Consider the following 71,364-nt stretch of genomic DNA (forward strand, 5'->3'; position numbering starts at 1 on the left):
CAACATCCTTGTGGAATACAATTTAGAAATTTACCACCTAGATGGGTGCACAACTAGATGACTTGATTAGTGACATGGAAGAGGCAATACTCACTATGCTTGTTGAGGACAAAAAAACTGCAGGGGGGCCCCAGCCATATGCTTGAGGGCTGCCATTCAGAGAGACCTAGACAGGCAGGAGGAATGGGCTGTCAATACATGGAGTCCAGGGCATGAGCCACCTCCTCTGCATCCAGACCTCTGCCAGAGGAGAGGGGCATCTCTCCTGCCACAGGCCCATTTCATGCTGCCTGACAAGGCGGCTGAGAGCGACTGCCCTGCAGTGCTGTTTTCTGTGAGGCAGCATGCCCAACTGGGTAAGCTGAAGGCTTTCCCAAGCCCCCTCTCTCTCTCTCTCCTTGCCTCCTTCGGCACCAGGATCATGGTGTTGCTGCTTGTTTCCCCTCCTGTCCATGCTGCTCCTCTTCTTGCTCTTGGGACAAGTTCTTCGCACTGCTGCCACTGATGGGCTGATAAGGGTGATGCTTTCTTGTATCTGAAAATTTCAAAGAAGGAGGAACTGATCAGGGATGGGATAGTAAGTGTCAGCCTTGCCTACCATGACCATGAGAAAGTGGATTCCCAGATCCTGAGGAGATTGAGGAAGGACAGTAGCAGAATACAGACCCTGGACTTGAGAAGAGCAGACTTTGACCTGTGCAGGGGTGTAGTGGGGGAAACCATGGGAGGAATCTCTCAAGGGCCCAGGAGCTCAGGAAAGCCAGCACGTCTTTAAGGACAGCACCTGCCAAGCACAAGGATGGTCCACCCCTATTCTCAGTAAAACTAGCAGATATTTCAGGGGACCAACTTGGCTAAACAGGGACCTCGCACCTTAGCTCCAGGGTAATAGGGCAGCATACAGGAGGGCAAGAAGGGAGAGGCCAAGGAGGCATTTAGAAATATTGTCCAGGGTCATAGGCTTGGTGTTAGGGAAGAAAAAGCTCCCCGAGGATTGACACTTGCAGGGGATGACAAGGGCATGAAGATGAGCTGCTACTGCTTCAAGTAAGAATCAAAGAATAAAAAAAGAAAATGTGGCCTCACTGCTGAATGGGACAGGGAATCTTGTAGCAGCAGATGCAGATAGGCTTGAGTAGCTCAACCCTTTGTCAGCTCTGTTTCCACAAGGAAGGTCTCCTGGGCTGTTGTGCCTTGAGTCAGGACTCCAGAGGAGAAAAACAGCCACCAGTGGACGAGGTTAGTGAGGGATTACTTGTGAGAATTCAAACGATACAAGTCAAAGAGGTTGGATGGGCTGCAGATGAGGACATTGGACAAGGACATTGAGAGAGCTGACTGCAGTCCCTGCAAGGCCACTCGCTATCATCTGTGAAAGGTTGTGGAGATGGGGTGAAGTCCCAATGACTGCAGAAAGGCAATTGTTACATCCATCTTCCAAAAGGCCACAAGGGCAAGCTGGGGAGTTGCAGGCAGTTCAGCCACACTTTGGTTAGCAGTGAGTCATGCAGCGAATCCTCTCAAAACACAGTTCTGGGCACATGAAGGAGAAGAAGGTGCCTGGGAACAGTTAGCATGCATTTACCAAGGCTAAATTCTGCCTCACCCACCTGATTGCCTTCTATGAATAAATAACTGTAGTTGTGGATGGAGAAGAGTAAATGTCCTTTACCTAGACTTTAGCAAGGTGTTAAGACACTGTCTCCCACAATATTCTTGCATGTATGTTAGAACGTTGGAGTCTAGAAGAGCAGACAACTGGATGGGTTGTAGATGAGGGCTGCCATTCAGAGGGACCTAGAGAGGCAGGAGGAATGGGCTGTCAGGAGCCTCGTGAAATTCAACAAGGACTGTCAAGTGAGTTAAGAGTTAACAGGACTGAAAAAGTCTGCCAACTGATATGCTCAAGGCTGCAGACTAGAAGAGCTAACGGCTAAAGAACTCTGCCGCCTGACAAGGCCAAGGAATCTGCATGGACCCGCAGGGAGGGGAGAAGCGATACGGAGGTGTTGTGGTCTTGCCTCGCTAGCAGGGTCCTTCCAAGCAAACAGTCCTGTGATTGTGAAACTCGCAGAGGTCAGCAAAAGCAGCGTTTGCCCAGAGCCCCAGCCATATAAAAAGAGACTTGGCAGCTAAGAGAGTTGGAGCAGGGACGGGAATGTGACCTGACCATCCTCTCTGGCTGGACTATATGTATCCTCCCCCTCCCCTTTTCCTGGGACGCTGGGGTAAGGTAACTCCTCGAGGTTGAGAGTCCTCTCACTAAGAGAGTGAACAAGAAAGCTTTCAAGTAGGGATAAGCAGTGCTTCCAATTACTAGCGCAGTAACTGACGGTTTCGGGTTATCCTTTCTAAAGCAGTAATTGCATTATTTCGGGCTATCCTTTCTGAATCAATAATCGATGATTTCGGGCTATCCTTTTTCAGGCTATCCTTTCTAAATTAGTAATCGCATTATTTTAATGGATGTTACTAATCTAAGAGCTTGCACGAGGAAGTAAACGTAGTTTTTTATTACTTTACTGTCTCAGTCGTTACTATCAAACCTTCGTAGCGTGACATCAGGTCACTTATCCCTCAGTGCCTGATAGGTCAGTGCTGGTCATGTGGCTGCTGTTTGTGGTTTTGAGGTCACTTGTTCCTCAGGGCCTGATAGGCCAGTGCTGGTCATGTGGGTACTTTTTTCTTTTCTTTTTTTTTTTTTTTTGTGAGGTCACTTGTGCCTTAGTGCTTGATAGGTCAGTAATGGTCCTGTGGTTGCTGTTTGTGGTTGTGAGGTCACTTGGGCCTCAGGGCCTGATAGGGGACAGGGCAGAGAAACAAGACCATCCAGGTAGGGAAACCAACCATTGTGACATCCGTGTCATTCTGCTTACGTGGAACCAACGCCTACAAGAGTTTTCCACCATGATGGGCTGGCACCTGCACCATTGGACGCCTGGTCCCTTATGCCTATCAAAACGCCTCAATGTCTCAAAAAATCTACAAATTGAAGTGAACTCTCTCTCTCAATTTGCCGTCCAAAATCGATGGGCTTTAGATTGCCTGTTGGCCACACAGGAAGGAGTGTGTGTGCTGGTAAACACCGCCTGTTGTTTTTAGGCAAACATATCAAAACAAATTGAATATGCTGTAAACGTCATTCAACAATATGTTCGTACCTTCCATCGAATACCCAAAGAGCAGGCCCTGTCTAATGCCCTAGCAGCAGACTGGTCGTGGTTGTGGTCATGGCTACCGGATCTGGGAGTGTGGACCAGATGTGTTTGAATAATTTGAATGTTAATTCTGCATTAGCAACTGTGCTTTTCTGTTGTGTCTCCTGCATGCGTCTAATATGTTCCACTTGTGTCTCGTGTGTAAGGGGACATGAGTCTAGACCAGCATAACATTGAAGGCAGGTATGCATAAAAATAAAAGGAGGGAACGTTAAGAAAATGTCCACTATACTCGAGCTTTTGCAGAGGAAGAACAGGCAAAGTCACGGCGCCCTGCAAGCAGAACATCTTATCTGACCTTGTCTTAGCCCTGGTTTTCGTTCGCAGCTGAAGAACTGCAAAGAAGCCAGTTTAACCCAGGCAGCTGGACAAAAGTTATTCAAAGGTACCACCAGAAGAGGTGCAAATCAGCTAATGAACAGTTATAAGATGGACCATAAAGGCAGGCATGGATCTACATCATACAATAACACGGCAAGGGGATTGGTAGAAATAAGAGTCAGGGATAGATGTGGTAGTTACGTAAACTGAAGTACTGAATATGTGACAACTTACTATTCCTTAAAAGGTGTAAAAAAACCTGCTTGGGGTCCCTCCTTGTGCTCCAACCAGGAGGCACCGTATTGCTACCAAGAAAATTAAAAAAAAATAGAGAGAGAGAGAATCTAACTGCTTCTGCTCATTACCAATGCCCGAGAATGAACAAAAGAGAAAAGATAGTTTAATATCAGACACTGAGTCACAAATGACCTCACAGTTGAAAAGAGCAGGCACATGACCAGCACTGGCCTATCAGGCCCTGAGCCACCACTGACCTCACAACCACAAACAGCAGCCACGCACCTAGCACTGGCCTAGCAGGCACTGAGCCACCACTGACCTCACAACCACAAACAGCAGCCACGCACCTAGCACTGGCCTAGCAGGCACTGAGCCACCACTGACCTCACTATTGTAAACAGCACCCACGCACCTAGCACTGGCCTAGCAGGCACTGAGCCACAAGTGACCTCACAACCACAAACAGCAGCCACGCACCTAGCACTGGCCTAGCAGGCACTGGGGCACAAGTGACCTCAGAATCGCAAACAGTGATATAGTGTTTCCTTGTTGGCTGTCGTTCATAGATGCAGAACTGGCCTAACACTGTGTATCAAAGGATGTTGCTTGCTGCTTGCCTATCCCATTCCGAGGAAGTAGTGACTTCACAGGCTTCAGGAAAGCCACGTGCCATCTCCTGGCCTGTTATATAGGAAGGCAAGAATGACCTCACAAGCGAAAACAGCAGCCATGTGCCCACCACTGGCCTCTCAATACTGAAACAAAAGTGACCTCACAGTCTGCATTGAAGCCACGTGCATGCTGCTGGCCTAGCATGGACTGAGGCACACCATCCCCAGCAGCACAAACAACACTCATCTCCATTCTGCTGCTCTACCAGGTGCTCCTGCACCTGTACAAAAAGAAGCAATGTGTCTGCTGGTGGCCTAGCAGATACTGAGCCCCAATGACTTCACAAACACAAACATCAGCAATATGCATCGAGCTGGTCTGTCAGGTGCTGAGGCTGAAGTGAGAGGAGAGGAGAAGCTCACCTGGGCCACTTGCATGTCCCTTGATTAAGCTGTTATCACTCCATACAGAACAGTCTTCTGCAAACACCTTTCATCTCCTGGTAAGACTCTCTCCAGGTCATGGCACAGCTCCACTCTGTCACCCTGCACACAAATCACAAAAGGGAACAATTGGTCTTGCTTTTCCTTTAGTGCCGTCAAGTCCGAGCTGGGAGCCTTTGCACTGCAGCACCTACACAATGACAGCAGGATGCCACTTCCATTTCTGGTGCATTTTTAGGGACAGAGACCAGCTGAGGGAGCAGCTGCACTGCAAAGGGTTGCTGACACTGTCACATCAACTCAGCACTGCACCAGGCATCAACCTGACGCCAGACCTCTGCTCTGCCACCTAGTCTACAAACACACTGTCTCTGCCCCACAGAGCTGCCTCTTCTGCTTGATACAACCAGGTGCCACCAAGAAGAGATGGATGCAGGACACTCGCCTCTTGCACACTCCCCAGCCACTGCTCTGCTCGATGCCTTCCCTTGGCTCCTCAACCCAGACACACAGCGAAGCTCTTGCGGTGACACCACAAGGTGGCCAAGGCACTCTGGGCTCACAAGGCCTGTGCAAATGAGCAGCACAAGATCGGGGACAGAGCTGGCTCCTTGGACAATGCTTTTGTTTTCAGAGGGAAGGATCCTGCTTTCTTTGGGCACAGTAGGCTGCTGCTTTCCACCTCCATCCCCTCAGGAACCTCCACCTAGGGATGGGGGGGATGGGGATTTTCTTTAGTAATATAAAAGATACAGATACAGTGTAGAAACAGTAGAGAGTCCAGAAGGGCTCCTGAGCCCAAAGGAACCTCAGGTCCTTTCCTTTATTTACTTGGACAAGGAGCCCCGGGGAAGGGAAACAGGGTGCAGAGGCTTTGACATGAGGCCCAAGCAATGAGACAGCCCCAGCCTGCAGGTCTCCTGAAATGCCAGCTGTCCTGGCTGTGCAGCCTCTGCAGCAGCAGTCCGGGCTCCACAGCTGCCTTCACAGAGCACGGAGGGCTGGGTGCCATGGGCAACCTGGCCCTGGGCACATCTTCACCCCTCGCAGAGCCAGGAGCCCAAGAGCTGTCACACTTCCTCAGGTCAAGCTACAGAAGCTTTGTGGCCCTCACACAAAGGCACCCAAGACATGTGGGCATTTATTATAAGGGTCTTGGACTCGTTCTACATGGCACCTCAATCATTTAGGAAAAGGAGGGGGCACTACAGCAATTGCTGAGCAGGCCGGCACTAACAGCATTTGTGGGAGGCGGAATTTGTGGGAGAGGAGAGGTACCAGGAGGTGAAGCCACACCCCAAGCCTCCCAAAAAAGCCAGGCGCATTTATGGAAGCCTTCACATCCATACGTAGCCTCTTCTCATCCACTTGCAGCTGCTTTCACAGAGGGCTCACGATGTTGGCAAAGATGTTGACAGGCACAGGGACACACCCTGGCATCCTGCCTCCACCCTCAGGGGCTCTAGCACTGCACTGGGAACCTCCAGGAGTGGAGCAACCTAGAAAGAAAGAAAGAATCGGAGTGTTACTGTCAGTTCTGCTGGCCTTACGGAGTCTCAACAGGCAGGGGCAAATGTCTCCCCTCTATGCTGAGCTGTATTGCTGAGAGCCTGATCAAAACTTCCCTGGAAAAGGACCCAAGACACCTCATCTACTGGCACCTGCCTTGAGCAGGGCGTTGGATCCCTACTTCCACATGTCTCCCCCATTGCAGCCTCAAGGAATCTGCTCTTCTGAGACTCTTTCCAAAGGCACCAGCAGCTTTGGAGATGCCACCTCCACCACTCACCAAGGACAGGTGTCTCAGAGCCACCCATTGCCCTCAGAGGCCTGACTTCTCGTGAGGTGGCATCTCCCCTGTCTGCAAGGGTCTGCGTAGGCACAAAGTGGAGAAATGTCTCTGACTGCTTTGATTCACTACCTATCTCTCTGAGGGATTGGAGTGGATTAGGGTCTGGGATGGGAAGATGCAATGAGGGTCCAGCTTCAACAGAAAGCCTTTAAGGAGGGAGAAGATGACTTTCTCCAGGGGAGTCAGTAACATCCCAAAGACTCAGGGAAGCATCAAGACCTTCCGAAACTGCAAGCCTGAACCTCAGCTGACAGAAACCACCAAACTGCGAGCAGCCCTGCCTCACACCACGATGCTCCAAGGAGGCAACATGGTCACCAACAGTCCTCACCCAGGTCTCCCAGAAGGACACCATGATGGCAGGCTGGGCTCTGGGAGCAGAGCACTGCTCTCTCCAGCCACCTCCTCCCATGCTGAGCAGCAAAACACTGGGGCCACTACATGGCTCCACCACAGGACACCTCACAGAGTGTTGGCAGCCAACATGCGCCTGTGCATCAGCAATACACAGGCCACAGCACCACACACGGCAGCACACAGGATACCCCCAAGTGCCCCACAACACACAAAGCCCAACTCTCCAGCCCTTCCATTCCCTTCTAAGCCTCCAAGGCCTTGCAACAGGCACTGCCTCTGAACAGCCACTCACAGCCTGGGGCCTGCTCACTTGCCACCTCCAGGATGCAGAGAGCAAGTGCTCTCACAGGGACTGATCAGGCCAGCTCTTGCCTCTCTCTTGCGCCTCAACTCCTCTGAACAAGAAGTCTCTTGGAAAATATGGCCCATACCTTTTTTTTTTTTTGGGAGGGGTAACATTCCTTCTGTCTCCTCCAACAGCCTTTGCACCCATTCCCCAATGACTGCATACGTGGACAGAAATCAGAGACCTCTAACATGTTACAGTTCCAAATGTGTCACAAAAGCAGGTGGACACCTCAAAGACAGAGACAGCATTCAGACCTGGCAGCAAAATCTCACAAGCTCCCTGCTGTTTTGGCAGGGTCAATTTCTAAAGCACACACACCCTGGGAATGAGAGATTTTTAACACCACTGCTCACAGCAGCACTAGGTGAATTTAGCAGCCTCAAAAGTCTAGCTGGACTCCCTAGCTGACCAGCAGGAGGCTGCCAGCTTCTACTTAGCAACAAGTGGAAAGTCCAACTCCACATCCATGTTCACCAGAGAACATCATCTACATATTAAACGTAGCAGTACTAACTCATGATGACAGAGTGGAATAAAATGTGTGCCAGATGGTGTGGAACACCTACTTCTGTTTGATTAATGAGTTGCATTTCTGTATTGCTGTGGAGCTCTGCAGGGCTCAATCCCTCCTCTGAGCACACGCAACAAACCCAGAAGTGACCTCACCACCAGCATCCAAGCCACAGGTCTTCTCCTGACCTGTCAGCTGCTCAGGTAGAAAGGACCTCACGAGCACCTTTCCAGCCACAGCTCTGCTGCTATCCAATCAGTTCATCATTCAGAAGTGAGCTCACGCTTAAGACAGCAGGGCCTCATGTCCCAGGCAGAGGGAGAAGCCTTCCCACAACTCAGAAGTTTGATTCCTTCCCCAATGCTGAACAAACACAGCAAATCCTCTATGCATCCAGGACAACCAGCATTCTCCTGTTTTATGCGCTGACAATTGGAGACATGTGGAAGGACTCAGGCCAGAGCATCTCGGCTGGTGAAACCAGAAGAGCCACAAGTCAGCAACTCTTCACCCTGACCTAGGAGCATGGAAATAACAACGGCAAGTGGGAGCACTGGCCGTTCATCCACTTTCAAGGCCCTTGGCAAGCAAAACAGCTCCCACTTACAGAGCTGCTCTGCAAACACCCTGCAGGCTGCTGCCAGGGTCACAGGTCTCGGAGCGAAGCAAGAGGCCTGGAGCAAAAACAACGGCTGAGGCATGGCGTGACATGCGGGGACAGCCTCTCTCAGAGCCACTCAGAAATGCCGTTTTCAGAACAAAAGACACCATTAGGAAGGGCCCCTCATGAGGACACCAGCAGCCTGCTCACACTCTGCCCAGCAGCTCCCAAACGCAGCTCCGAGCAGCACCTGGGGGCTGTGGTGGCAGCAGTGGCTCAGGGAAATGCTTCCAAATGGGTCTCCGACCCCCAGCAGGGGCAAAGCTTCCTGCCTCCAAACCCCAGCAGCTGCCCCGGCCCAGCTGCTCGGGGCAGGCCGCCACGTCTGGCTGCAGGGCAGCTGCCCGCTCTGTCCCTGGTCGCTCTGTGCCGTGCTCACAGCCCCACCAGCCCCTGCTGCAGCCCCTGCAGGAAAGCAGCCCCGTTGCCAGCACCGCTGCCCCCACCCCAGCGGGAGGGCACCTGCCGGCAGCTGAAGGCGCCCACAGCCCAGCCAGCCCCGCTCACACCTACTCTCCTCTGCTGCCTCCCTCTGGCTTGGCTCCTGCTCCCCATTCATGGCTGTTTTTCCACATGCCGCACTCTGATTGGCTGACATAACCGTCAGTCAAACCCTGCCCCACCCTCCTCCCCTGGCTGGCCAATAGGAGGGCAGCACTGGGGGCGACGCCATGGCAACACTGCAGCCCTGTGTCACCCCACAGGCGGCTCCTCCCCCTCCCCCGGGGTGAGGTGCCATGTTGCGGGCGGCAGCGCAGGGCAGTGTGAGGCGTTGAAGGGCCTGGGGGCAGCATGGCCCCATGTGGCTGGGCATTGCAGGGCCCCAGGACCCAGCCACTGCCCTGCTGGGGCTGGGCTCTGCCGCAGGGGCCCCGCGGGGTTCCTGGCTGCCCTGCGCCCAGGGGCTGTGCCAGGTGCGAGGGGGCATCTGCAGGGCCTGTGCTGGTGCTGGCCCTGGTGCCAGCTGGGGGCCCTGGGCATGGCTGGGGCACCGGAGCCTATGGGCAGCGTCCTGCTGCCCCCAAGGCAGGGCAAGCTGTGTGTGTGGGGGGACAGGCAGGGCAGGGCAGTGTCTTCTCACCCCTCTTGCCCCGGCCTCCTGCCTGTGGCAGCCCCGGGGCTCGGCAGCCCTCACACTGTGCCTGGCAGGGCCGGGCCACGGCCAGGCAGAGGCTGCTCTCTGTGGGGCTGTGCTGGGCCCCAGCACGTCGCTCTGGAGGGCTGAGGAGCCCCACATTGTCCCCTGAGCCAGACAGGACCCTCAGGCAGGGCTCTTATGGCAGCCCCCACCCTGTTCAGCCACCCCACAGCTCGGGATCCACAGCCATTTTTGCGATTAACAGTCGCTGTGCTCCTCAGCAAGGAGCTCCTAAAGCCCTTCCCCTTGCTGGGGAGCCATAGGAGTGTTGGGAACAGGGAACCGCGGTGCAGGCTGATGGTCTTGATCCAGCGGTTCTCCATCTTGCTTGCCCCCTTGCCCTTGGATTGCCTCTCCAGCCGGGGAGGAGGGACGGTCTTCCCGTCTCGTCACCCACATTACTCTCCAACATGTCCCTTCTCTTCTGCCTGTTGGCAAGGGGCACCAACGTGGTCCTGCTGCCTCCTGTCCCCCATCCTTGCTGTGGAGCAGCAGTGGGGAGCACGTGAGCAGTGCCCAGCAGCTCCTGGGCAACGCAGAGAAGTGAGGGCACCACCAGGGCACCGGGGAGACCTCCCTGTGATGCAGCACATCCCACTGTGACCTCAGCTCGTGTCATCTGGGGGCTCAGTAGGTCACCGCCCTGGAGATAGCACAGTCAGGGAGAGAGCTGAGAGATTTCCCCTCATGTTCTGGAAAGCAATAAGTTCCACCACTCTAGTTATTTTCCAAAACTTGCTGACATATCCTTCAGGAACATCTTCAGATGGTGCCAAAGGCTGTGAAATATCTGAAAGGGAGCCCTGGAGAGGACACGTCTATGCCCATGCACTGTCAGGTCTCTGCACTGGGCAGACCTGTGTGGGAATCTAGGCCTTTGGGGTTGGTTTGGTGTTTGGCATTTTTTAAAGACAGGATCAAAGTCATGTGGGATGAAACAGCACAAAGTGCAGACACAGGTTGAGATCCAAAACTGATTTCTCCTGTGGGTCGCTCTTTTTGTAGAAGCGGGATGTAGGACAATCTGGGACAGGACACAGCCTTCCTCCCTGAGGCACCAAAGCAGGCTCTTTGCTTTTAAAAGTCGGTCTCGGTCTGCGGTGCTTAAAATAGAGATGATAGTCCAGAAAAGAGCAAAGGTGCCCTTAAAACACATCATCCGGAGAGCTTTACCTGGGACCCTGGTCCCTGCCATGCTTCATAGCCATGGTTAGTGTAGAGCGTGAACATGGTGCTGCCAATTATTAAGAATGAAAACTTATTTGGCAATGGTAAAAAAATGTGTGAAGCTTTGGAAACGAGGATTTTTATCAATTATTGCATTGAGTTATTTTCTGAGAAGATTTCAACTTCTGAACTAGAATCCACTTTGGGGGCTTGATTGATTTGACCACATAGAGAGGCTGTTGCTGCCTGAGATGCCCTGGGGTAGCTGTGTTGCCATGTGGTGATGGAAATTTTGGAGGCGGCTCCTGCGGGACCTTAGCTTGTCATTAGGAAAGGTATCTCAAAACAACTCCGTTCAGACAACTTAGTTCCCTCCACTGACTAGAAAGGGAAGCCCAGACAACTGGGTAGGACAGAGACATCTGCACTGACGGGGTCTGGCCTGGGGTGAGATCAGCCTCCTCCCTGTTGTCCCCAGAATGAAGTTGCACTTCATTGACCGTGCAGGGAATGAAAAGGGAGTGTGGCTAGGTGTTTTAGGGAATCCTTTGAAAGGTCACGGTAAGACAGGTATGTTGAGATTTGTGCAAATTTGGGCACCCAAAAATAGATGAAGCTGGTCACCCTGTTTTCCTCACCAGTCGAGAGAGCCCGGCACTTCAGAGTGCGACGTGCTCTGTGCGAAGAGTGAGGGGTGGCACGGACAGCCATGGGCAGGGGGTGGTTTTCTGAGTACCAGGCTCTGTGTGAGACACAACAATATCCTGTTTAGTGGTGCAGGCCTGATTGTAACAGAAAAGTTTAGAAAATGACATTAAAAATGAAGCAAGAAAGAAATTCAGACAAAGATTGCAAGCAAAGAAATGCTGTGTTATATTTTCCAGCTTTTTGTTTTTTTGTGCTCTTATTGTCTTTCTTGATTTGTTGTGTTTTAATACACTGGTGTTCTGGGGAGATTCCGCATTATCTTTTTGTCTGAAAAGGAAAGTGATTTTCAGAGCTGGGGTGGGATGCAGTCACAGGTCATGGGCGGCTGGTGCCATTGCAGGTGCCCTGGTCCCCTCTGCCCAGCCTCCCTCTGCAGCTCTGGGGGGCTCCAGTGTCCCACAGGTCCCCTGCGAGAGCTGCCAGGCCCAGGCAGGTCCCTCAGAAACACTGGGACCTCTCCAAGTGCCACTGCATTTTTATGCTTAGACAGCTGAGCTCTGCCTGGAAAGGTGAAGAACTGTTTTCAACATCAGGAAAAAAAAAATATATATGAGCCCACTTGCATCAGCTGAAATGACTGAGTAATTTTAATAAAATGTCAGTGTTTTCCCATGATGACGTAATGGAAATTTTGAGGAAGGGCATGAATCTCAGGAGAAGAAATGTTGATCTGCCCCCTAACTTGCGTTACCACTGCTCTGTCTGTTATGCTGTGGATTTAACCGCTGGCATATTTTTTCTTTCCATAGTTTTTCAGTCTTCCTCCTCCCCTTGCTCTTTATAATTTAGATACTTCTCAGCTCTCTAGCTGCTGCTTTGAGCTTGAGGGAATCTGAAGCTTGCCTCGTCTTTCAGCAGTCTAATTGTCTCTTTAACCAACTCCTTCACTGTGTGTCAGTCCAACCTTTCCTATTTGTCAAGAACATTTCAAGGAAGGTTCTTCCTTGTAGACCATGGACCTCACTGGAGGCAACTTGGACTTGGCATACAGTTGAGGAGTGTATTTTATTTCTTATGACATTGGATCAAGTTTATTTTTGTTTGATCGCAGTTAATACAAACCCTTCTGTGCCTGTTTGCAGCTAGTTGTCTCTGGAAAGCAGGGGGGAATTGGTGCACATGAGCTGTAACTTTCAGCTCCAGCCTTGAGTGGAAAAAGGTTCGATTTTCACAAGAGTGATCTAAGTCCCCAGTGACTGATGAGAGAAATGGCAGGGCTGGGGAGGTGGGGGGGGGAATATTTTCCGTGGATGTCTGACCTCAAGGATGGTGCTTTTCCTACATGCCCAGACCTCATTAGGAGAAACTCTGGATCAATATCAGTTTGAGAAGGTGGATATCACTCTAGTTTGTAAGCTGAAAAATAAGGAAAACTTTGAAAGCAGAAATCCTTTTTTTTTTTTTTTTTTTTGATGCTCATTGAAATCTTTCTCTTGTAAATACACTCCTGAAACCTCTGCAATTAGCCACAGCACAAGAATTGAAGAGCTGAAGAAAATTATGGGGAGAGGCAGGGCTCCTTAGGGGTTTTTGCATTTTAATGACTGCTCAGCTGTATTTGGTGCTGAGCCCATGAACCTCCGATGCTGAGAGGAGACTGAAGAAACCTCTCAAGAAGTTTACGTCAGAAGCAAATTGCCAAATTTCTTGGAGCCTTAATGGGTCCCACTGAGGGCCATTATCAACAAAAGTTCCCTGGTGGCTGATTAGACCTGAAAGTTGGAGGCCCTGATTGCAGGTAGGCAGAGACAACGTGCAGGTGGCTGTGATGCCAAGACAACCTTGCTGTGTGTTATCAAGCAGAATGGCCAAGCCCCACAGCCAGCCCCTGGGTAGGGGGATGCTTTCCCTCACATGTCGCACAGGGCTCTTCCTGAGGGCAGTGTCAGGGTGGGGGGGTGCGCAATGCCAAGAGCAGGACAACAATACAGCACCTCCTGGGCTCCGTGGAGGCGAGGAGACAGCAAGGCCACAGTGCTGTAAGGAAACACCATCTTCCCGTAGTCCTCGGTGGCAGATATGCTAGCCATAGCAAATGGGACAAAGACCTCAGTTCTTTTGGAGGCTTTCAGCCTTGGCATTGCCATCTGTCATCTCCACCACAGACTGTCCTATGCTGTCCCAAATCTGCACCTGTTCCCCGGCAGCCTGTACACACCCAATCTGCTTCCCCTCCTTGCTCTCACTGCAGGATCTCCCCACCTTTACTGGTGTCCTGCTGTCCTTGCTGGCTGTTCCTTGAAACAAAAGGCAAGGGGCTGATCACATAGTCCCTCTGGGTGACCGGCTGCACCACAGCACTACCCTATGTGTGACATTCTTGTTACCTGAAGTGTACTCTGAACCACTCAAGATGCAGTTTGTGGATCTTTCCCCTTCTCATGTGGCTTCCTACTACCAAGAAAAGCTCCATCATCTCTGAAACCACCCTGTCACAGGTGACTACTGTATTTGCCTTAGCCTCCACTTCAGCAGGCTAAAGCAGCCCAGGTCCCTCAGCCTCTCCATAAAGGCCATGTGCTTCAGACCCCCAACGCCAGCTTGGAAGACCTCCTCTGAACCCTCTCCAGTTGCTCCTTATTCCTCCAGCACTGGGCAGCCCACACTGGGACACACTGTTCCAGACATGTGGCCACAGCAGTGCTGAGTGGAGGGGGATAAGAACTGCCCTGGCCTGGGTGCTCACGCTCTTCCTAATGCAATCCTGTATGCAGCTGGCCTCATTTGTGGTGAGCATGCACCACTGGCTCATATGGCACCCCTCGTAATGTCCAGGCCTTCTCCTCAGGGTCTCTCCTCTGCCGGTCAGGTCTCTGCCTGTCCTGATGCACATGTTGTTCTGCCCCGCTGAGGAGCCTTTCAAACAGGACAGGGTGTGGGGTATACCCCTGCATAACCCACCTTTACCTGGCTTTCCTGGTCAAGCATGACCCATTAATGAAACCCCTCTGAGCTCCATCATCCAACCAGCTTTCTGCCCATCTGGATGTCCACTGGACATCCACTACTCTCTTCTCCTCCACAAGTGCAGGCCTTTTATCACAGAAGGCAATCAGGTGGGTCAGGAATGATTTACCTAACCGTATTGTTGTGCTGCACTAGGCATTGTGCTCCACTGTAATGGTGAAAGGAGGTTCCCACTAAGAGAGCAAAGCCTGCAGTGCCCAAGGCCAGGGAGAAACAGAGCTGAGCTGTGCAGGAATGACAAGAGAGGGGTTGTCTGCCCAAGCTGACTCTGCAGCACCATTGGGCCTGCGACAGATTTCTTCAACCAATCCCCAGGAAGGACAAGGTGCCACTGAAGAAGTGCCTGGGCCTGGGCAGCCTGTGATCCAGGCACCCTGAGGTCATCATTAGCCTAGTCCCTGTTCATATCATCTGGCAGGGTGAGAAGAGGTTCAGGAGGAGAAAAGTGAGAAGGGTTTGAGAGTGCAGAGACTAGAGCGGAGCCCTTGGTGTGATGGGCCTCCCATTTATGAATCACGCTTGGATGCAGACAGGATGGACTTTCCCTAAAGGCAGTATTGGGATTCATTTGTTTGGACACATGTAGGAAAGGCAAGATGCCCTTGGACACTTGCCCAGCAATCACTGCAAAGGGGCATGGTTTTCCCATAGGTCCCATGTTGTATCTGCTACAGACATGCAGTTGTGCTGGACACCCCAGGCATCCGACATGGCCCTGCAGGCCTATTTCTATGTCATTACATCAAGTGTCTGCACTGAACTACAATAGCTGTTTGTGACATTGGGATCTTCCTATGTCTCAGCTTCATAGTGAGTGGGGCTCTACTTGTAGTAGGCATCTAATATCATTTCAGATGGTCAAGGCAATTCCCCACCTGGCCCCCACGTCATGCTTCAGAAGGATGCAGGTGTCACAGTCACTCCATCAGAGCAAGCAGACACTGGCACATGCCTGGGACCACCTCTGTCTCTTCAAGTGTCCCCAGGTATTTGTGGGTGAGCAACTGACTCTCATCCTCCATCTCAGATGATTACAATGGGAGCTTAGACAAGGAGCTCCCATGCAGACCTCTATGTTGTGCTCACTTCAGTTCCAGCAAGGGGAATCCCACCTCCGGTGTGTTTGTGGAGTTCATGGGATGGATCTGAATGCCACTGCATCCCAGGGTCTTCTAAACAGGCATGAGATGCCCAGATTGACCCATCTGAACCAACACCTGAACCATGTGTCCATGAACTCCCCTCTTGTCCCCGTCCAGGTGTCCTGCCTTGTTAGGAGATGGGAATCGGGGCTTCAAGAGTGGGACATTTCCACCTTTCATAGATAGTCATCCTCTGATGACATAAATTGCAATGCTGGAATCAGACTCTCTGCACTCTTTACAAAAAGGACAATAGCTGTTTATTTTAGTCTACTTCAGGGAACATTTCCCAGGAGGAGGGAGCACAAGGGACAGAGAAATTCATGAGCTCAGCTGGGCCTCTGCTCCTGAGTGGGGCCAGGCTCCAGGGATGGAGGGAGATTATGGCAACTGGGCAGCACTGCCCAGAGACAGCTGTGTGCAGGAGCAGCTCCTCTGCAAAGAGCAGCAGGGCTCCGGGCACTGCCTGCTGATGATGACATGAGAGGAGAGAATGTAGAGAGAAGTGGAAGGCAGTGTGGAGTGGGAGGACAGAGGAGAGCTGCTTGTGGGAGAAATCTTCACAGCCCTTGACACGGTAAGTCTCTGGCTGCAGGGCAATGCTACTGAGGTTCCTGGAGCAGTCTCCTAAACCCAACCCATCTCCCTTCCCATCCCACATCCGTTTTTTTAAGGAAGTCTCTGCTGGTTTTTCCTTTACAGAGGAGGTGGAGATGCTTCAGAACAGGGATTTGCCTTAACACTATCAAAGGGACAGGGCATCCTGCTCCTTTTTCTTGGGGACAGCTGCAGGGGTGTGAAGCCGGGGTGTGCACACAGGTCTGTGCAGGGCTGTAATTCAGAGCAGTGTCCCTGTGCCCCAGGGTGCTCTGTGCCTGGAGCAGTGACTATGACACCTATGAGGATCAGCACTCAACCTGCCTGGGGAGCTCCCCACAGTGCTTTGGGGAGAAGTGGGATGGGTGGGTCGGATGGGCCATGCCTGGCAGGACAGGTTCATTCTCCTGCTGAGAGGATGCTGCATGGGTCAGCTCCACACAACTCCAGCTCATTCCCAAGACATTTCTGGAAGGTACTTTCCAAAAGGAAGGTCAAGGCAGGGGATACATGAAAGAGAAAGAGGTGTCATGAGTCTGTGCTTTCAGTTTGATTCTCTTGGGGTGCGATGAAATGGGATTGGATCTGTCAGCTTTAGACAGAGGACTGAGGCTCCAGAACAGTGACACTGAGAGAGGAGCAGTTCTGGGAGGGACTCAGCAAATGCCTCCATGCACCCCTCAGCCTAAGGACAGAAGCAGCATCACCTTTCCAGCCTCAGCGAGGTTTGTTTCCCCTGCTCCGTAGCACCAGCAAACACGGAGGTGCCCTCGGCAGCATCCTGCCCCCGGGAGGTTTCTGCAGGGCAGAGCTGAGCTCACAGCAGGTGGGATGGGGTGTGTGAGCACTGAGAGGGGAGAGACATGGGGACGGATAAACAGTTCCCCACAGGGACAGCTCCAGGCAGCAGAGTCATGCTCCAAGTGTGAGAGGAAACTGTCAACTCCAAGGCCTCCTCTCCTCTCCCAGCCAGCACAGCCCTCTGCTCTCAAGGCTGGGGGGTGCAGGGCAGGAGTCGTTTCCTCAGCAGCCGGACATGCAGGAGAGGAGACACTTGTGAGTGCCCTTCTGTCCCTCCCTGGCCCTGCCTCCCTCTACACAAATATCATGGTATTGCTCCATGTTTCCCACCTGCCCACGCTGCCCTTGTGCTTCCCCTTGGACTCTCTGGGCAGGGGGCTTTCTGATGCAGTTCAGACACTGACCCTGAGGGTCCTGCCACGCAGACGAGTCCTTGACAGTGAGGTGCCCAAGTCCCCCTCAAGCCTGTGGGACTCTGGGCAATGCAGTGTGGGGGTCTGGGAATGAGCCAACTCTCTCGTCAGGACACCCCATCCTTAGGAGATTCTGCCATTTCCCTGGGGTGTCTGGCTGGGCTGCAAGCTGCCCTCCACAAGGACACAGCTCTCCCATTGTAGCTGCGTGTTACCTAGGTGCTCCAGGCAGAAGCCACCTAGATACTGAGGCCACGCTGGGATGTGCTGCTGGGAGGGTGGGTGTGGGCAGCTGGAAGGAGTCCGATGTGTTGCTGGCTAGAAGGGGAGGGCTGAGACTTGCCTCCCGTCCCCTCAGAAAGAGTGCTGATGGGCACTTTGCAAGTGCATTCCTCTGCTCTCTGCGCTGTCATTTCTTTTTGGGGTAACACAAGTACAACTGTCCTCCCCCTCTGAGGTGCGAGCACAGGGCATCTGGGAAGAAGGCAGCTGGACAGGCCAGCTCTGCTCCCTCTGCACTCAAGCCAGAGTGAACCCTTTTGCCTCTCGGGAATCACAGCTGCTCACTCTGAGTGCAGCAGCAATGCTCAATGCTGAGGATTTCTACCTCCAGGAATTCCTCCTCAGGTGTGACAGGGTCAGCTAAAGGAAACACAAGAAACCTTAAAACTCTTAATAACCCCACATTATTTAGAAGTGGGAGTGAAGATGCTGAAAAATCCCTTCAACAGTATGTGTGGATGAAGTCTGACTCGAACTGGGAATATAGCATTTTAGTCACCCCTCTTCCCATTTACACAGTTCTGTAGCTCAGGGCTGACTCCACTGGAGCCCACGGGCAGAGGCCCCTGCTCCTCACAGCAAACTCAGCCAGCACAATCCAGAGCTCATGCCACAGAGCTCAGTGATGGTGCTGCTGATTTGGGGAGAGGTAATGTGTGTGTTTGGGGGAGGTTATGAGAAAGTTTGCTCAGAGAAGTCTGTCCTAATTGTCAAAGTGTCTTCTTCATCACACAGTCTCCCTGTGCCCTAAAGGAGCGAAATGTCCAACAGCAGCTCCCTCAACAAATTCCTCCTCCTGGCATTTGCGGACACACGGGAGCTGCAGCTCTTGCACTTCTCGCTCTTCCTGGGCATCTACCTGGCTGCCCTCCTGGGCAACGGCCTCATCATCACAGCTGTAGCCTGCGACCACCACCTCCACACCCCCATGTACTTCTTCCTCCTCAACCTCTCCCTCGTTGACCTTGGCTCCATCTCCACCACTGTCCCCAAATCCATGGCCAATTCCCTGTGGGACACAAAAGCCATTTCCTACTCAGGATGTGCTGCCCAGATATTTTCCTTCTTTTTCTTATCTTCAACAGAGTATTCTCTCCTCACTGTCATGGCCTATGATCGCTATGTTGCCATCTGCAAGCCCCTGCACTACGGGACCCTCATGGGCACCAGAGCTTGTGTCAAAATGGCAGCAGCTGCCTGGGCCAGTGGTTTTCTCCATGCTCTCCTGCACACTGGAAACACATTTTCCATACCACTCTGCCAAGGCAACACAGTGGACCAGTTCTTCTGTGAAGTCCCCCAGCTGCTCAAGCTCTCCTGCTCAGACTCCTACCTCAGGGAAGTTGGGCTTGTTGTGGTTAGTGCTTGTTTAATATTTGGGTGTTTTGTTTTCATTGTGCTGTCGTACGTGCAGATCTTCACTGCTGTGCTGAGGATCCCCTCTGAGCAGGGCTGAAACAAAGCCTTTTCCACGTGCCTCCCTCACCTGGCCGTGGTCTCCCTGTGTGTCAGCACTGGCATGTTTGCTTACCTCAAGCCCCCCTCCATCTCCTCCCCAGCTCTGAATCTGGTGGTGACTGTTCTGTACGCAGTGGTGCCTCCAACGATGAACCCTCTCATCTACAGCATGAGGAACAAGGAGCTCCAAGATGCAGTGAGGAAACTGATTGAGCTCTTGCTATTTCAGCATCAGTAAGCTGCCCATCTCTCTTCACAAGTGATTTCCCATTTACCTCAGACAACCTTTATGCTTTGGGCATTCTCTTTGTGATAATCATGTTTGTGCAGAAGTGTTTGAATTCATCCCACTTCTCCAGAGGCATGAACCCAGTCTCTCTGATTGAGATACCTGCTGTAAAAGTGTCTATCAGTGTGACAAAGCTGGCTTCTCTCTAATAAAATCGCATTTCCTCAGCGCAGTGCTTGAAGTTTGGGCTCTTCTTCCAAAGCAGGAGCCAGGAATGCACTCAAGGACTTTCACCTTGGAGGGGACTGTTGCTTTTCTGGGGTTCTCCTTGGGCTGAAGGCAGTGAGCTCATAGGTGATGTGTTCGGGAAGGAGGGATGGATTCAGCTCTCACTTGTGGGTGCCCAGTGCTCCTGGAGGTGGTGAATGGTCAGGCAGTATCTCCCATATGACAGGGCTGGACACTGATGCCTGTCCTTCTCAAAGGGAGTATGGAGCCCCCAGGAGAGCAGCAGGCATCTCCAAGGGCACCATGTGCCTAGGGGAGAATGGAGCTTCACAAAGTGAAGTGGAGTCAGCCAAAGATAAAGGGCAAAAGCAATGAATGTCCAGCCTAGTGAGAGCTCTGCAATCCCGCAAGAGGCAGTGGGGACCTTGCAGGCAGAGGAAGGGAGCCTGGAGAGCTGTTCATGTCAGCCTCAGTGAAAACCATGGGCTGGATCTTGGGACATGCCTGAACACAGCCTGAAGGCATTTGAAATGCCCTGTGATTGCTCAGAGTATTGTCCACGGCCACAGACCCCTTGGTAGGGGTTGTCAGGTGCAATGAGGCCTGTCTGACTGGGTCTGCTTCCCACCCTGGCCACCACAGGCAGTGTGGAGTCACCCCATGGCCCCAGGGACCCACAAGCTAATTGTTCCACAGAGCAGCACCAACAGCTCGGGGTCATGCAAGGAGCACCAGAGAGGGTTCCAGGAATGGCCAACCAGGCCAACATGGACACACTGACCTGGGGAAAGGCTCTCTGGGGAGCAGGGATGTCTCTGGAGAAGAGGAAAGGAGCAGTTGTGTGCTGGCCAGGAGGAATAAATGAGAAAGAGAATTCTGTTTCTAGACAGGTCAACTAAGGGCAGGCTGCTGTGCCCCTGGGACAGCAGGAGCTGCCAGAGGAGCCCCAGAGCACGGACTCCTGTGCTGTCCTGGAGAGAGGGGCTGCCCAGAGGGGCTGCAGGCAGCCTGGGGCTAGGGAGTCTCCTGGACACCAGAACAAGGGGCACAGAGAGTGTCACTGTGCTCTGCCTCTTTGTGCCACTGGGGCCAGTACCAGCTTGGAGGCTGATGGGGCAGCTGACACACATCCCCCTGATCCCTGGAGTTGCTGTGCCCTTCAGAGGGTCTGTGGCTGTGGAGTGAGTGCCCAGAGCTCTGCAGCCCCCTGCGGCATGCACTGCTGGGGGCCACCGCCAGCCTGGGCTGCTCTGCTGGGTGGTCTGGGGAGAGGGCAGGGGAGGTGGGGAGAGCAGGGGAGGGTCTGGGCTGGGTTTGGAAAGGGCCTGGGAGAGGAAAGCGCCAATGTCAGCTCAGCTGTGTGAACGGGCAGAGTGAGGACACACACCGGGGGTTTGTGGTGCAGAGCCAGGTCTTGTGGAGGGGAAACAAGACATGCCGGGCACAGAAGAGAGGAGGTCAGTCTGTGCCCTGGGTTGCCAAAGCAGGGGGGCTGTGGGGGAACCGGTCTCCGAGGGCTGTCGTGGGGACCATGCCAGGGGGACGTTTCCCCAAACCTGAATGCACCGTGCCCTGTGCGGTGCCTGCACAGCGGGGACATGGGGCCATGTTTGGGCACTGGGATGGGTCACAGATGGGAGCCCCGACGCTCCTCACTGCTCCACTGCAAAAGAGAAACTCCCAGGAGAGCTCTCCCAGCCCGGCCCCACGAGCTCTTGTCCCTCCTCCAGCCATGCCACAACAGAGCCAAGGACCAAGGGGTCCCTCAGGCAAAGCTGGGACAGCCTCATGGAGCTGTCCCTGAGCACCAGGAGAAGCAGAGCACCCTCCTCCTATGTCCCCGTGCTTCTGGGAGGGTGGCACGGGCACCAGGGAAAAGGCCTGTTTCTGCCTGGGGTCAGTGCAGGACTTTTGCATGTGAGGTGAGCGTGCTTCTCCTGCAGAAACACTGGCCATGACCCCTCGCTGCAGCCCCCACTGCCCCCTACCCCTGCTCTGCTGACCTGCTGCCCCCCCGTGCTGCCCCGTCTCCTGGCCCCTCTCCCCTAACCGCAGGGACCAGTGGTGCAGCAGGAGCTGGCACAGCCCCACAGCCACTGCCCGGCCCCTGGCCTTCCCCACCTCCTCCCCCCAAATATGACATCCATCTTCAAGGACAGGAAAGAGGATATGGGGAATGATAGACTGGTCAGTGTCACCTCAGTCCCTGGGAAGCAAATCTTCCTGGGAGCTAGTTCCAGCCACATGAAGGGATTGAAAACAGCCAGCATAAAGTCATGCCTGACCACCCATATTGCCTTCTGTGATGAGATGGGTGACTGTGCAGATAAGGAGAGTGCAGTGCATGTTGTACACCTTGAATTTCAGAAGGCCTTTGACATGCTCTTTCATAACATCTTTGTAGCCAAAATGGGGAGATGTGGGATGGAGAAGGAAGCACTGGAGGGTGTGGAAAATTAGCTGGAAGCTGCCTGGCTTAAAGAATGGAGAACAGTGATACAAAATCCAACTAACTAATGGTTACCAGTGATGTTCTCCAGAGGTCCATACTGGAGCCAGTGCTGTTTGTCTTTACGAATAGTTTACATGATGGGATGAAGTGCACTCCCAGCCAGTTCATGGACAATACCAGATTGGGGTGAGTGGTGGACATGCTGGAGGGCAGGGCTGCTAAGCAGAGAGGCAGTGACAGGCTGTGAAATGGGCTGACAGGGACACGGGGAGTTCAACCAAGTCCTGTCCCTGGAATGCAATAACCCCATGCAGCTGGACACGCTGGGGCAGACTGGTTAGAAAGCAGCTTTGCAGGAAAGGACCTGGGGGTCCTGGTGGACATCAAGTTGACAAGGAGTCCTCAGGGTGCTCTTGTAGCAAAGACGTCTGCCTGTACCCTGAGTTGTATTAGCAAGAGTGCAGGCAGCAGGGTGAGTGCAGTGGGACACATGAAATATCCTGGCAGCCTCAACCCAAGAGAAGCAAAATAAAGAAAGGGCAGAATTGGCAGAGTACCAGCTTTGGCAAGAGTGGTATGATCAATGCTGTGCCCAGGTACTGCAAACATTTTAAAACACCCCCCCGGCCCCTCCCCCCCCCCCCCCAAAAAAAAAGGCATTTCTGCTAGTTGCCAAGTGGCTGGAGCCAGATATGCCCAGAATTGCTCACAGGAGAGAACTCCAGGGGATTTCTGATTTACTCTACCTCTGATAGCACAGCCAGGATTATGATTTTTATGTGATAGGAAATGTTTTTGCTAGTCTAACTCTTTAGTCAAAGCATTAGGAGTCATGCTCAAGCACACCTGTGAGGGGTGCATTGGCTTTTCATTGGCTTCAGTGGCTGTGGGATGAAGCCTGAGTTGGGTCTGAAAGAGAAAAGATTAGGACTGAATGTCCTGGGGGTGGCTATAAACTGATGCTTTCTCTGCTCTTCAGTGATCCTTCCTCTGGTCCCACCTCAGTCTACCCTGAACTCCATTTTTCCCCTTCCGTAATAGATCAGGACTGTGGAGAAAGAGCTGAGGCCAGGGAAATGCCATGCTGGTAATCTGGGGAGCCCACTGAAAAAGGAAATGTGTGCCTGAGACCTCACAGCAAAGACTTGGAAAAGCCAAGTCAGTGTGATCCTCCCGAGGTGCCAAGGATCCCAAGCCCTGAGCCACAGGGCTGGATACGGCCTCCTCTGCTCATGCCAGGGGCTCCTGACACACCTCGCAGAGTAAGGTAAATGTCTGTGGGAGAGGTGGAGGAAGAAAGAAGAAATGAACCAAAAGGGAGGAAATTCAGGCCAGGAGTCCCACCAGTAAACATCTCCAAATATGGGTGGATTTTCCCCCTCTCTGGCAAGGCCCTTTCTTCCATGACCAGCAGCACCTGAGGGTGTGCTCCTGATGGACTCCCATAAGCACTCAAAGTGTTCCCTGTAGCCAGGTGGATGGGCATAGGTGGGAGCTGGCCCTTCCTGTTCCTCCCAAGCATGTTGTTTGAGGAAGTGCTGGAAGAACAGGCCTGGTGGGATCCTCATGGCACTGCACTGCCTGGCGCTGTGATAACTGATCAACCCTCTTCTGCAAATGGTTCCTGGCCAGACACTTGTGGACAAGCAGGCAGCACTGCTTATGGGAGTCCATCAGGACTGTGCCCTCTGGGTGGGCAAGGAGACCTCAGGCTCTTGTCACCCTGTTGGGGAGGAGCTGGCTGCTCAGAGGACTGAGGGGAGGAAGGACCAGTCCCACAGCTTGCAAGGTGAAGGTGCTGATGCGTGCCTGGGGCCAGGGCACTGCTACCTCGTAGGCCCTCTCCCAGCTCCTGGGAAGCCACTGTAGAAGCAATCAAATCCTGGGAAAAAACCTTCCCTACATTCCTGGGAGTCAATGACAGGGTCACTTCTGTGTGAGAACATGTCAGGCTGGCAGCAGGGCCATGGCTGGGGTTTGTGCTTGAGAAGTCACTGCTGCCTGAGCACCTGATAGGCCAGCAGGAGACACATGGCTTAGATCCATATTGAGAGGTCACTTCTCTCTCTGAAGCTGATTGGCCTACAGCAGACTCTTGGTTCATGTCGCTTCTTTTCATGTCTCCTCTGTGCCTGATGCTCAGAGACCAGGAAGAGGCTTGTGGCTTTGGTGCTAGGTGTGAGATCGTTTTTGCATCAGCACCTGATATGCCAGAAGCAGGTAGAAGACTGAAGTTTGTGCTGGTGAGGTCACTTCTGCCTGAGTGCTGATAGGCCAGCAGTGGGCACATGGCTTCGATTCTCCTTGTGAGGTCACTTCTTTCTCTGGACAAGCCAACAGGAGGCTCTTGGCTCATGTAGGTTCTTGTGATGTCACCTCAGTCCCTGGTGGTGATAGGCCAGAAACAAGCACATGGCTTGGATGTTCATTGCGAGGTCACTGCTGCCTGAGTACCTGATAGGCCAAAAGTGGGGACATGGCTCTGATGCTGATTGGGAGGTCACTTCCTTCTTTATAGATTGTATGCCATCAGCAGGCCCTTGGTTGCTGTTGGTTCATGTAAGGTCACCTCTGTCTCTGCTGCTGATGGTCCAGAAGCAGATTGATGGCCTCAGTGTGGACTGTGAGGTCACTTCTGCCTGAGTCCCGGATCGGCCAGCAGCAGGAGTGGCATCAGCAAAGCAGCTGTGAGGTCATGTCAGCCTGAGCAGCTGAGCAGCAGCAACAGGGCTGTGAGATGGGTGGTGAGGCCACTTCTGTCTCTGGAGACGACAGGCCAGAAAGGCGCTGGCCTTGCCGGGCTGTTCCCTGCTGGGCTGGGGCTCTCCAGGGAGGCCTGAGCTGCCCCCAGGCTGTGCTGGGCAGGGGGCTTGTGCCAGGCTCCCACTGCCATGGATCCAGCAGGGTGCTGGAGTCCACTGAATGGACTCATCACCGAGTTCATGCCAGCAGGGATTTGGTTGGCTTCTCTGGGGCTTTTTGGACACTGAAAGGAGGAGACTGCGGCTGCATTTAGAAAGAAACAATTATCAGCTGGTAGAAATGAACTGCGTACACAGCACAGAGCTATGAAACCACAGTTCCTGCCATTGTGTGGGGAGTCTGTTGTTCTACACAAGTGCTCTGTCATGAAATATATATATATATATATATATAAAAGTGCATATTCATAAATATATATACACACACATATATGTATATACATATATACATTCTATATATCATTTAGGTGTCTAGGAACTACAGAAGACATTCTTGATCGTCATCTATTTTTTTTTCCTTGGGAGAAGAGGTGTTTTCAGCTATACTGGAGAAATACACTGAGCCACATCAGGATATTCAGGAGAGCTTTGCAGAGATTTGTGCAGCCGCCTGTGCTGTGTGGTGGGATGAAGACTTAAGAACATAGCGTGTTCCCATTAAATCGCCAAATGCAAGAGAATGCATTTCAGCTCTACTTTGGAAGCTGTACTAGTGCAAGTGAGGCATATGGACTCTTCAGGGAAGTTAACAAACATCTCTTGTCTTTCAGATGGTATAAATCATATGTTAACAGAAGATTCAGTGTGTAGGGATGAGGAATCACCTTCAGGGTTCTGAGGCTGAATTGTCACGTCAAATGCCTACTAGACAAGAGGAACCATTCCTTAACTGCCACAGGTGAATGTCTGTGTCCTTTGGCTTCAAACTGCTGGGTCCTTGTAAACAGCCCTGGCTGTTGTAAGCGTGAGGGGAGGGAGAGGAGAGAGTAAAGAAAAGTTTGTCGGGGAGGGAAGCTTATATCAATACATGGAAGAAGCAAGCATGAAGCTGAAACTCAGTACTAGAGTTCCAATAAAGTATGTTATTACTGATCAAGTTCAAGGACCGAACCTGCACCAAAAAGATCCACAGACTCATAGTCATGTTGATTTGAAACACAGCATTCCTTAAGTGACTCAAAACCAAGGCAATGTGTTGTCCATCCTTTTAGGTTAAAAAAAAAAAAAAAAAAAAGCTATGTGATGGTTGCCTCTGTGGTCATCTACCAATAATGTCTAGTCACTGCCCACATTTGCTGCCAGCACTTTCTCCCTGGGGACCAGAACTGCCTGAGTGGTGCTCATCTGATCAGATGCACAGAGAAATGCATCCTGGGAAAGGATGCTGGCTGCTTTATTCATGGGGTAGAGGCTTGTCTGCTTATGTGCTTGAGATACCATCTGCAGGCAGTGGCCTTTGATCTTCCCCAGCAAGGAACCTGGTCAGAAGGAGCCTCTGGAAATGAGACAGCAGCTGTGGACTGGGGAGCTCTTCAGACAGGCGGAAGGTTGTCACCTCTTATAAAATGAACTTTGAAATTATGACTCATATCCAGGCTGCTTTGACAGTGCCTGCCCTCAGCTTTCCTGACTGTGTGGTGCTGCTTGTGCTCCAGACTGATGTGGACACCAGCATCCAGGAAGTCCAAAGGACAGCACCAACTATCATTTATATTCCACATGTCCATGTATGGTGGGAGAACATTGGAGTCTCATTGAAATCTACATTTACCACACTATTACAGAATGGTCCAGCATGGGCACCAGTTTTGCAGCTTGCAACACCAGCTGGATGCCATGCAAACCTCCCCAAAGAGCTCTTCCTATCAGTAGTTTTCCTTTTTCAGTTTCCTGTTCAGTTATGTATCCTTGAAGCACCTCAATGCTGTGCTTTCCCAAGCAAATGGATACCGTTATCACGAGGGCACCCTACCTGAATCTTCTAGAATTTGCTGTGGCAGAAAACAACACGGAAAATGTTTGTCCAAAAGGTTTTCTGAGTCAAGAGATTCACTCAGACCCAACCATCCCCCCATTCCCACACACAGGCTTTTTAGACAGATGAATAATTTTGCCTGGCAGAATAATTCTGGCGATTTTGAGATAGTTATTTGTATCCTGAGTCAAGTGTATGCAATGTGTGCCATGTACAAGGCAATCAAGATCCACTTACCACTTGCATACCTTCTGACAGTCTGCTGTTGGAAAAGATAGGGGTTACAGTGTTCATAATAGAAATGGATTTAGCATTTCAATGCCTTAACTACAATATCATTTCTTTCTTCATAAGGGACAAACCTTAACAAATAAGGAAGCTAAATTGCATCTTGTGTTTTGGTAACTTTGGGAAGACAACTACACCGATTTCCATCAGCAGACTTCAGCAGGAGAACGTCCTCCACTTTCTAGGCTTCTGGGAGCTGGCATTTAAGGAAGGTGCTTAAAAGATGAAGCAGGTTACTCTTCTGGTGATGGTGTTTTCCTGAGTACTGGCAACGCATTCCTCCCTCCTGCTGAGATCCATCTGGAGGGCAGTCCTCAACCTTATGACTGTTCTCCTGATTAGGTGCCATCTGCAAATGTGATGAGAGTTGTGTCCTCCAGGTCACTGATGAACGTGTTAAACAGTACAAGTCCCAGTATAGAGCCCTGCATCCTCCACTTGTCACTGGCTTCCAGGTGAAGCACAACCCATTCACAAAACCCCTCTGAGCTTGATCATCCAACCAGCTTTTTACCCACCCTGTTGTCTACCCAGCCTACTCTAATGCCTTACTTGTACAGAAGGATATTTTTGGAGACAGTGTCCAACACCTTGCTAAAATCATGGTAAATGACATCCACTCCTCTCCTCTCCTCCACAAGTGTGGGCCTTTTACCATGAAGGCAATCAGGTTGCTCAGGAATGATATATGTTCAGTAGCGCCATGCTGACTGCTCCCAGGCACCACCTTCTCCTCCATGTGCTCAGGAGTGTGATGCGAGAGGATTCACTCCATGAAACACTCCTCACCAAAGTGCAGCTGAACGGCCTGCAGCTCCCCATGTTGTCCTTGTGGCCTTTTTTGAGGATGGGCACAACATATTCCTTCTTCTGGTCATTGGGACCTCCCCTGATCTCCACAACCTTTCTAAGATGATAGAGAACGGCATTGTTATAGCGCGATAGTGGCCAGCCCCCTCAGTGTCTTCTAATGCAGCCCATCCAGACCCATAGACTTGTATGGGTTGAGTCCATGCAAGTCATCCCTCACTCAGTCACCCACCTGTGGTTGTTTTTTCCCTCTGGAGGCCTGACTCCAAGCACAACAATCTGACCGACCTTATTGGTGAAGGCTGAAGCCAAGAAGGCCCTGAGCTCCTCAGACCTACCCGTACCTGCTGTTACTAGATTCCCTGCCTGATCCAGCAGTGAGCCCACATTTTCCTTTTCACCCTTTCACTGCAACTGAAGCAGCAGCAGCTCTTCTTCATGCCCTTGACGTCCCCTGCAAGTGTCTACCCTTGGGGAGCTTTGGCTTCCTGAACACCATCCCTGCTTTGTTGGACAATGTTTCTGAAGTTCTCCATTGCAGCCTCTCCCTCCTCCTGCTTCCTCCATGCTGCCTTCTTGCCCTGGAGCTCATTCCTGAGCTCCCAGTGTAGCCAAGCCGATCTCCTGAGATGTCTGCAAGTTTTACTGAGTATCGGGATGGACCATCCTTGTGCTTGGCAGGTGCTGAACTTAAAGACCTGCTGGCTTTAGGGAGCTTCTGGGCCCTTCAGAGCTGCCTCCCATGGCATCCCCCGCCACTTCCCTCACCAGGCACAAGTTTGCTGCTCTGAAGTCCAGGGTCTGTGCTCCACTACTGTCCTTCCTCACTCTGCTCAGGATCTGGGACTCCACTTTTTCATGGTCACTGTAGGAAAGTATGACAATGACTATCCCACCCCTGATCAGTTCCTCTCCTTTTGAAATTCTAGATAAAAGAAAGCATCACCATTATTGGCCCATCATGCAGCTGTGCTAAGAAGTTCTCCCTGAGGCCCTCCAGAAATGTCCCGGCCTGCTTGCATTCTGCTGTTTGCCCTTCCAGTTCATGTCAGAAAGATTAAAGTCCCCATGACAAGAACCAGGGCCTGTGATCCAGAGACTTGCTCCAGTTAGACTGCATCCACCTCCCTACCCTCTTTAGGTGGTCTGTAGCTCCCACCATGATGTCACCCCTACTGTGATGCTCACCCACAAGCACTCACCCAAACCCTTGTCTCTGCCATGGAAGCACTGTGCACATCTGAGCTGCTCCTCCACACAAAGGTCATGCCCCCTGCTCGTCTTCCCTGACAGTCTCTCCTGGAGAGCTTGTACATTACCAGCACAGCTCTCCTGTCGTGTGAGTGGTCCCAACACATCTCAGTTATTCCAACGATGTTGCAGTCCTGTGACAGCTTGTGCTCCTGCCTGTGCCCCAGGCTGCATGCATTTGCATATATTTGGGCTACAGAGCCTCAGCTGTGGCAGAGAGAACAGACTGGTCATGGTGAAACCTGTTACCAAGAGCCAAAGACACTGTGTGTACAGTGGTCCAACTTCAAGAGCAGAGCCATGCTGGCCTAGATAGCAGGTGGCAATGTAATGGTGAAAGGAGGTTCCCCCTAAGAGAGCAGAGCCTGCAGTGCCCAAGGCCAGCGAGAAACAGAGATGGGCTGTGCAGGAATGGCAAGAGAGGGGTTGGCTGCCCGAGCTGACTGTGCGGCACCATTGTGCCTGTGACAGAGTTGAAGTGATCTCCAGGCAGGACAAGGTGCCACTGAAGAAGTCCCTGGCCCTGGGCAGCCTGTGATTTGGCACCCTGTGGACATTGTTAGCCCAGTCCCTGTTCATATCACCTGGCGGCGTGAGAAGAGGTTGAGGGCGAGGAAAGCTAGAAGGTTTTAAGAGTACAGAGACTAGAGTGGAGCCCTTGGTGGGATGTGCCTCTCCCATTTATGAAGCACGCTTGGCTGTAGATCGGAAGGACTTGGCCTAAAGGCAGTGGTGGGATCCAGTTGTTTGGGCACAGGTAGGAACCCCAAGATGCCCTGGGGCACTTGCCCAGCAACCACTCCAAAGGGCCATGGTTTTCCTAGAGGTCCCATGGTGTATCTGCTAGAGACATGTGCTTGTGCTGGACACCCCCAGGCATCCGACATGGCCCTGCAGGCCTATTTCTGTGTTACTGAATCAAGTGCCTGCACTGGATGACATCACATCTTTGCGGTGTCAGGATCTGCATGTGTCTCAGCTTCCTAGTGAGTGGAGCTCTGGTAGTAGTGGGCATCTAGTATCATTGCAGGTGGCCAAGGCAGTTCCCCTCCTGACCCCATCTCATGCTCTAGAAGGATGTACATGTCACACTTGCTCCATCAGAGCAAGTAGACACTGGCACATGCCTTGAACCACCTCTGTCTCTTCCAATGTCACCAGGTGTTTGTGTGTGACCAGCTGACTGCCACCCTCCATCTCCAGTGATTAAAATGGGAGCATAGACCAAGATCTTGCATGAAAACATCCATGCTGTGCTCACTTCTGCCTGGGACAGGGGAATGCCACCTCCGCTGTGTTTTTTGTGGAGCTCATGGGAGAATCTGAATGCTATGTCAGCCCAGGGCCTTCTAAAGCAGCCTGTGAAGCCCAAACTGACTCATCTGAATCAATTCCTGAACAATGGGAAAAGGAGATCTATTCTTATGCTCATCTAGGTGTCCTAGCTAAGAGACGGGAGTAGGGGCTTCCTGAGTGGGACACTTCCACTTTTCATAGATAACCATCCTCTGATGAGACAAATTGCAATGCTGGAATCAGTCTTCCTGCAGTGCTTAGAGAGGGACCATCAGTGATTATTTTAGTTTATTTCAGGGAACATTTCCCAGGAGGAGGGAGCACAAGGGACAGAGAAATTCATGAGCTCAGCCAGGCCTCTGTACCTTAGCAAGGCCAGGCTCCGGGGATGGAGGGAGGTCATGGTAACCTGGCAGCACTGCTGAGAGACAGCTGTGTGCAGGAGCAGCTCCTCTGCAAAGAGCAGCAGGGCTCCGGGCACTGCCTGCTGCTGCTGACATGAGAGGTGACAAGGCAGAGAGAAGTGCAAGGCAGTGTGGAGTGGGAGGAGAGAGGAGAGCTGCTTGTGGGAGAAATCTTCACAGCCCTTGACACGGTAAGTCTCTGGCTGCAGGGTAATGCTACTGAGGTTCCTGGAAAGGTCTTGAAATCATTCCAGTCTCACAACTGGATTTTTAAGAATCGCTCTCCCAGCTTCTCCTTTGCAGAGGAGGGGGATATGCTTCAGAGCAGGGATTCCCTGCGACACAGTCACAGGGACAGGGCATCCTGCTACCTTCTCCCAGGGATGCTGCAGGGGTTTGAAGTCTGGGTGTACACACAGGTCTGCCCAAGGCTGTAATTCAGAGCAGTGCCCTTTGCCCCAGGGTGCTGTGTGTCCAGGGCAGTGACTCTGCTGCCTGCGAGGGTCAGCACTCAGCCTACTCGGGGATCTCCACAGAGTGTCAAAGGGAGAAACTCTGGGTGGTAGGAGAGACCCCCAGCAGGGCAGGTTGAGTGTCCTATCAAGAGGATGCTGCATGGGTCAGGGCTGCCCACTGCTCCAGCTCACTCCCAGGACATTTCTGGAGGAGACTTTCAAAAAAGGAAGGTTAAGGGAGGGGATACATGAAAGGGAAGGAGCTGTGATGAGACTGTGCTTTCAGTTATTTTCTGTTTGGGTGTGGTGAGATGGGATTGGATCTGTCAGGTTTAGAAAGGGGATGGAGGCTCCAAAACAATGACAGTGAGAGAGGAGCAGTTCTGGGAGGGACTCAGCAAATGCCTTCATCCATCCCTCCGCCTCAGGACAGAACCAGCATCACCTTTCCAGCCTCAGAAAGGTTTCTCTCACCTGCTCCGTAGCAGCTGCAAACATGCAGGTGCCCTGGGCAGTGTCCTGCCCCCGGGAGGTTTCTGCAGGGCAGAGCTGAGCTCTCAGCAGGTGGGATGGGGTGTGTGAGCACTGAGAGGGGAGAGACGTGGGGATAGAGAAACAGCTCCCCACAGGGATGGCTCCAGGCAGCAGAGTCATGTTCAGAGTGTGAGAGGAAACTCCAAGGCCTCCTCTCCTCTCCCAGCCAGCACAGCCCTCTGCTCTCAAGGCTGGGGGGTCCAGGGCAGGAGTCGTTTCCTCGTCAGCCAGACATGCAGGAGAGGAGACACTTGTGAGTGCCCTTCTGTCCCTCCCTGGCCCTGCCTCCCTCTACACAAATATCATGGTATTGCTCCATGTTTCCCACCTGCCCACGCTGCCCTTGTGCTTCCCCTTGGACTCTCTGGGCAGGGGGGTTCTGATGCAGTTCAGACACTGAGACCCTGCGGGTCCTGCCCTGCAGATGTGTCCTTGACAGTGAGGTGCCCAAGTGCCCCTCTAACCTGTGGGGCTTTGAGCAATGCAGTGTGGGGGTCTGGGAATGAGCCAACTCTCTCGCCAGGACACCCCATCCTTAGGACATTCCGCCATTTCCCTGGGGTGTCTGGCTGGGCTGCAAGCTGCCCTCCACAAGGACACAGCTCTCCCATTGCAGCTGCGTGATATCTAGGTGCCCCAGGCAGAAGCCACATACATACTGAAGCCACGCTGGGACATGCTGGTGGGAGGGTGGATGTGGACAGCTGGAAGGAGCCTGATGTGTTGCTTGCTGGCTAGAAGTGGAGGGCTGAGACCTGCCTCACGTCCCCTCAGAAAAGAGTGCTGATGGGCACTTTGCAAGTGCATTCCTCTGCTCTCCATGGTGTCGTTTCTTTTTGGCGTAACATTAGTGTAGCTGTCCTCCACCTCCGAGGTGGGAGCACAGGGCATCTGGGAACAAGGCAGATGGACAGGCCAGCTCTGCTCCCTCTGCACTCAAGCCACAGTCAATCCTTTTGCCTCTCGGGAATCACAGGTGCTCACCCTGAGTGCAGCAGCAATGCTGAGGATTTCTACTTCCAGGCATGCTCCTCAGGTGTGACAGGGTCAGCTAAAGGAAACAAAAGAAGCCTTAAAACTCTTAATGACCCCACATTATTTAGAAGTGGGAATGAAGATGCTGAAAATGCCTTCAACATTATGTGTGGATGAAATCTGACTGGACCTGGGAATATAACAGTTTAGTCACCCCAGTTCCCATGTGCGCAGTGCTATAGGGCAGGGCTGACTCCTCTGGAGCCAATGGGCACAGGTCCCTGCTCCTCACAGCAAATTCGGCCAGCACAAATCAGAGCTCAAGCCATGGAACTCAATGATGGTGCTGCTGAGATGGGGAGAGGTAATGTGTGCGTGTTTGGGAGGGTTTTATGAGGAACCTTTGCTCAAAGAAGTCTCTCCTAATTTCTCTCTATCTGTTCTTCCTTAGACAGTCCCCAAAGCCCAAAGGGAGCTAAATGTCCAACAGCAGCTCCACCAATGAGTTCCTCCTCCTGGCATTTGCAGACACACAGGAGCTGCAGCTCTTGCACTTCTCGCTCTTCCTGGGCATCTACCTGGCTGCCCTCCTGGGCAACGGCCTCATCATCACTGCTGTAGCCTGCGACCACCGCCTCCACACCCCCATGTACTTCTTCCTCTTCAACCTCTCTGTTCTGGACCTTGGCACCATCTCTGTCACTGTCCCCAAATCCATGGCCAATTCCCTGTGGGACACAAAAGCCATTTCCTACTCAGGATGTGCTGCCCAGATATTTTTCTTCTTTTTCTTAATTTCAGCAGAGTATTATCTCCTCACTGTCATGGCCTATGACCGCTACGTTGCCATCTGCAGACCCCTGCACTATGGGACCATCATGGGCAGCAGGGCTTGTGCCAAAATGGCAGCAGTTGCCTGGGGCAGTGCTTTTCTCAATGCTCTCCTGCACACTGCTAACACATTTTCCATACCACTCTGCCAAGGCAACACAGTGGAGCAGTTCTTCTGTGAAATCCCCCAGATCCTCAAGCTCTCCTGCTCAGAATCCTACCTCGGGGAGGCTGGGCTTCTTGTGGTTACTGCCTGTTTAGGCTTTGGGTGTTTCATTTTCATTGTGCTGTCCTATGTGCAGATCTTCACTGCTGTGCTGAGGATCCCCTCTGAGCAGGGACGACACAAAGCCTTTTCCATGTGCATCCCTCACCTAACCATGGTCTCCCTGTTTGTCAGCACTGTCATCTTTGCCTACCTGAAGCCCCCCTCCTTCTCCTCCCCAGCTCTCGATCTGGTGGTGGCTGTCCTGTACTCAGTGGTGCCTCCAGCAGTGAACCCGCTCATCTACAGCATGAGGAACAAGGAGCTCCAAGACGCAGTGAGGAAACTGATTCAGCTGGTACTAGTTCAGCATCAATAAGCTGCCCATCTCTCTTCACAAGTGATTTCCCATTCATCTTAGACAATTTTTATTCTTTGGGCATTCTCTCTGTGATAATGATGTTTGTTCAGAAGTGTTTGAATTCATCCCACTTCTCCAGAGGCATGAACCCAGTCTCTCTGACCCAGAGGCCTTCTGTCAATGTGTCTGTCAGATTTGGCCTCTCTTTAATTAAAGGTGATTTCCTCAGTACAGTGCTTGAAGGTTGGGCTCTCCTTCCAAACCTGGAGGCAGGAATGCACTCAAGAACTTTCACCTTGGAGGGGACTGTTGCTTTTCCAGGGCTCTCCCTGGGCTCAAGGCAATGAGCTCATAGGTGATGTGTTAGGGAAGGAGGGCTGGATTCAGCTCTCACTTGTGGGTACCCAGTGCTCCTGGAGGTGGTGAATCTCCCATATGACAGGGCTGGAGACTGATGCCTGTCCTTCTCCAAGGGAGTATGGAGCCCCCAGGAGAGCACAGGGCATCTCCAAGGGCACCATGTGCCTAGGGGGGAATGGAGATTTGGAAAATAAAGTGGAGTCAGCCAAAGGTAAAGGGCAAAAGCAATGAATGTCCAGCCTAGTGAGAGCTCTGCAACTCTGCAAAAGGCAGTGGGGACCAAGCAGGCAGAGGGAAGGGAGCCTGGAGAGTGGTTCATGTCACAGTCAATGAAAGTCATGGACTGGATCTTGGGACATGCCTGAACACAGTCTGAGCCATTTGAAATGCCCTGTGATTGCTCAGAGTATTGTCCATGGCCACAGACCCCTTGGTGGGGGCTGTCAGGTACAATGATGCCTGTCTGGCTGGGTCTGCTTCCCACCGTGACCTCCATGGCCAGTGTGGAATCACCTTGGTGCCCTGGGGCCCCACAGCCCACTCGCTCTGCAGAACAGCACCACCAGCCTGGGGCCCTGTAGGGAGCACAGGAGAGGGTCTGGGAACGGCTGACCAGGCCAACATAGACACACTGACCTGGGGAAAGGCTCTCTGGGGAGCAGGGATGTCCCTGGAGAAGAGGAAAGGAGCAGTTGTGTGCTGACCAGGAGGAATAAATGAGAAGGAGAAATCTGTTTCTAGGTAGGTCAACTAAGGGCAGGCTGCAGTGCCCCTGGGGCAGCAGGAGGTGACGGAGGAGCCCCAGGGCAGGGACTCTTGTGCTGTCCTGGAGAGAGGGGCTGGCACGGGTGCTGCAGGCAGCCTGGGGCTAGGGAGCCTCCTGAACACCAGAAGAAGGGGCACAGAGTGTCACTGTGCTCTGCCTCCTTGTGCCACTGGGGCCAGTCCCAGCTTGGAGGCTGATGGGGCAGCTGACACACATCTCCCTGATCCCCGGAGCTGCTGTGCCCTTCAGAGGGTCTGGGGCTGTGGAGTGAGTGCTCAGAGCTCTGCAGCCCCCTGTGGGGGGCACTGCAGGGGGCCACCACCAGCCTGGGCTGCTCTGCTGGGTGTGTTGGGGTGAGGACAGGGGAGGTGAGGAGAGCTGGGGAGGGTCTGGTCTGGTCTGGAAAGGGCCTGGGAGAGGAAAGCGCCAATGTCAGCTCAGCTGTGTGAAGGGGCAGGGTGAGGACACACACCAAGGGCTTGTGGTGCAGAGCCAGGTCTCATGGAGGGGAGCCAAGACATGCCGGGTGCAGAAGAGAGGAGGTCAGTCTGTGCCCTTGGTTGCCAAAGCAGGGGGGTGGTCGGGGGACGGGTCACCGAGGTCTGTCATGGGGACCATGCCAGGGGGACATTTCCCCAACCCTGAATGCACCCTGCCCTATGCGGTGCCTGTACAGGGGGGACATGGGGCCATGTGCGGGCGCTGGGACGGGGCAAAGATGGAAGCCATGATGTTCCTCACCACTCCACTGCAAAAGAGAAACTCCCAGGAGAGCTCTCCCAGCCCGGCCCCACGAGCTCTTGTCCCTGCTCCAGCCATGCCAGAGCAGAGCCAAGGACCAAGAAGTCCCTCAGGCAAAGCTGGGCCAGCCTCATGGAGCTGGCCTGAGCACCAGGAGAAGCAGAGCACCCTCCTCCTATGTCCCCGTCCTGCTGGGAGGGTGGCACCAGCACCAGAAAAATGGCCTGTTTCTGCCTGGGGTCAGTGCAGGACTTTTGCATGTGAGGTGAACGTGACAGCTGCTGTGCTGCAGAAACACCGGCCATGACTGCTTGCTGCAGCCCCCACTGCCCCCTGCCCCTGTCCTACCGACCTGATGCTACCCCTGTGCTGCCCCATGTCCCATCCCCTCTCCCCACACCGCAGGGACTGGTGGTGCAGCAGGAGCTGGCACAGTGCACAGGTTCTGCCCGGCCCTCGGCCCTCCCCACCTCCCCCCCCAAACATGACATCCATCTTCAAGAAAGGAGAAGGAAGAGGATCTGGGGAATGACCTGCAGGTCCTGGTGGACATCAAGTTGACAAGAAGTCAGCAGGGTGCTCCTACAGCAAAGACAGCCACCCTTAACCTGGCTTGTATTAGCAGGAGTGCAGGCAGCAGGGTGAGTGCAGTGGAAAACATGAAATATCCTGGCAGCCTCAACCCAAGAGAAGCAAAATAAAGGGAAGAACCAGAAGAATATCAGTCTTGGAGAGAGCGGTATGATCAATGTTGTGCCCAGGTACTGCAAACATTTCAAAACAACCCCACCCCACCCTACCCCCCCCCAAAAAAGGCATTTCTGCTAGTTGCCAAGTGGCTGGAGCCAGATATGCCCAGAATTGCTCACAGGAGAGAACTCCAGGGGACTTCTGATTTACTCTACCTCTGATAGCACAGCCAGGATTATGATTTTTATGTGATAGGACATGTTTTTGCTAGTCTAACTCTTTAGTCAAAGCATTAGGAGTCACGCTCAAGCACACCCGTGCAGGGTGCATTGGCTTTTCATTGGCTTCAGTGGCTGTGGGATGAAGCCTGAGTTGGGTCTGAAAGAGAAAAGATTAGGACTGAATGTCCTGGGGGTGGCTATAAACTGATGCTTTCTCTGCTCTTCAGTGATCCTTCCTCTGGTCCCACCTCAGTCTACCCTGAACTCTGTTTTTCTCCTTGCGTAACAGATCAGGACTGTGGAGAAAAAGTTGAATTCAGGGAAATGGCACGCTGGTAATCTGGGGAGCCCACTGAAAAAGGAAATGTGTGCCTGAGACCTCACAGCACAGGCCTGGAAAAGCCAAGTGACAGTGACCCTCCCGAGGTGCCAAGGATCCCAAGCCCTGAGCCACGGGGCTGGATACGGCCTCCTCTGCTCATGCCAGGGGCTCCTGACACACCTCACAGAGGAAGATAAATTTCTGTGGGAGAGGTGGAGGAAGAAAGAAGAAATGAATCAAAAGGGGGAATTCAGGCCAGGAATCCCACCAGGAAACACCTCCAAATACAGGTGGATTTACCCCCTCTCTGGCAAGGCCATTTCTTCCACGATCAACAGCACCTGGGAGAAGGAGGGTCTTTTCCTGACACCCCTGGTGGGAAGTGGGATGGAGGGCAGCAGGATTTGAGAGACCCCTTCCAGCCAAGGGGCAGTTGCTGGGCACTCAAACAAAGATTTCAGCCTGGGACCTTCAAGTCCTGGGTGGCCGAAGACTACAAGATGCCTCCCATGTGTGGCTCACAAGGGACCTCAGTCACATCACGGCCACCACTGAAACGCCCCCAGAAGCAGATCCCGTAACATCTGGCCTGAACGAGACCTGCAGTATTTCCCTGCCTTTCTCTGGGCACCTCCAACTTTCTTGGTAGCTCCTCAGCCCTGGGGAGCAGTCTTGGCTCCTGGAGTGGTGGGGAAGGCACCAGTGACTGCCAGCCCTGCCGCTACACTCAGAATTGTGTTGTGCTGAACTAAACCAAGTCCCCAGGGTGCTGCCTGCAGGTGGCTGGATGGGCACGGGTGGGACCTGGCCCTTCCTGTTCCTCCCAAGCATGTTGTTTGAGGAAATGCTGGAAGAACAGGCCTGGCGGGATCCTCATGGCACTGCACTGCCTGGTGCTGGGACAACTCCCTGCACACACTTCCAGGGCCAGGTGCTTGTGGACAAGCAGGCAGCAGTGCTTCTGGGAGTCCATCAGGAGCATGCCCTCTGGGTGGGCAAGGAGACCTCAGGCTCTTGTCACCCTGTTGGGGAGGAGCTGGCTGCTCAGAGGACTGAGGGGAGGAGGGACAGGTCCCACGGCTTGCAAGGTGAAGGTGCTGACATGTGCCTGGGGCCAGGGCACTGCTACCTCATAGGTCCTCTGCCAGCTCCTGGGAAGCCACTGTAGAAGCAATCAAATCCTGGGAAAAAACCTTCCCTACCTTCCTGGGAGTCAATGACAGGGTCACTTCTGTGTGAGAACATGACCAGGAGCAGGGACATGGCTGGGGTTTGTGCTTGTGAGGTCACTGCTGCCTGAGCACCTGACAGGCCAGCAGTAGACACGTGGCTTAGATCCATATCGTGAGGTCACTTCTCTCTCTGAAGCTGATTGGCCTACAGCAGACTCTTGGTTCGTGTAGCTTCTTTTCATGTCTCCTCTGTGTCTGCTGCTCAGAGGCCAGGAAGAGGCTTGTGGCTTCAATGCTAAGCGTGAGAACGTTTTTGCATCAGCACCTGATATGCCAGAAGCAGGCAGAAGACTGAAGTTTGTGCTGGTGAGGTCACTTCTGCCTGAGTGCTGATAGGCCAGCAGTGGGCACATGGCTTCGATCCTCATTGCGAGGTCACTTATTTCTCCGGAGCTGACAAGCCACCAGGAGGCTCTTGGCTCATGTAGGTTCTTGTGATGTCACCTCAGACCCTGGTGGTGATAGGCCAGAACCAGGCACATGGCTTGGATGTTCATTGTGAGGTCACTGCTGCCTGAGGACCTGATAGACCAAAAGTGGGGACAAGGCTCTGATGCTGATTGGGAGGTCACTTCCTTCTCTGTAGATTATAGGTCATCAGCAGGCTCTTGGTTGCTGTTGATTCATGTAAGGTCACCTCTGTCTCTACTGCTGATGATCCAGAAGCAGGTTGATGGCCTCCATGTAGGTTGTGAGGTCACTTCTGCCTGAGTCCCAGATAGGCCAGCAGCAGGAGTGGCATCAGCAAAGCAGCTGTGAGGTCACGTCAGCCTGAGCAGCTGAGCAGCAGCAACAGGGCTGTGAGATGGGTGGTGAGGCCACTTCTGTCTCTGGAGACGACAGGCCAGAAATGCGCTGGCCTTGAGGGCTGTTCCCTGCTGGGCTGGGGCTCTCCAGGGAGGCCTGAGCCACCCCCAGGCTGTGCTGGGCAGGGGGCTTGTGCCGGGCTCCCGCTGCCGTGGATCCAGCAGGGTGCCGGAGTCCACTGAATGGACTCATCACCGAGTTCATGCAAGCAGGGATTTGGTTGGCTTCTCTGGGGCTTTTTGGACACTGAAAGGAGGAGACTGCTGTTGCATTTAGAAACAAACACCTATCAGCTAGTACAAATGAACCGTGCACAGCACAGAGCTACAGAACCACAGATCCTGTGGTTGTGTGGGGAGTCTGTTGTTCTACACAAGTGCTCTGTCATGAAATATGTATATATATAATAAATACACATATACACACATATATGTGGATATATGTACATATGTATATACATTCTATATATCATTTAGGTGTCTAGGAACTACAGAAGGCAGTCCTGATCATCATCTTTTTTTTCTTTTTCTTGGGAGAAGAGGTGTTTTCACCTATACTGGAGAAATACACTGAGCCACATCAGGATAGTCAGGAGAGCTTTGCAGAGATTTGTACAGCCTCCTGTGCTGTGTGGTAGGAGGAAGACTTAAGAACATAGCGTGTTCCCATTAAATCACCAAACGCAGGAGAAGGTATTTATTTCAGCTGTACTTTGGAAGCTGCACTAGTGCAAGTGAGGCATATGGGCTCTTCAGGGAAGTTAACAAACGTCTCTTGTCTTTCAGATGGTATAAATCATATGTTAACAAAAGATGCAGTCTGTAGTGATGAGGAATCACTTTCAGGGTGCTGAGACTGCATTGTCACATCAAATGCCTACTAGACAAGAGGAACCATTCCTTAACTGCCACAGGTGAATGTCTGTGTCCTTTGGATTCAAACTGCTGGGTCCTTGTAAACAGCCCTGGCTGTTGTAAGCGTGAGGGGAGGGAGAGGAGAGAGTAAAGAAGAGTTTGTCGGGGAGGGAGGCTTATATCAATACATGGAAGAAGTAAGCATGAAGGTGAAGCTCGGTACTAGAGTTCCAATAAAGCACGTTGTTATTACTCACCAAGTTCAAGGACAGAGCCTCCACCAAAAAGATCCACAGGCTCATAGTCATGTTGATTTGAAACACAGTATTCCTTAAGTGACTCAAAACTAAGGCAATGTGTTGTCCATCCTTTTAGGTTAAGAAAAAAAAAAAGTTATGTGATGGTTGCCTCTGTGGTCATCTACCAATAATGTCTAGTCAGTGCCCACATTTGCTGCCAGCACTTTACCCCTGGGGACCAGAACTGCCTGAGTGTTGATCATCTGATCAGACACACAGAGAAATGCATCCTGGGAAAGGATGCTTGCTGCTTTGGTCATGGGGTAGAGGCTTGTCTGCTTATGTGCTTGAGGTACCACCTGCAGGCAATGGCCTTTGATCTTCCTGAGTAAGGAACCTGGTCAGAAGGAGCCTCTGGAAATGAGACAGCAGCTGTGAGCTGGGGAGCTCTTCAGACAGGCAGGAGGTTGTCACCTCTTATAAAATGAACTTTGAAATTATGACTCGTAACCAGGCTGCTTTGACAGTGCCTGCCCTCAGCTTTCCTGCCTGCGTGGTGCTGCTGGTGCTCCAGACTGATGTGGACACCAGCATCCAGGAAGTCCAAAGGACAGCACCAACTATCATTTATATTCCACATGTCCGTGCACGGTGGGAGAACATTAGATTCTCATTGAAAGCTACATTTACTACACTATTACAGAACAGTCCAGCATGGGCACCAGTTTTGCAGCTTGCAACACCAGCTGGATGCCATGCAAACCTCCCCAAAGAGCTCTTCCTATCAGTAGTTTTCCTTTTTTAGTTTCCTGTTCAGTTATGTATCCTTGAAGCACCTCAATGCTGTGCTTTCCCAAGCAAATGGATACCGTCATCACGAGGGCACCCTACCTGAATCTTCTAGAATTTGCCGTGGCAGAAAAGAACACTGAAAACATTTTTCCAGAAGGTTTTCTGAGTCAAGAGATTCACTCAGACCTGGCATTCCCCCCATTCTGCCCCCCACCCCAGCTTTTTAGACAGATGAATGATTTTGCCTGGAAGAATGATTCTGTTGATTTTGAGATAGTTATTTATACCCTGAGTCAAGTGTATTTGATATTTGCCATGTACAAGGCAATCAAGATCATTTCAATGCCTTATCTTCGGTATTGGTTCTTTCTTGGTATTCTTTCTTCAAAAGGGGCAAATCTCTACCAATTAGGAAGCTGAATTCCATCTTGTGTTTTGGTAACTTTGGGAAGACAACTACACCGATTTCCATAAGCAGACTTCAGTCGGAGTACGTCCTCCACTTCCTAGACTTCTGAGAGTTGGCATTGAAGGAAGGTGTTTAAAAAATGAAGCAGGTTACTCTTCTGGTGATGTTTTCCTGGACACAGAAACAAAAATCTTAAACATATGTGTTTATGCCATGTCCTTTTCTGCAGAGCTGCTGCCCATCTGGGCACTCCCCAGCCTGTATCACTGCAGGCTGTTGGTCTGTCCCAGGGGCAAGACCTGGCATTTATTTCATTTTTGAATTTCACAGAGTTCCTGGCAGCCCATTCCTCCCTCCTGCTGAGATCCATCTGGAAGGCAGCCCTCAATCTTATGACTGTTCTCCTTACGAGGTGCCATCTGCAAATGTGATGAAACTTGTGTCCTCCAGGTCACGGATGAACCTGTTAGACAGGACAGGCACCAGTATAGAGCCCTGTGTACTCCACTTGTCACTGGCTTCCAGGTAAAGTACAATCCATTCATAAAAACCCTCTGAGCTTGATCATCCAACCAGCTTTTTACCCATATGGTTGTCTACCCAGTCTATTGCACTGCCTTACTTGTATGTAAGAATACAGTGTCAGAGAGTGTCAAGCACCTTGCTAAAATCATGGTAAATGACATCCACTACCTCTGCTCCTCCACAAGTGCTGGTCTTTTATTATAGAAGGCAATCAGGTTGGTCAGGAATGATTTACATTGAGTAAATCCATGCTGACTCTCCCCAGGTGCATTTTCTCATTTGTGTGCCCAAGAGTGTGATGCGAGAGGATTCACTCCATGAAACAGTCCTCACCAAAGTGAGGCTGAATGGCCTGCAGCTCCTTGGGTTGTCCTTGTGGCCATTTTTGAAGATGGGCACAACATATTCTTTTTTTCTGGCCATTGAGACCTCCCTTGTTCCCCACAACCTTTCAAAGGTGATAGAGAATGGCCTTGAGGTGACAGTGGCCAGCCCTCTCAGTGTCTTCTGATGCAGCCCATCCAGACCCATAGACTTATATGGGTTGCGTTCATGCAGGTCATCCCTCACTCAGTCATCACCCACCTGTGGTTGTTTTTTTTCCCCTCAGGAGTCCTGACTCTACATACAACAGCCAGGGCGATCTTGTTGGCAAAGACAGAAGCCAAGAAGGCATGGAGCTCCTCAGACCTATCTGCATCTGCTGTTACTAGATCCCTGCCCGATTCATCAGTGAGCCCACATTTTCCTTTTTATTCTTTTACTGTAACTGAAGCAGCAGCAGCTCTTCTTCATGCCCTTGACATCTCCTGCAAGTGTCTACCCTTGGGGAGCTTTGGCTTCCTGAACACCATCCCTGCTTTGCTGGACAATGTTTCTGAAGTTCTCTATTGCAGCCTCTCCCTCCTCCTGCTTCCTCCATGCTGCCTTATTGCTCAGTCTGCACTCCCAGTGTAGCCAAGCTGATCTCCTGAGATGTCTGCAAGTTTTACTGACTATTGGGATGGACCATTTTTGTGCTTGGCAGGTGCTGAACTTAAAGACCTCCTGGCTTTAGGGAGCCTCTGGGCCCTTCAGAGATGCTTCCCATGGCATCCCCCGCCACTCCCCTCACCAGGCGCAAGTCTGCTCCTCTCAAGTCCAGGGTCTGTGCTCCACTACTGTCCTTCCTCACTCTGCTCAGGATTTCGGACTCCACTTTTTCATGGTCACTGTAGGAAAGTATGACAATGACTATCCCACCACTGATCTGTTCCTCTCTTTTTGAAAATTTCAGATACAAGAAAGCATCATGATTATTGGCCTATCAGGCAGCTGTGCTAAGAAGTTGTCCCTGATGCCCTCCAGAAACGTCCTGGCCTGCTTGCACTCTGCTGTTTGCCCTTCCAGTTCATGTCAGGGGGATTAAAGTCCCTCCTACAAGAACCAGGGCCTCTGATCCACAGTTGCTCACGTTGCTTAAAGGAGACTGCATCCACCTTCTCGCACTGATTGGGTGGTCTGTAGCTCTCATCATGATGTCAACTGTACTGTGATGCTCCCCCACAAGCATCCAACCAAACCCTTGCTTCCCTCATGTAAGTGCTCCACAAACCTGAGATGCCCCTCCACACAAAGGGCATGTCCCCTGCTCGTCTTCCCTGACAGTCTCTCCTGGAGAGCTTGTACCCTACCAGCACAGCCCTCCAGTCGCGTGAGTGGTCCCAACACATCTCAGTTATTCCAACGATGTTGCAGTCCTGTGACAGCTTGTGCTCCTGCCTGTGCCCCAGGCTGCATGCACTTGCATATATTTGGGCTACAGAGCCTCAGCTGTGGCAGAGAGAACAGGCTGATCATGGTGGAACTTGTTACCAAGAGCCAAGGACACTGTGTGTACAATGGTCCGACTTCAGAGCAGAGACATGCTGGCCTAGAGAGCAGGTGGCAATGTAATGGTGGAATGAGGTTCCCACTGAGAGGGCAAAGCCTGCAGTGCCCAAGCCCAGGGAGAAACAGAGCTGGGCTGAGCAAGAATGCCAGGAGAGGGGTGGACTGCCTGAGTTGACTGTGCGGCACCTTGGTGCCCTGTGACAGAGGTGAACCGATTTCCAGGCAGGACAAGGTGCCACTGAAGAAGTCCCTGGCACTGGGCAGCCTGTGATTTGGCACCCTGTGGACATTGTTAGCCCAGTCCCTGTTCATATCACCTGGTGGCGTGAGAAGAGGTTGAAGGCGAGGAAAGCTAGAAGGTTTTAAGAGTACAGAGACTAGAGCGGAGACCTTGGTGGGATGTGCCTCTCCTATTTATGAAGCACACTTGGCTGTAGGTTGGAAGGACTTGGCCTAAAGGCAGTGGTGGGATCCAGTTGTGGGGGCACTGGTAGGAAACCTCAGTTGCCCTGGGGCACTTGCCCAGCAACCACTCCAAAGGGGCCTTGTTTTCCTAGAGGTCCCATGGTGTCTCTGCTAGAGACATGTGGTTATGCTGGTCACCCCAGGCATCTGACATTGCCCTGCAGGCCTATTTCTGTGTCACTGAATCAAGTGCCAGCACTGGATGACATCAACTATTTGCAATGTTGGGATCTGCATGTATCTCAGCTTTCCAGTGAGCGGAGCTCTGGTAGCAGTGGGCATCTCGTATCATTGCAGGTGGCCAAGGCAATTCCCCTCCTGGACCCCACCTCATGCTCTAGAAGGATGTGCGTCTCACAGTTGCTCCATGAGAGCAAGCAGATACTGGCACATGCCTTGAACCACCTCTGTCTCTTCCAGTGTCACCAGGTGTTTGTGTGTGAGCAACTGACTGCCACCCTCCATCTCCAGTGATTAAAATGGGAGCATAGACCAAGATCTCGCATGCAGACATCCATGCTGTGCTCACTTCTGCCTGGGACAGGGGAATCCCACCCCCTTTGTGTTTTTTATGGAGCTCACGAGAAGGTCTGAATCCCACACCAGCTCAGGGCCATCTAAAGCACCCTGAGAAGCCCAAAACGACTCATCTGAATCAACACCTGAACAATGGGACAATGAGCTCCCTTCTTGTCCCCATCTAGGGGAGATGGGAACAGGGGCTTCCAGAGTGGGACAGTTCCACCTTTCCGAGATAGCCATCCTCTGATGAAATTAATTGCAGTGCTGGAGTCAGTCTCTATTCACTCTTTAGAAAAGGACAATAGCTGATTATTTTAGTTTATTTCAGGGAACATTTCCCAGGAGGAGGGAGCACAAGGGACAGAGAAATTCATGAGCTCAGCTGGGCGTCTGCTCCTGAGTGGGGCCAGGCTCCGGGGATGGAGGGAGCTCATGGCAAGTGGGCAGCACTGCCCAGAGACAACTGTGTGCAGGAGCAGCTCCTCTGCAAAGAGCAGCAGGGCTCCGGGCACTGCCTGCTGATGATGACATGAGAGGTGACAAGGCAGAGAGAAGTGCAAGGCAGTGTGGAGTGGGAGGAGAGAGGAGAGCTGCTTGTGGGAGAAATCTTCACAGCCCTTGACACGGTAAGTCTCTGGCTGCAGGGCAATGCTACTGAGGTTCCTGGAGGGCTCTTCTAAAAACAACCCATCCCATCCCATCTCACACCTGTTTTTTAAGGATGTCTCTCCCCCCCCCCCTTTTTTTTTTTCCTTTGCAGAGGAGGGAGAGATGCTTCAGAGCAGGGATTCCCTGCCACACTGTCCCAGGGACAGGGCATGCTGCTACCTTCTCCCAGGGATCCTGCAAGGGTGTGAAGCCGGGGTGTGCATAGAGGTCTGCTCAGTGCCATAATTCAGAGCAGTGTTCCTGTGTCCCAGGGTGCTGTGTGCCCAGAACAGAGACTCTGCCGCCTGCGAGGCTCAGCACTCAGCCTGCCCGAGAAGCTCCCCACAGCACTGCAGGATGAAACTCTGGGTGGTAGGAGAAACCCCTGGCAGGGCAGGTTCATCCTCCTCCTGAGAGGGTGCTGCGTGGGTCAGGGCTGCTCACAGCTCTAACTCTTGCACAGGAGATGTCCAAGGAACCTTTTTCAAGAGGAATATCAAGAGAAGGGATGCTTGCAAGAGAAGGAGTTTTCCTTCTGGTATCTGAGCTTTCAGTTCGCTAATTTTGTCAGGGAGAAAAAAGGAACAAGATTTATGGTTTGGCAAGGAAGTGGGGTTCCTAAACCTTCACTCTCAGACATTAATAGGTCAGTGAGAAACCTCAGGAAGCTGCTTCATCCCCACCTTAGCCTGCAGACAGCATCAACATCACCTTTGTGGCCTCATAGGAGTTTATGTGACCTGTTCCTTAGGACGTGCATGCACAGAGATGCCCCGAGAGAGTGCCCTGATCCGGGAGGTTTTCTGTAGGGCAGACCTGAGCATACAGCGGGTGGGATGTTGTCTGTGAGCACTGACCAGGAGAAGATGTTGTGACAGAGAAAGAGCTGCCAGCAGGGACAGCTCCAGACAACAGGGATGGGCAGGGAATGAGAGGGAACTGCAGGGCATGAGCCACCTCCTCTGCAGCCAGACCTCCAGCAGAGGAGAGGGGCTTCTCTCCTGCTACAGGCCCATTTCATCCTGCCTGACAAAGGGGTTGAGAGTGACTGCGCTGTGATGTCACCGTCTGCGAGGTGGCATGCCCAGCTGGGTAAGGGGAAGGCTTTCCAGAATGCCTCTCTGTCTCTCTCCTTGCCTCCCTTGGCAGCAGGATCATGGTGTTGCTTCTTGTTTCCCCTCCTGTCCATGCTGCTCCTGTTCTTATTTTGGGTTTTTCTGGGGTTGGGTATTTTCAGCTGCAGTTCAGACACTGATTCTGCAAGTTGTGGAACAGAGGGGTCTGCATGGGAATGAGGTGGCCCCAGCCCCCTTCTGACTTGTGGTGCTCCAGGAAAACCAGGCTGTGGGGCTGGGAAATGAGCGGATACTCCTGTAAGGAGAGCCTATCTTCAGTCCTAAGGGTCCTTTGACTGTTTCCCTGTGGTGTCCTGCCAGGCTGCCACCTGCCCTCTAGAAAGGCACTGCTGTCTCATAGCACCTCTGTGATATCTGAGCGCCCCATGAGGAAAGTGCAGAGATGGTGAGAGTATGGAGCTGGTGGTGGGAGGCTGTATGTGGGCATCCGAAAAGAGCCCTGTGTGTCCTTGTCTAGAAGGGGAGTGTGGAGAGCTCTGTCAGGTGCCTGCAGAAAGGGTGAGAAGTTTGGAGATGTGCACTTTGAAACTGGACTTGTCTGCTCTCATCAGGGGCTGGTTTCTTTCTAGGGCAACATATGAGAGTGATCATCCTCCAGCTCAAAGAGAGAATTGCAACATTTGGGGGTTTCTTTGCTTGAAAAGTCTGCGCTAACTTCTCAATGTCTTTTTTGCTTCGGACAGTCCCCCATGCCCGAAGATAGAAAAATGTCCAACAGCAGCTCCCTCCATGAGTTCCTTCTCCTGGCATTTGCAGACACATGGGAGCTGCAGCTCTTGCACTTCTCGCTCTTCCTGGGCATCTACCTGGCTGCCCTCCTGGGCAACGGCCTCATCATCACAGCTGTAGCCTGTGACCACCACCTCCACACCCCCATGTACTTCTTCCTCCTCAACCTTTCCCTCCTCGACCTTGGGTCCATCTCCACCACTGTCCCCAAATCTATGGCCAATTCTCTGTGGGACACCAGGGCCATTTCCTATTCAGGATGTGCTACCCAGGTCTTCCTGGTTTTCTTCTTGTTTGGAGGAGAGTATTTACTTCTCACTGTTATGGCCTATGACCGCTACGTTGCCATCTGTAGACTCCTGCACTACGGGACCCTCATGGGCAGCAGAGCCTGTGTCAGAATGGCAGCAGCTGCCTGGGCCGGTCGTCTTTTCAATGCTGTGCTGCACACTGCTAACACATTTTCAATACCACTCTGCCAAGGCAATGTGGTGGACCAGTTCTTCTGTGAAATCCCCCAGATCCTCAAGCTCTCCTGCTCAGACACCTACCTCAGGGAAGTTGGGCTTATGGTGTTTAGTCTTTGTTTAGTTTTTTTGTGCTTTGTTCTCATTGTGCTGTCCTATGTGCAGATCTTCACTGTTGTTCTGAGGATTCCCTCTGAGCAGGGCCGGCGCAAAACCTTTTCCACGTGCATCCCACACCTGGCTGTGGTCTCCCTGTTTGTCAGCACTATCATCTTTGCTCACCTGAAGCCCCCCTTCCTCTCCTCCCCAGTTCTGGATATGGTGGTGAGTGTTCTGTACGCTGTGGTGCCTCCAACAGTGAACCCTCTCATCTACAGCATGAGGAACAAGGAGCTCAAAGATGCCCTGAGGAAAGTGATTTCTTGGACATTTTTCAGCAGAGGTAACATTGCCATTGCTCTCCACAAATGACTCCCCCTGTGTCCCGTACCAGGACTGAGCTTTGTTTGTTCACTTTATTTGTATTATGAGTATTATTACTGTTGTTATTAATATTTGTCACCATGTTGCTACACAAAGGGTTGGATTCATTCCACCTTCACTGAGACTGCTCTGTCTCACCTGGTGCCCGTATAAAGCTGTGTCTAACACTGGGTCAGAGCTGACTCCCTCACAGTATCTTTGTAATGAAGTAGGTTCTTCCAGGTGCAGTGCCTGAAGGCTGCACTCTGCCGCCAAAGCTGCTGTCCCTCAGCACTGTCCCCAGCATATTTCCTTGAGACAATCTCTCCTACCCTGCGTGCTGGTCCTTACCCCAAACGTCTCCCCCAGACAAGGCTCCACACCAAGCTGAAGGACTGGGCATCCAGGTGTGATCCCTGGGAGGATCTGCCCACTGCTGGGTTCTGCAGGGTTGTCAGGGAGCATGCAGAGGAGGTCCTGGGGCCGTCTACTGGGCCTGTAGACCATTCTCCTCCCATGGGGGACCTCAAACAGGGTCTGTCAGAACACAGATTCAGCCGAGCTCGTTGTTGCATGAACGGAGAGGAGAAACTGCCCCATGAAACTCCTCACACACCCAGCTTCACATACCACCTATTTCCAGCACCGGCCATTCTCTGTGGTCCTGGTGAGGGGTCATCTTTGAATGTGACCCGCTCTGTCTTCCTGCTGGGCTCAGCACCTGTATGGGGGGAATGGCCAGCCCTGCCTGGGTTCTCTCTGGGCCCAGACCTCATCAGACCCTGGAGCATGGCCTTCTGCTAACCCTGGGGGGACAGGGACAGGGCTGGGCAGGGTCTGGGGACTGGTGGGAGGCTGCCCCACAGAAGGCCTGAGGGGGACGGGGCACCAAGGGCTGTCATGGGGACCATGCCTGCAGGATGTTTCCCCACCCCAGAATGCATCCTGTCCTGTGGGGTGCCCACACAGTGGGGTCATGGGGCCACGTGCAGGGCAGCAGGGCTGGGCCAGTGGAGGGATGAGGTGCTGATGGGAGCCACGGCACTCCAGAAGCTCCTGACGGTCATGGCGGGGACTCGCTGCTGCTAGCAGGGTTGGGGGTTCCTTGAGGGCTACTACCACCAGCACCACCTGCCAGGACTCCCAGACCCAGCACAGATGGTCGGTGCCCAGCAATGCAGCTCACAGTGCCGCCCATCCTGTGTCACCATCCTCTCTCAGGAGCACTGCCGGGTGCATCACTCCCTGCCCAGGTGTGGAGCGGAGCTGCTGGAGGTCTGCTCTTCTCATGCCAGCTGCCCCCACCTCTGCTGTTGCACTGGTCCACAGACTCTGCCCTGGGTCATGTTATGTCTCCATACATTCTCATCTGAGACAATGTAGGGACCTGAAGCACATAGCTCTGCTTAGAGCTGGCCACAACGACCTGCCTGTGTGTTCCCAGGAGATCCCAGCAAGGCTGTGCTTGGAGGTGAGGTTGGGATTGTCCTCAGTCAAAGTTGGTGGGACGGTCTGGCTGGGGGCCAAGGGGAGGAAAGGACAAGAGACAACAAGCAGAAGATGCAGTACAGGAAATTTCAAATGAACTGAAGGAAAAATAAAGAAACATCCATGGCAGTTGAGCAGCACCGGGGCAGGGGGCAGGAAATCTTAAAAACCTCTCCTGGAGAAAGCACCTACCAACCTGATCTAAGTGTCAGGTTAGTCCAGCTCAGAGCAGATCATGGTCCTGGAGATCTCTGGTGGTCCCTCCCAACCCAAATCCTCTAGGAGGAAGCGGCTGGAAGGCAGAGTGAGGGTCAGGGGACGCTGTTGTGGGGTTGAGGCCTTGCTGGCATTTGTACTGCCTGGTCAAGCCTGTCCTCAGTCACACAGTGAGTGAGTTCATCCTCAGAAGGAGTCTCTGCTCCATGGGCAACAGGAGTCAAACCAGTGCCAGGAGACTGCAGAAACATTCTCAGGAGCACACCAGGCATTCAGGCCCTTTGACTGCTGAGGTGTCCCCAGACCGGTGCTTTGCATCCTGAGCGTTAAGGGCTGAGAAATCTTTAGAGCCAGAGCAGATCCAAGTCCCGTTACCTGGACTCGCAGGTTACAGGGCATCAGCAGGGCTGTACCAGCTGCAGGGAGGGAATCACTGCCCAGGGCATGAGCAGATCCCCCTCTGCCCTCCCCTCTCTCTTCAAACCCCAGAACAGAGATCGTCTTTCCTGTGTTGTCCCTCCCTGCCGGGCTGTATTCCAACCGGAGGGGACACAGGCCCTCCCACTGGGGAAATGCAGGAGAGGCCAGTCTCATCTAGAGGAGTGGGGTCCCACCACACCTGCTGGGTGGCCAGGCCTGCAGGCTGCAGACCCCACTCTGTTCACTACAGATCTCCTGCCTGGGGCTGCAGGGTGCCCAGCAACAAGACAGGCATGCTTGGGGGTCTGGTGCCACTGGGGTGGTGGCCTTTGGACCAGCCTCTGTCTGCAAGGGATTCAGGAGATTCTCTGGCTCCATGTTAGTGGCAAAGTAGTGGAGAAGGGGAAAAAGGAAACCCTTTGTCCATGAGATCGCCCGGTCAGACCTCTACTGCCTTCTCCTGCTGCATCAACCCCCCAAATCCTTTCACAGGAGCATTCTTTGTTTTCTGACCCTCTATCTGACCCTGCTTTGAGCAGCACATTGCACTACAGGCCTCCTGTCGTCCCTTCAACCTGACTTATCCTGAACGCCTACGATCTCAGGCCCCATTTCAAGCACAGAGCAAATGTCTCTGGGACGTGAGAGATTTGTGCTTTATGTGACCATCTAAAAGAAGGCAGGTGACTCCTCCCCCTTGACTCTAAGGGCAGCCTGGCAGGCACTACCTCAGACATATCTACATCACAGCGGAAATTCTTTGCATCCACCTTTAACCACCTGAAAGGCCATTGCCTGGATCCCCTCAGGGGTGAGGGGAGAAATGCAGGCTTTTATGCGGTGTGATTTCTGTACCTCTGTAGGTTGTGCCTCTAAGTAGATGGTGCCATCCTCCCCTTGGTTTCTTGCCTGAAGCTCAGCCTGGATGGGGATGTGAACGTGTAGGTTGTCTGTCACTGCAGTGACCGTGAGATGGTGGAGAGGTAAGAGGAATAACAGAGTCACCACCCTGGACTGCAGCAGAGAGGATTTCATCTTGTTTGGGATGGAGTTATGCAAGTGAAAGCTCAGCTGGAGCTGGATCTAGGAAGGGATGGGGAGGGTAACCTGAAGGACTTCTGTAGGGACATTGGCAGTACAAGGCAGGCAGGCAAGGAAAATGTGTTCTCCCTGCTCAGTGGGGCAGGGGACGTAGTGACAAAGACAGGGGAAAGGCTGAGGAGCTCATTGCCTCTTTTACCTTGTCTTTTCCTGGTCTTGTCTACTGTCAGGCCTCCCTGGCCCCCGAGTCCTTTGGCAGCATCTGTGGTAGCAAAGCCTCACCCATGGTAGAGGAGGATGCAGCTGGGGAGGACTTTTGCCCAGTGGGCACACAGAAGTGCATGGGACCAGATGGGAAGCACCCCAGGGTGCAGGGAGAGGTGGCTGGAGTCACTGCAATGCTGCTCCCAATTGTCTGTGAAATGTCAGTGTAATCAGGGCAGTTCCTGATGACTGGGAAAAGGCAGAAATTGTACCCATTTTCCAGAAGGGCAAGAGGGAGGATCTGGGGAATAACAGGCTGGTCCTCTTCATCTCAGTGCCTGGGAAGGTGATGCAGCAAATCCTCCTGGAAACCATCTCCAAGCATAGGAAGGAGAAGGCCTGGAAGAGGCAGCATGCATTCACCAAGGGGAAATGGAAACCATGCCTGACCAATGTGATTGCCTTCTGCCATCAGATGAATGCCTGTGTGCACAATGAAAAGGGAGTGTGGCGAGATGTTTTAGGGACTCTTTTAAAACATCATGGTAACACAGGTATGTTGAGATTTGTGTAAATTTGGCCATCCAGAATTAGAGCATTTCCTTGAAGCTGGTCACCCTGCTTTCCTCACCAGTTGAGAGAGCCTGACACCTCAGAGTGCGATGTGCTCTGCGCAAAGAGTGAAGAGTGGCATGGACAGCTGTGGGCAGGGTGTGGTTTTCTGAGCCCTGGGCTCTGTGTGAGACACAAAAATATTTTGTTTAATGGTGTAAGGCTGATTATAACAGAAATGTTTAGAAAATGAATTAAAAATGAAACACAAAAGAAATTAAGAAATAGATTGAAAGCAAAGAATTTTTTTTTTATCCTTTCCAGCTTTTAGTTTTTTTGTGTTCCTATTATCTTTCTTGAGTCATTTATTTATTTTTTCTTAATATAGTGGTCTTTCAGGGGAATGCTGTGTTTTTTCTTTTTTTTAAAAAAAAGGAAAGAGATTTTCAGAGCTGGGGTGGGATGCAGTCACAGGGTCATGGACAGCTGGTGCCTTTGCAGGTGCCCTGGTCCCCTCTGCCCAGCCTCCCTCTGCAGCTGCAAGGGGCTCCAGTCTCCCGAAGGTCCCCTGTGAGAGCTGCCAGGCCCAGGCAGGTCCCTCAGAGACACCGGGGCCTCTCCAAGTGCCCCTGGGTGCTTGTGGTTGGACACCTGAGCTCTGCCTGGAAAGGTGAAGAACTGTTTTCAACATGTCAAAAATAGGAGCACACTTTCATCAGCACAAAAGGTTGGTTAATTTTTAATGTCAATGTTTTCCTATGATGAAAGAGTGGAAATCTTCAGGAAGGGTGTTAGTCTCGGGAGAAGAAATATCGATCTGCCCATTAACTTGCATTACCACTGCTCTGTCTCTTATGCTGTGGGTTTAATCTCAGTAACCTTTTACATATTTCCATATATCCTGCTTAATTGATCATTTCTAAAGTCATCTTCGCGTCAGACTCTCTGGGCATGTGCACAGTTGAGGACTGTGTTTTCTTTCTTATGACACTGCATCAAGTTTATTTTTGGTTGTCTGCAATTAAGACAAATCCTTCTGCGCCTGTTTGCAGCTAGTTCTCGAAGGAAAGCAGGTGGGAATTGGTGCACACGAGCTGTAACATTCAGCTGCAGCCTTGAGTGGCAAAAGGTTCGATTTTCACAAGAGTGATGTGAAGTCCCCAGTGGTTGATGAGAGAACTGGTAGGGCTGGGAAGGTGGGAGGAATATTTTCCATGGATGTCTGACCTCAAGGATGCTACTTTTTCTACATGTCCCGACATCATTAGGAGACACTCTGGATCCATATCAGTTGGAGAATGTGGATATCACCCTAATTTGAAAGCTGAAAACTAAGGAAAACTTCAAAAGCAGAAATCCTTTTTTTTTTCTTTTTTGTGCTCATTGAAATCTTCCTCTTTTAAATACACTCCTGAAACCTCCCAATTAGCCACACAAGAATTGAAGAAAATTATGGAAAGAGGCCTGGCTCCTTAGGGTTTTTTGCATATTAATGACCCCTCAAATATATTTGGTGCTGAGCCCATGAACCTCAGGTGCTGAGACTGAACAAACCTCTCAAGAAAGTCAGAAGAAAATCCCCAAGTTTCTTGGAGCATTAATGGGTCCCACTGAGGGCCATTACCAAGAAAGGCTCCCCAGGGATTGATTAGAGCCTAAAGTTGGAAGCCCTGATTGCAGGTAGGCAAAGGCAATGTGAGGGTGGCTGTGATGCCAAGTCAACCTTGATGTGTGTTATCAAGCAGAGTGACCAGGCACTGACAGCCAGCTCCTGGGTAGGGTGATGCTTTCCATCCCGCATTGCTCAGGGCTCTTCCTGGGGCCAGTGTGAGGTGAGGGTGCAAAATGCCGAGTGCAGGACAACATTACAACACCTCCTGGGATCCCCGGGGGTGAGGAGGCAACAAGGCCCAGTGGTGTAAGGAAGCATCATCTTCTTGCAGGCCCCGGTGGCAGACGCACCAGCCATAGCAAAAGGAAAAAAAATCCTCAGTTCTTTTGGAGGCTTTTAGCCTTGACAGTGCCCTCCGTCATCTCCACACAGGCTATCCTTAGCTGTCACAAACCTGCACCTGTGTCACTGCAGCCTGTACACACCCAACCTCCTTCCCCACCGTGCTCTCACTGCAGGATCTCCCCACCTTTACTGAAATCCCTCAGTCCTTGTTGGTGACTCCTTGAAACACAAAGCCAGGGGCTGATCACGCAGTCCCTCTGGGTGTCCAGCTGCATCACAGCACTACCCTACGAGTGACATCCTTTTAACATGAAGTTCAGTCTGAATGATTCAAAATGCAGTTTGTGGCTCTTTCTCCTTTGCATGCTGTTTCCCACTTCCAAGAAAAGCTCCCTCATCTCTGAAACCACTCTTCAAGCAGTCGGAGGTGACTACCATATTGGCCTTAGCCTTCACTTCAGCAGGCTAAAGAAGCCCAGGTTCCTCAGCTTCTCCGTATGGGCCATGTGCTTCAGGTCCCCAACCCCATCTGCGTAGACCTCCCCTGGACCCTCTCCAGTTGCTCCCCATTCCTCCAGCACTGGGTACCCCACACTGGGACACATTGTTCCAGACATGACCACACCAGTGCTGAGTGGAGAGAGTTAAGAACTGCCCTTGCCTGGATGGCCAGGCTCTTCCTAATGCAGTCCTATATGCAGCTGGCCTCATTTGTGGTGACCATGCACCACACGCTCATATGGCATCCCCCGTAATGTGCAGGACCTTCACCTTGGGGTCCCTCCTCTGCCGGTCAAGTCTCTGCCTGTCCTGATGCATGGGTTGTCCTGCCCTGCTGATGAGCCTTTCAAACAGGACAGGATGTGGGGTATACCCCTGCATACCCCACCTTTACCTGGCTTCCTGGTAAAGCATGACCCATTCATGAAAACCCTCTGACCTTGATCATCCAAACAACTTTTTGCCCATCTGGATGTCTAGTGGACATCCACTACTCTTCTCTCCTCCACAGGTACTCGTCTTTTATCACAGAAGGAAATCAGATGGTTCAGGAATAATTTACTTTGGGTAAATCCATGCTGACTGTTCCCAGTCACCTTCATGATGTGCCCAGAACTGTGATCTGAGAGGACTGGCTCATGACACACTCCTCACCAACGTGAGGCTGAACAGCCTGCAGCTCCGCAGGTTGTCCATGTGGCTGTCTTTGAAGGTGGACACAACATATTCCTTCTGCTGCTCATTGGGACCTCCGCTGATCTCCACAACCTTTCAAAGATGACAGCAAGCAGCCCTGCTGTCACAGCAGCTAGCTCTGATGCCAGCCATCCAATCCCATAGACTTGTATGGGTTGAGCTCTAGAGACTTAGGCACTGCAGGCTGGTTTTCTCCTTAGCAGTCCTGACTCTAGGCACAACAGCTCAGGAGAGCTTGCTGGTGAAGACTGAAGCCAGGGAGGACTTGACTTCCCCAAACTTATCTGCATTCACTTTTGCTAGAATCCCTGCCCCAGTCAGCAGTGACACCACATTTCCTTTTTTATTCTTCTACTGTTACTGAAGCAGCAGCAGCTCTTCTTCCTGTCCTTCACATCCCCTGAAAGTGTCTCTGTCCCAGGGGACCTTTGGCTTCCTTAACACCATCCCTACTTTGCTGGACAATATCTCTAAATTCCTCCTTTGCAGCCTCTGCCTTCTTCCCCTTTCTGTGTGCTGCCTTATTGCCCTGGAGCTCATGTGGGAGCTCCCTGTTTAGCCAAGCTGGGGTCCAGAGGTGTCTGCTAATTCTACAAACTGTTCATAAGGAGCATTCTTGTGCTTGATGGGTGCTTAATGACCTGTTGGCTTTCCTGAGCTCCTCTGCCCTTCAGAGTTGCCTCCCTTTGCCCATCCCATGGAAGAGCTCCATACATCCAAGTTACCCCTTCACACATAGGACATCCCCCTCCTCATCTTCCCTGGCTGTCTCTCCTGAAGAACTTGCACCCTGCCATTGAAGGACTCCATCATGCGACTGATCCCACCACATCTCAGTTATTGCAACCATGGGGCAGTCCCGGGACAGGCTCCATATGTTTGCATATATTTTGGCTTCAGCACCTCAGCTGTGGTGCTGAATGAAGATTTGTCACAGGGAAAACTTTTAGCAAGGACCTCAGGAATACAAAGGCTTTGATTGCAAGTGGTGACATGCTGGCCTAGACAGAAGGTGGCAATGTAATGGTGAAAGGAGATTTCCACTAAGAGAGCAAAGCCTGCAGTGTCCAAGGCCAGCGAGAAACAGAGCTGGGCCACAAAGGGGTGGCAGGAGAGGGGTTTGCTGCCTGAACTGACTCTGCAGCACCTTGGTGCCTGTGACAGGCTTGAACCAATCTCCAGGCAGGACAAGGTGCCACTGAAGAGGTCCCTGGTTCTGTGATCCAGCCACCCTGAGGACATCATTAGCCCAGTCCCTGTTCACATCATCTGGGGGGCGGAGGGGGAGGGGGAGGGTTGAGAAGAGGTTCAGAGGGCAGGGAGCAAGAAGGGTCTGAGAGTGCAGATGCTGGAGTGGAGACCTTGGTGTGATGTGCCTCCCATTTATGCAGCATGCTTGGATGTAGATGGGATGGACTTTGCCTAAAGGCAGTGCTGGGATTCAGTTGTTTGGGTACAGGTAGATAATCCAAGATGCCCTAGGGCACTTGCCCAGTGCTACTCCAAAGGGCCATGGCTTTCCTGGAGGTCCCATGCTGGAACTACTAGAAACATGTGGTTTTGCTGGACACCCCAGGCACTTGACATGGCCCTGCAGGCCTATTTCTATGTCATTAAATCACGTGTCTGCACTGAATTACATTAGCTGTTTGTAACATTGGGATCTTCATATGTCTCAGCTTCATAGTGAGAGGAACACTAGTTGTAGAAGGCATCTAGGGTCATTTCAGATGGCCAAGGGAAATTCTCCACCTGGCCCCTAGCTGATGCTCCATAAGGACGTGGGTTTCCCAGTTGCTCCATCAGAGCAAGAAGACACTGGCACATGCCTTGGACCACCTCTGTCTCTTCCAGTGTCACCAGGTGTTTGCATGTGAGCAACTGGCTCCCACCCTCCATCTAAAGTGATTATAACCGGAGCTTAGGCAAGGAGCTCCCATGCAGACATCTATGTTGTGCCCACTTCAGTTTTGGCAAGGGGAATCCCACCTCCTGTGTGTCTGTGGAGTTCACGGGAGTTAGCTGAATCCCATTGCATCCCAGGGGTTTCTAAACAGGCATGAGATGCCCAGATTGACTCATCTGCATCAAGACCTGAAGAATGGGAAAATGAACTGCCTTCCTGACCACTTCTAGGTGTCCTGCCTAGTTGAAACATGGGAATATGGATTTCCAAAGTGGGACATTTCCAGCTCTTGTAGATAACCATCCTCTGATGAAACAAGCAACAATGCTGTGACTGGTCTCTCTGCATTGTTTCTAGAGGGACCATCAGTGATTATTTTGTTTTACCTCAGTGAACATTTCTCAGGAGAAGGGAGCACAAGGGACAGAGAAATTCATGAGCTCAGCTGGGCCTCTGCTCCTGAGTGGGGCCAGGCTCCTGGGATGGAGGGAGCTCCTGGCAACCGGGCAGCACTGCCCAAAGACAGCTGTGTCCAGGAGCAGCTCCTCTGCAAAGAGCAACAGGGCTCCAGGCTCTGTCTGCAATTGCTGACAGAAGATGATAGAAGACAGGGACAAGTAAAAGGCCGTGTGGAGTGGGAGGAGAGAGGAGAGCTCCTTGTGGGAGAAATCTTCACAGCCCCTGACACGGTAAGTCTCTGGCTGTGGAGCAATGCTATAGAGGTTCCTGGAGGGCTCTTCTAAACCCAACCCATCCCATCAAATCCCATATCTGTTTTTTAAGGATGTCTCTCCTGGTTTTTCTTTTGCAGAGGAGGCAGAGACGCTTCAGAACAGGGATTTGCCTCCACATCATTAAAGGGACAGGGCATCCTGCTCCTTTTTCTTGGGGACAGCTGCAGGGGTGTGCAGCCAGTGTGTGCACACAGGTCTGTCCAGGGCTGTAATTCACAGCAGTGTCCTTGTGCTCCAGGGTGCTGTGTGCCTGGGGCAGTGACTGTGCCGCCTGCGAGGGTCAGCACTCAGCCTGCCTGGGGAGTTCCCTGCAGCACTGTGGGGAGAAGCTCTGGGTGGGAGGAGAGACGCCCTGGCAGGGCAGGTTCATTCTCTCCTGCTGTGAGGGTGCTGAACGGGTCATGGCTGCCCACAGCTCCAGCTCACTCCCAGAACATTTCTGGAGGAGACTTTCCAAAAGGAAGGTCAAGGCAGCAGATACATGAAAGGGAAGGAGCTGTCATGAGTCTGTGCTTTCACTTTGATTCTCTCTGGCTAGGGCGAAATGGGATTGGATCTGTCAGGTTTAGACAGGGGACTGAGACAGTGACACTGAGAGAGGAGCAGCTCTGGGAGGGACTCAGCAAATGCCTTCATGCACCCCTCAGCCTAAGGACAGAACCAGCATCACCTTTCCAGCCTCAGCAAGGTTTCTCTCCCCTGCTCCATAGCACCTCCAAACACGGAGGCGCCCTGGGCAGCGTCCTGCCCCCAGGAGGTTTCTGCAGGGCAGAGCTGAGCTCACAGCAGGTGGGATGGGGTGTGTGAGCACTGAGAGGGGAGAGACATGGGGACGGATAAACAGTTCCCCACAGGGGCGGCTCCAGGCAGCAGAGTCATGCTCCAAGTGTGAGAGGAAACTGTCAAGTCCAAGGCCTCCTCTCCTCTCCCAGCCAGCACAGCCCTCTGCTCTCAAGGCTGGGGGGTCCAGGGCAGGAGTCGTTTCCTCGCCTGAAAATCCCTTCAACACTATGAGTGGGTTAAATCTGACTGGAACTGTCAGTAATTTAAAATTTTAGTCCCCCCTGTTCCCATCTACGTAGTGCTGTAGGTCAGGGCTGACTCCTCTGGAGCCCATGGGCAGAGGCCCCTGCTCCGCATGGCAAAATCAGCCAGCACAAATCAGAGCTCAAGCCACAGAGATCAATGATGGTGCTACTGAGATGCGGAGAGGTAATGTGTGTGTGTTTGGTGTGTGTGTGTGTGGGGGGGGGAGGGTGTTATGAGAAAGCTTTGCTCAGAGAAGCCTGTTCTAACTTGTCAATGTCTCTTCTTCCTCAGACAGTCCCCCTGTGTCGCAAAGGAGCAAATGTCCAACAGCAGCTCCCTCAACGAGTTCCTCCTCCTGGCATTTGCGGACACACGGGAGCTGCAGCTCTTGCACTTCTCACTCTTCCTGGGCATCTACCTGGCTGCCCTCCTGGGCAACGGCCTCATCATCACAGCTGTAGCCTGTGACCACCGCCTCCACACCCCCATGTACTTCTTCCTCCTCAGCTTCTCCCTCCTCGACCTTGGCATCATCTCCACCACTGTCCCCAAATCCATGGCCAATTCCCTGTGGGACACCAGGGCCATTTCCTACTCAGGATGTGCTGCCCAGGTCTTCCTGGTTCTCTTCTTTTTAGGAGGAGAGTGTTGTGTTCTCACAGTCATGGCCTATGACCGTTTTGTTGCCATCTGCAAACCCCTGCACTATGGGACCCTCATGGGCACCGGAGCTTGTGTCAGAATGGCAGCAGCTGCCTGGGCCAGTGGTTTTCTCCATGCTGTGCTGCATACTGGAAACACATTTTCAATACCACTCTGCCAAGGCAACACAGTGGACCAGTTTTTCTGTGAAGTTCCCCAGATCCTCAAGCTCTCCTGCTTGGACTCCTACCTCAGGGAAGTTGGGCTTCTGGTGGTTAGTCTTTGTTTAGGCTTTGGGTGTTTCATTTTCATTGTGCTGTCCTACGTGCAGATCTTCACTGCTGTGCTGAGGATCCCCTCTGAGCAGGGACGACACAAAGCCTTTTCCATGTGCCTCCCGCACCTGGCAGTGGTCTCCCTGTTTATCAGTACCGGCTTGTTTGCCTACCTGAAGCCCCCTTCCATCTCCTCCCCAGCTCTGGATCTGGTGCTGGCTGTTCTGTACTCAGTGTTGCCTCCAACTCTGAACCCCCTCATCTACAGCATGAGGAACAAGGAGCTCAAGGATGCCCTGAGGAAAGTGATCCAATGGGTCCAATGTCAGCACCAATAACTGTCCATTGTGCATCCATTCCTCAGGGTATCTGGAATCAAGGCTGTGTGCTGTGTGTTTATTTCTTTCTTACTTTTCTTTTTTGCATCCATGTCAAAAAACAAACAACAACAACAAAAAAATCCAGTTTGTGTCATGTCTCGTCAGGAATCTCTCGTTTGAATCTGACCCAAAGTCCATGTTGAAGCAGGAAGCCAGGCTTCCCCTTTCATCAGCAGAGGTGGGAGAACCTCAGAGCCCCACTAGTCTGAGCTCCCATGGATGTCCTGAGTGCAATGCAAAGAGTTTCCCTTTGCAGGGTCCCTTTCGGCATTGTCTCTTTCAACACCAAGGGAGCTCAGGGGCGCAGAGTCAGGCTCACATGAGCACAGGCAGGGGGAGGCCATGGGTCCCATGTCCATTAGGAGAGCTCAGCTCCCCTGGCCACAGTCAGGGTGTGATCCCACACCCCTCTTCTGTGAGGGTGGCAGCCGGCTGTCACCATGGGCTGGTCACTTGCCTCTGCAGAGCTCCACCACCCAAAGCGAAGTGGGAGTGGAGGGGAGGAGATACTGGACAAAGCCTGTGGGAACAGACCTTCTGCTTCTCAGGACCATTCCCCCACTGCCACAGCAGGCATTTCCTGTGCAGCCTTTGTGTGGGGGCTGCAGCTTTCTTGGAGACATGTCCACCAACAGCAGCAGGACTTTCTCTTTTCAGGGCCTTTCCAAATCTGCCCTTTCTTCAGAAGATGGAGTCAAAAATACACCCAAAGAATTGCACCACAAAAGGGCCTGCTGCTCTGCTTGTGAACTCCATGGGATGCGGGGAACAAGCTCCGACTCTACATGTGGTCTGATAGGGACTGAGGGCTGGATCCAGGATTCATCTCTTGGTGACCAGTGCCAGTGGAGATGGGGAACGGTCTCTGAATTTTCTGCCTGGGACTGTCCTACAGGTGACAGTGCTGATGAGAGATGCCCATCCTTCTGGAGGGGAATCTGAGCCCCAGGAAAGTTCAGGGGATCTCCAGGGACAGCGTGTGGTGGGGGTGGGCAGTGAGTAGAGCCTCGCAAAATGAGGGATGGTCCACGGTGGAGTGACCAGAAGGTGAAGCACTAAATTTAGGTAAGCATGGGGAAGTGAGGGCTCTGCAATCCCCAGAGAGGCATTGGGGACCCAGGAGGCCCAGGGAAGGGGCACGGGGAGAGTGATTCCTACACCCTCAGTGAAACACCACAGGCTGCAGCTAGTGCACAACCAAACTCATCTCCTGCCATTGCAAATGCCCTGAGGTCACTCTGAGAACCATCCATGAGCACAGACACATGTCAGCAGTATCAGTGGTGTTGATCCCTGTCCAGATGGGTCTGCTTCCTGCCGCGACCAGCATGGCCAGAGCCGAGTCAGGAGTCACCCCACGGCCTCATGACCCCACAACCTAATCGCTCTGCAGAGCAGCACCACCAGCCCAGGGCCCTGCAGGGAGCACAGGGCAGGGGTGCATGAACAGCCAGGCCAGCATGGACACACTGACCTGGGGAAAGGCTCTCTGGCGAGCAGGGATGTCCCAGGAGAGAAGCAGGGCAGCATTCAGAGATAGGAAATGAGAACGAGAAGCAGGTTTCCCTGTGCACCAGCTGGCGGCAGGCAGCTCTGTCCCCAAGGCAGCAGGAGCTGCCAGAGGGGCTGCAGGGCCACGGCTCTCATGCTGTGCTGGGCAGCAAGGTGGGCATGGAGGGGTTGCAGGCAGACAGGGAGGGGGATGTGCTGGGCACAAGAGCAGGGGAGACAGAGAGTGAGCAGCCTCATTGAGGGGCCTCTTGCCCCTGCTGGGGGCCTTGGACCGTGCCTGTGATACACTGTGGACATGGCTGTGCCTGGCCCTGCACCTCTCGGGTCCTGACTTGTCCCTGTCCCCATCCTGCTGCCTGACTGCCCATCTCTGCCTTGGACTTGCCTCCAACTACAGGCAAGAAAGCCTTGGCAAGGGAAGCTGGCATCCAAGGAGATCCCAAAGAAGGCTGTAAATGCAAAAGGTGACCCTGTATCCATAGCAGCAACTCTTGCCTGACAGGCAATTTAAAGGTGTCAGGAGAGCTTCAGATTTGGACCCTCTACCCAGGGAACACTGCGTGCAGAGTCTTAGCTGCATGAAGAAGCAAAAGCAGTCACTTGGGGTCTGATTTGATGATGCCCAGTTATGACAGCAGGTCTTTCTGCGTCACAGCTCGACTGTTTATGAACCATTTGTGACTGGGTTCCTGCTAGAAAGAGGATGTTGTCGGGAGCAGCAAGAGTGGGGCTGCTCCATGTGGGAAGCAGAGCTGGGAGCTGAGGGTGCCTGCAAGGCAGGCAGGGCAGGAACCCACTGATGAGGTGTGCCATCCCACAGTGCCCAGACAAGAAGAGCAGAGCAAGTTTGGGGATGGTAACTGGGGTCAGGCACAGTTCAGCGGTGGCCAGACAAGACTGGAGGGCTCCCACCAGCCCTGCTTTGCACTGGAGCTTGGACTGGAGAACTCCAGAGGTCCCTTCCCACCAAAACTCCTCTGTGACTCCATGAATTCTTGCTCCTCAGTCTCTAATTCAGCATGGCTGGCAGTGGGATGAGAGCATGCAGGGCAGGACAGAACGAGCCCCATTCTCGGCTGGGATCTTCACCCCAAATTCCCTGCTCCTCCCCCTGCTCCTGGCACTTCTGCTGCTGTGCCCATGTCAAACCCTCCTGCCGCCAGACTGCCCTGGGCCCGAGGCAGCTCCAGCTCCCTCCAGGGCTGCGCTGGAGCCTTTCTGGGGTGGGCTGAGGTGGGACTGGCACTGCCAGGGTGGGTCAGGAGAGGGCAGCTCTCCTCAGCCACACTGGGGCTGCGGCTGGGCATAGCATTTCCATGGGGAGCTCCCTGAGCAGCCGCTCCGGGGGATCCTCCACCTCTGCCCTGGCAGCAGCACCAGCGCTCAGGGTGCTGGGGTGTACATGCACAGAGCGTTGAAAGGGGACGGGCTGCCTGGGTGGATAATGGAGACATTGTCTGTGCATGCAGGGATGGAGTGAGGAAAGGCAGAGCTCAGCTGGAGCTGGCACCAGAGACCTCAGACATGGAGAGGGCTGTGGTATTATTAAAAGATTCTTAAATAATCCCCCGGAGTTTGGGGGGTCTGAGAACCTGCGGCCTGCCCAGTCTGGGCTGGGCCCCACGTGGGGGTCAGCAAACAGCCGTGCTCCAGGATCTGCCAGGCTCTGGTGCAGAAGAGAGGTCATGCAAGGCTGCCTTTTCCCCTCCATCGGGATACAGTGACCTGCAGGAGGATGCAGGTGGCCATGGACAACCCCACAGCTGGGGTGAGCAGCCAGCACAGGAAAAGGGGTGATGTGAGGGGCTGGTGTGGGATGATGGACTTGAGGCAGCTTCCCCAGTGTGTCCATGCAACACAGGGAACAACCTGGGATCTTCTCTCCTGCACCCGCCATGTCCTGGTGCCTTTCCCAGGAGACCTGCATTTGCCCTGCAAGCACACAGCTCTGTGCTCCCACACTGCCATTCACACAGAGTAGCTGCCTGTTGGCATTTTTTTCCCCTCCTGGGCCCTTTCCAGCCCAGCAAAGACCCTCCCCAGCTCTCCCCACCTCCCCTGCCCTCTCCCCAGACCACCCACCAGAGCAGCCCAAGCTGGGGGTGCCCAGCAGCAGTGCCCGTTACAGGGGGCTGCAGAGCTCTGGGCACTCACTCCACAGCCACAGCCCCTCTGAAGGGCACAGCAGGTCGTGGGGGGCAGAGAGGGGTGTCAGCCTCCCCATCAGACCCAGGGCTGGGGGCAGCAATGGCCCAAGGAAATGGAAGCCAGTCACACTGTGTCTCTACTCCTCTTGTGACCAGGAAATCCTTAACCCTGGCTGCCTGAAGCCCCTCTGGGCAGCCCCTCTCCCCAGGACAGCACAAGACTCCTGGCCCTGAGGCTCCTCAGGCAGCTCCAGTGACAGAGCAGCCTGCCCTGAGCTGACACACATAGAAACAGGTTTTCATTTATTCCCCCCCACAGAAGCAAACAATTGTGCCTTTGCTCTTCTCCAGGGATGTCCCTGCTCCCCAGAGAGCCTTTCCCCAGGTCAGTGTGTCTGTGCTGGGCTCACCAGCCATTCATGCACCTCTCCCCTGTGCTCCCCACAGGGCCCTGCACTGACAGGGCTGCTCTGCAGGGCAAGTGGACTGTGGGGCCCCGGGGTGACTCCACACTGGCCATGCTGGTCAGGGCAGGCCCAGCTGCACCACCATCATTGCACCTGACAATCCCCTCCTCAGGGTCTGTGTCTGTGGAGAATGATTGGAGCAATCACAGGGCATTTCCAATGGCTCAGGGGTGTCATAGACCCAGCCCACTGCCTCTCCTGAGATTGCAGAGCTCTGATTTCATGCATTCTTTGGCTTAGCCCTTTGCTTTGGGTGACTCCACTTGGTTTTCTGAGACTCCACTCACTGCCCATCCCAGGAATGGGCTGTCCCTGGAGATCCCCTGTGCTCTTCTGGTGGCTCATAGTCCCTTCCAGAAGGATGGGCATCCTTCACCAGCCCTCTAATATGTGAAACCGTCCCTGGCAGAGACCTCTTGACCACTCACCCTCCTCAAGGGCACTGGGCACCCTCAAGAGAGGGATGAATCCAGCCCTCATTCCCTCATACATTACCCAAAAGAGCAGATGCCCCTTAGCAAATGGAAAACCCAAGCACAGCAACAGGGCCTTTTCAGGTGCAATTCCCTGAGTGCATTCTTGGCTCCAGCTTGGGAAGAAGAGCCCAACCTTCAGGCACAGTACTAAGGAGATCCCCTTTTATTACAGTGGTGCTACTTGGGAGGCCAACTCTGACACAGTGATGAGCAGATTTACAGAAGTCCTCTGGGTCAGACAGCAGGGTTTGTGCCTCTGGAGAGGTGGGATGAATTCAAGCATTTGTGCACAAACATGGCTATCACAGACAGAACTCCGAAATCACAAGAGTTGCCCGAGATAAACTGGAAATCACTTGTGAGGAGAGATGGGCAGCTCATTGCTGCTGAAATAGTAACAGCTGAAACAGCTTCTTCAATGAGTCCTTGACCTCTTTGTTCCTCAGGCTGTAGATGAGAGGGTTCACTGTTAGAGGTACCAAGGAGTACAGAACAGTCACCACCAGATTCAGAGCTGGGGAGGAGATGGAGGGGGGCTTCAGGTAGGCAAAAAATGTGGTGCTGATGACCAGGGAGACCACGGCCAGGTGAGGGAGGCACGTGGAAAAGGCTTTGTGTCGTCCCTGCTCAGAGGGCATCCTGAGAACCACAGTAAAGATCTGCACGTAGGACTGCACAGTGAAAATGAAACACCCCAAAGTTAAAGAGGCACTAAACACAAGAACCCCAACTTCCCTGAGGTAGGAATCTGAGCAGGAGACCTTGAGGATCTGGGGAACTTCACAGAAGAACTGGTCCACTGTGTTGCCTTGGCACAGTGGTATGGAAAATGTGTTAGCAGTGTGCAGGAGAGCATTGAGAAAACCACTGGCCCAGGCAGCAGCTGCCATTTTGACACAAGCTCTGCTGTCCATGTAGTGCAGGGGTTTGCAGATGGCAACATAGCGGTCACAGGCCATGACAGTGAGAAGAAAATACTCTGCCAACATAAAGAAGACCAAGAAAAAGACCTGGGCAGCCCATTCCGAGTAGGAAATGGCCCTGGTGTCCCTCAGGGAATAGGCTATGGATTTGGGGACAGTGGTGGAGATGGTGCCAAGGTCAAGGAGAGAAAGGTTGAGGAGGAGGAAGTACATGGGGGTACCAAACCAAAAAATGGTCCTGCCAAAGGACTTCTGGAATGATACAGCCGGGAAAGGCAGTAGAGGGTTGACGGGGTGCTACAAGACCCATGGACAAAAGGCTTTCCTTTTTCTCCTTCTCCCGAGAATGAAATCCTCAGCTCTCCAGACAGAAGAAGCTACGACACGAATTTTGCCACTAACATGGAGGCAGAGAAGCTCCTGAGTCCCTTACAGACAGAGGCTGGTGCAAAGGCCACCACCCCAATGGCACCCAACCCCCAGGCATGCCTGCCTTCTTGCTGGGCACCCTGCAGCCCCAGGCAGGAGGTGTCTGGGGAACAGAGTGGGGTCTGCATGCTGCAGCCCTGGCCACCAGCAGGTGTGGTGGGACCCTGCTCCTCTAGATGAGACTGGGCTCTCCTGCATTTCCCCAGTGTGAAGCCTGCGTCCCCTCCACCTGGGAATACAGCCCGGCAGGGAGGGTCAGCACGGGAAATACAATCTCTGTTCCGGGGTGTGAAGAGAGAGGGGAGGGCAGAGGGGGATCTGCTCATGCCCTGGGCAGTGATTCCCTCCCTGCAGCCAGTACTGCCCTGCTGATGCCCTGTAACCTGTGAGTCCAGGAGATGGGACTCCGATCTGCTCTGGCTCTAAAGATTTCTCAGCCCTGAAGACCCTGGATTCAAAGCACTGGTCTGGGGACACCTCAGCAGTGGAAGGGCCTGAATGCCTGGTGTGTTCCTGAGAACGTCTCTGCAGTCTCCCAGCGCTGTTTTGACTACTGTTGTCTATGAAGCAGAGACTCCTTTTGAGGATGAACTTGCTCACTGTGTGACTCTCAGGACAGGCTTGACCAGGCAGTCCAAATGCCAGCAAGGCCTCAACCCCACAACAGTGTCCCCTGCCCCTCACTCTGCCTTCCAGCCCCTTCCTCCTAGAGAATTTGGTTTGGGAGAGACCACAAGAGATCTCCAGGAGCATGATCTGCTCTGATCTGGACTAACTTGACAGATCAGGTTGGTAGGTGCTTTCTCCAGGAGAGTTTTTTTTAAGATTTCCTGTCCCCTGCCCCAGTGCTGCTCAACTGCCATGGATGTTTCTTTATTTTTCCTTCAGTTCATTTGAAATTTCCTGTACTGCATCTTCTGCTTGTTGTCTCTTGTCCTTTCCTCCCCTTGGCCCCACCCAGACCATCCCATCTGCTTTGACTGAGGACAATCACAGCCTCACCTACAAGCACAGCCTTGCTGGGATCTCCTGGGACCATGCAGGCGAGCTGTGGTGGCCAGCTGCAAGCAGAGCTATGTGCTGCAGATCCCTATGTGGTCTTAGACGAGAATGTATGGATACATGACATGACCCAGGGCAGAGCCTGTGGGCTGATGCCAGGACAGAGACAGGATCAGCAGGCGTGAGAAGTGAAGACCTCCAGCAGTTCCTCTCCACACCCAGGCTGGGAGTGATGCACCTAGCGGTGCTCCTGAGACAGTGACACAGGACGGGCGGCACTGTGAGCTGCAGTGCTGGGCACTGACCATCTGTGCTGGGTCTGGGAGTCCTGGCAGGTGGTGCTGGTGGCTGTAGCCCTTGGGAAACCCCCAACCCTGCTACCAGCAGTGAGTCCCCTCCATGACTGTCGGGAGCTTCTGGAGTGTTTTGGCTCCCATCAGCACTCAGCCCTCCACTGGCCCAGCCCTGCTAACCTCCATGTGGCCCCACTGCCCCACTGTGCAGGCACCGCATAGGACAGGCTGCATTCTGGGGTGGGGAAACATCCCCCCCCACCATGGTCCCCATGACAGCCCTTGCTGCCCCGTCCCCCTCCGCCCTCCTGCCTGGCAGCCTCCCACCAGTCCCCAGCCCCTGCCCAGCCCTGATCCTGTCCCCCCCGGAGTTATTAGAATGCATGCTCTGGGGTTTGCTGGGGTCTGAGCCCAAAGGGAGAGGCCAGGCAGGGTTGGCCGTTCCCCCCATATAGCTGCTGAGCCCAGCAGGCAGATGGAGCTGGTCGAATTCAGAGATCACCCCTCTCCAGGACCATGGGGAATGGCCAGTGCTGGAAATAGCTGGTATGAGAGGCTGGGTGTGGGAGGAGTTTCCTGGGACAGCTTCTCCTCTCTGTTCATGCAGCAACAAGCTGGGCTGCATCTTTGCACTAAGGCACTCTGCTTGAGGCCCCCATGGGAAGACGATGGTCTACAGGCCCAGTAGACGGCCTCAGGACCTCCTCTGCATGCTCCTTGCCAACCCTGCAGAGGACCCGCAGAGGGCTCGTCCTCCCTGGGCTCACAGCTGGACATCCAGTCCTTCAGCTGGGCATGGAGCCTTGTCTGGGGGTGACTTTTGGGGTGAGGATCAGCATGCAGGGTGACGGAGATTGTCTCAAGGAAATGTGCTGCGGACAAGGCCTGAGGGACAGCAGCACACTGATACGGCTCTCAGGTCCTGCTTCCTTCAACACAAGCTCCCACAAGGGGTCCCAGTCTTCTTTTTGGTGCATCCCTTCTGGAGGGACAATGGCACTAGGAGCTGGGAGGGTGGGGAGCATTAATCCTTCTTCAGCCACTTCCAAGGCCATGTGGAGAGCTAGGACAACAAGGACTTCTGGCTCTGCATCGTGAGCTCGCTTTAATGTACCCACACTCTGAACATTGTCTTGGGTTAAAAGTTGGCATTCTTCTCTCCAAGACACTTTCAAGGCCAGTTCCACTTCCTTCTCATCTCTCCCAGTCCCTCCTCTGATCTTGCTGGCCATTCCTGCACCCCCTCCTCTGTACTCCTGCAGGGCCCTGAGCTCACAGTGCTGCTCTGCAGAGCGAGCAGGCTGTGGAGCCACAGGACCACAGGGTGACTCTGCACTGGCCATGCAGGTCAGGGTGGGAGGCAGATCCAACCAAATGGGGATCACGGCATCTAATCCCTCCTGGGGACTGCAGATGTGGCAGGTGCTTGGAGGGGCTATGGAGTATTTCCAAAGCCACTAGTTGTGTCCAGGTGCACCTCTAGATCCTGCCCTTGATATTTCACAGAGGGTTACAGAGGGCTCTCTGGTCTCCCTTCCCTGTGCCAGCTGGGTCTCTACTGCCTCTCCAGGCATTGCAGAGTCCTCTTTTGCCTGTGGATACCGGGGTTTAGTGCTTTACCTTTAAGGGACTCCACCTTGGAGGATTTCTCACTTTGTGGGGCTCTACTCACTGCCCACGCCAGGCACACGCTGTCCCAAGAGATGCCCTGTGCTCTCCTTGCACCTCCAGATTCCCCTCCAGAAGGATAGACATCTGACACTGGGCCATAACATGTTGGACAGCTGTCTGTATGTAAATCCATGACCATTCATCCCCTCCACTATCACTGGACACTGATGGGTGAGTCCTAAATCCAGGCCTTGCTCTCTAAGAAATCATAACGGGATTATGAGTTTTTTGCTCCTGAACCCATGGAGAACCCTGTGCAACAGGCCCTTCTGGAGTGCAGTTCCTTGGGGCTATTCTTGCCACCAGCTTTGGAGGAAGTGCAGCCTTCAGCAACTGCACCAGGAAGAACGTACTTTATTACAGAGATACTCTGAGGGAGCCAGCTCTGACCCACTGTCCACACACTGTCCACAACTTTATGTGGGCACCAGGTAAGACAGAGCAGTCTCAGTAAAGGTAGAATGAACCCAAGCATTTGTGCAGCAAAATGATAACAAAAATTACTAATAATAGTAATAATAGTCATAATAAAAATAAAGTGAACAAAGCTCAGTCCTGGTACGGGATGCAGGGGGAGTCATTTGTGGAGAGCAATAGCAATGTCACCACTGCTGAAAAATGTCCGTGGAATCACTTTCCTCAGGGCATCTTTGAGCTCCTTGTTCCTCATGCTGTAGATGAGAGGGTTCATTGCTGGAGGCACCACCGAGTACAGAACAGCCACCACCAGATCCAGAGCTGGGGAGGAGATGGAGGGGGGCTTCAGGTAGGCAAACATGCCAGTGCTGACAAACAGGGAGACCATGGCCAGGTGCGGGAGGCACATGGAAAAGGCTTTGCGCCTGCCCTGCTCAGAGGGGATCCTCAGCACAGCAGTGAAGATCTGCACGTAGGACAGCACAATGAAAATGAAACACCCCAAACAGAGACAGACAGTAACCACAATAAGCCCAACTTCCCTGAGGTAGGTGTCTGAGCAGGAGAGCTTGAGGATCTGGGGGATTTCACAGAAGAACTGGTCCACTGTGTTGCCTTGGCAGAGTGGTATGGAAAATGTGTTAGCAGTGTGAAAGAGAGCATGGAGAAAACCACTGGTCCAGGCAGCTGCTGCCATTTTGACACAAGCTCTGCTGCCCGTGAGGGTCCCATAGTGCAGGGGTTTGCAGATGGCAACATAGCGGTCATAGGCCATGACAGTGAGGAGAGAGTATTCTCCTCCTAACAAGAAGACAAACACAAAGACTTGAACAGCACATCCTGAGTAGGAAATGGCCCTGGCGTCCCTCAGAGAATTGGCCATAGATTTGGGGACAGTGATGGAGATGAAGCCAAGGTTGAGGAGGGAGAGGTTGAAGAGGAAGAAGTACATGGGGGTATGGAGGCGGTGGTCACAGGCTATAGCTGTGATGATGAGGCCGTTGCCCAGGAGGGCAGCCAGGTAGATGCCCAGGAAGAGCGAGAAGTTCCAGAGCTGCAGCTCCCGCGTGTCTATGAACGCCAAGAGGAGGAACTCGTTGAGGGAACTGCTGTTGGACATTTTGCTCTGTCTGGGCTTTGGGGACTGCCCAAAGGAGAAAAGACATTGAGAAGTTAGTTCAAGCAAAAAAAAAAAAAAAAAGTGTTGCAGTTCTCATACAAACCCCCACATTGCCTCTCTCTATTCTGAGAGGATGTTTGTTTAGCTCCCTTGCTTGGGCTCCGCTTTGCACTGCCTGAGTGTGCTGTGAGGAGCTGGGACCTCTGCCCATGGGCTCCGGAGCAGTCAGTCCTGCTGTAAAGCAGTGGGCACAGGGGATGGGATGTGACCAGCTCTGACAGTCACACTTTCTGTCAGGTGAAAGCCACTCATCG

The sequence above is a fragment of the Apteryx mantelli genome, chromosome 11 (genome assembly GCF_036417845.1).
Source record: "Apteryx mantelli isolate bAptMan1 chromosome 11, bAptMan1.hap1, whole genome shotgun sequence".
Lineage (NCBI taxonomy): Eukaryota > Metazoa > Chordata > Aves > Apterygiformes > Apterygidae > Apteryx > Apteryx mantelli.